This window comes from Humulus lupulus, chromosome 5 (genome assembly GCF_963169125.1).
Source record: "Humulus lupulus chromosome 5, drHumLupu1.1, whole genome shotgun sequence".
NCBI classification, from domain to species: Eukaryota; Viridiplantae; Streptophyta; class Magnoliopsida; order Rosales; family Cannabaceae; genus Humulus; species Humulus lupulus.
In genome coordinates, this window is record NC_084797.1 from 51,038,231 (window position 1) to 51,110,319 (window position 72,089).

Sequence of the window (72,089 nt, forward strand, 5' to 3'; positions counted from 1 at the left end):
TAGGATGGTTCTATTCATCCTTTTAGCTAAATCGTTTTTTTTTTTTTTTTTGTGGAGTCTTTGGTACAGTTAAGTGTCTTCCTATACAATTTTTCTTATAAAACTGTGTGAAACTTTCTACACAAATCTCAAGCCCATTGTCCATTCTCAAATTTTTTACTCTTTTTTCAATTCGATTATCGAACAATAATTTCCATTCATTAAATTTTCCAAGAGCATCATTTTTAGTCTTTAAAATGTATACCCAAGCAAGTATTGAATAATCATCTACAAAGGTTAGAAAATACCTTGCTCCACTTCTTGAAGTTGTTCGAGATGGTGCCCACAAATTTGAATGGATGTACTCAAGTATGTCGTTGAAGTATGCTGACCAACTCCGAATTTCACCCTTATAGATTTGCGAAATACAAATTGTTCACAGAACTCCACATCTTTGATCTGATCTTTTCCAAAAACACCTTTCTTTTCATGTATCTTTAAGCCTCTGTGACCAATGTGTCCTAGCCCTCTATGCAACATTATTGATGATCTTTGAGCATCATCAATAGTGATGTTAACCTGTCTTTTTATGGTATTTCCTTATAGTACATAGATGTCATTCTCCTTTACACCCTTCATGATTATTTTGGACCCTTTCATAATTCTCATGTTGCCCTTTTCAACCTTGACTAAAAGACCATCTTGATCCAACAGAAATCAAATTTCTTTTTATATCAAGTACATGTCTAACTTGCTATAGTTCCAATTCTGATAATGGAACAAGCATGGTTGTCACCTAATTTTATTGTGCCGCCTTCAAATTTTCTATACTCAATGAATTGAGATCTATTACGAAAAATGTGGAAAGAGCATCCAGAATCCAATACCCAGTTGACTTTTAGAACCTCGTTTGTGACAACAAGAACCCTAGCACTCTTGTAGCCATGAGAACCATCATGTACGAATGCCACGTCTGCATTTCCATGTCTTTTTATCGTAACTCTTAAAAATTGGACAGTCATTCTTTAGATGTGAAGTTTTGTTCCATATGGAACACCTTCTCTTAAATTTTGAACAAGCCTTGCCTTTGTTCTAACTTGTTTGATCTTTGTTCTCCTTCTTTGATGACTTTCCTTGAACAAAAAATCCATCACCATTTGATTCTTCCTTCAACTCAGACTTCCTCTTCAATGCTTTTGACATTAGAGCATTTTGAACTTCTTCTAATGTCAATGTTTCTCTGCCATACATCATTGTATCAATGAAATGTTCATAACTTTATGATGGAAGTGAATTAAGGACTATGATTGCTTGATCTTCATCCTCTATCTTGATATCTATGTTTTCCAAATCATGATTTATTTTATTAAATTCAACTAAATGATCTTCAACATTCTTACCAGGTGTCATCTTGAAAGAGTACAACTTTGTTTCAAGAACAGTAGATTGGCCAGGGATTTCGTCATGTAAAGATTTCTAGTTTGGTCCAAAGATTTGAAACAGTGTTCTCCTTAAACACCTCACGCAGCACTTTATCCCCCAAATTGAGAATAGTCGCACTATGTACCTTTTCGAGCATTTCTGTCTTCTCTTTCTCAGTCAACCCTGTTGGTAGCTTCGATTCCCCCAACAAAGCTGCTTGAACTCCCTGTTGGACCAGTAATGCACGCATCTTCACTATCCACAGACTAGAGTCATTCTTCCCTATAAAATTCTTGATGTCATACATTGCATTTCCCATTCTCCCCGGTTGTTCAACTGAATCTTGAAACCAGGATCATGATCTTTCTCCGATCAGATACCTTCAAGATGTCCCTTCAAACAACTCGGCCATGATGCCAGTTGTTATGCAAAGATCACAAACAATCGCACACTAATAATGTCACCAAGGACACCTTGATAACAAGAACTCAAATACACACTTCTCACACACACAAGAACGATGTCAAGTTACTTGGTTCAACTAGAGCCTAGATGACTCTACCCTAATCAAAGGAGGAAACACAATCTCTGATTCTTTATTACTCTTAAATAACACTCTCTCTTCCAATTACTATTACTAAATGGAACATACATAGGTTCTATTTTAGTACAACTGGACTATAACAAAATAAATTGTCCAAAACAAAGCTAGGAAAACTGTTAGAGTAGAAATACTGAAACTAATATTAGTAGTCAGTTCTACATTTCCTTTCTTAAAAAAAAGTAATTCATTAGTTCTCTCATCTACGGTGTTTTTTGGATGCAGATAACTCTACAAATTTTCTATTAATTGACTCAATAAAAATTGATATCGTTATTTATACATGCTAATTGGGTATTTTCATGTCGGCTCAGCCTGCTACATAGAACTCAATGTAGTTTTGCTTTATGTCTATCAACTAATATAGCAATAATGTCGAGCTAACTAATTAGGGATGACGATTTTACCCGAAAACTCATTTGCACATGGATACTTTACCCTGATGGGTAGGGTATTACTCAATAAATTAGAGTTTAGGGTAGGGGGAGGGTACAAAAACATGTACCCGATGCAAGTATAGGGTAGGGTACGGGTATAGGTGTATCCAACCCTATTACCCTACCTGATTATATGTGTATATTTATTGATAGTTATTTGCATGTATATATGTAAATTGGTCTGAATATATTTAAAATTTAATTATACTTTTTGAAATATATAAAATAAAATTTTATAAGATAAATTAAAAGATATGTAGAAATATTTGTATATCTTTTAAATATAAATACATGTCATACAATATATTATCAATAATTAATATAAAATTTTATTTATAATTTATACAATACAAATTATATACTTAATGATCTAAATTTATAAAATTAATTAATATATACTATGTACATATTCTAAGTATAATGTATCATATTAGTATTTAGGATCTTTAACACATTATATTATATTTTAATTCACTTTGCAAGTCTAAATAAAGATAATATATCATATTAACTATTACAATCTCTATCACTTTATACTATATTCTTATTAATTTTACAAATATAAATAATGCCATATATTTTATTTAATTTTATAAGGATAATATATTGATTTTTTTCAATTTATTTTATTTTAAATTTTACTAGGGGTAGGGTTACTCATGATACCCTATATTCATTACCCGTATCCTATCCGCAAAAAAAATAATATATAAATTAATAGAGTAGGATATCGGTAGAATATTTCTTTATAGGGTAGGGTCATCCCTATAACTAAATTACTAAATCATCTCATGTCTACTCAATTACATTTACTAATCTTGTTGTGAGAGCTATTTATAATGTACTTGCATCCAAACCTTCGTCATTTTATTTTAAAGGAATATTTTTTTTATAAAAACATTACAATTTATTAAACCTTTATTTTAAAATGTAATTTTATAACAATTCTAATAAATCATTCATTTATTTAAATAATTTTAAATTTTCAAACAGAGGAATCCAATAATTTCTTATTTATTTAATTTGAGAATTATAAAATGCTATGTTTATATTAATTCAAAATTTTTTAAAAATTATAGTATAATACCATTCAAGTTATTTTCAATAGTAGGTAGTTTTTTTATTTAAAAAAATATAATTTTCTTTTAATAATTGAATTACAATGATATCATTGCCAAAGTAATGTTTTAAATTTAAGTATTTAAATTATAAAACAAATGGCTAAAATCACTTAAAGTCGAAGTAATTTTGTATTAAATAATTTTCCCTTTTTGGAAGCGTATAAGTTTGAGAAAAAGAAATTATCATTTTTTCCGCTTCGTTTTAAGTTCACTATCATCAAAAATATCTTCTAGTGGGCCTCCATAGTGGTGACCCCGACCTAGAAGGTTAACCTCTACAATGAGTACTTGAAGGCAATGGTTGGAGAAGCTAAGTTTGATATGATTTTAGGGTTTATGAAGCACATTTGAAGATGATGATATTTATGGAATCTGAAAAGGCAGAGATCTTGTAGGATCTTGGAATTTAAATCTAGATATATGCTCCCTAGTATTTTTCCTAAAATAATCTGAAGATTACAAGGCAGTTAGTTATGTTAAAGGTTTATTGCCACTAGATGAGAACATTGGGCAGGTTCCTGATCTAGTTCATGAGAAGGAGTTTGATGCTTGATTAGCTGATGGTCGAAACAAAAGGGCGAGGTATTTTAATATTTTTGATTTTATTATTTTTTGTATTGATTTCATTGTTCAATTATAATATGTATTTGTTTATTTTTTGTTTGGCACGAAGAACAATATTTACCCAAAAAATAAGAATCTATTTACTCTATTTGATTTGGGTGTTGATTCTGTGAACAATAAGATGTGGTTCCACACTCTTGTTCATTGTAGCGAATGTCTTACTGATTCGATATGTTTTTTAATTTTTAATGTTGTTTTTGTGTTGTTCTGCAGTTTATTTATAGTTGTCGGACGTTTTGATTATTTTTATAATGGTTATTGTTTTGTTACAGTTTAGTTATTTTTATGGGTTTATTTTTTATTTTGCTGTTGTTGTTATTATGTTGTTTACAACACATTGATGTAATATTTTATTACATCAGAAAAATGATAAATATTTACCTGAGCCTAAGGTGAACTTCACTACAACAGATTGTTGTTTTTGTTATTCTATTTCTTCTTTGTATGAGAAATTTGTGCAGAAGAATAGAGATGGTTATACTGTGAATCTAAAGCATAAGGTTGTTCAGTTTATCAAGGGGAAAAGGATGATGTGTGGTCAACCATGGATTGAATGTGATTGTAACGAACCAAAATCACTAATAAGGCTTAAGGGCCTTGATTAGCGTGCCGAGAGGGCATAATTGGTTTATGTGTGATTTAAATGATTAAATGCATGATTATATGATTATAAGGATATGTGAAATGTATGTTTATGAGTATTAATATGCATGTGGGCCCTGTTTAGCTTATAGGGGCATACTTGTAATTTTGGCCCGTTGAGGGCATAATGTGATTATATGTGATAAATTGTTGAGACCACATTATTATGTGGATATATTTGCAGCATATGTCTCGAGGTAGAACTAGTGGGCGAATTGGCGAAATAGTCACAGCGGGGATTTATACCCGGCTCAGGGGAGCCTGGGTATTTTTGGGAATTTAGAAATTATATCGGGGGTTATTAGACATTGGATAAATAATTGGTGATTAATTTGATGACGGGATTTAAGTGGTAAATATTAGGAACACTCGAGGAATTAATGGGAATTGGGAACAAATGACCATTATACCCTTAGATTAAGTAAAGGATTATTTTATTTGGGGAGGGAAAATGGTATTTTCCTAAGACTAAGGATATACTCAGTTTTATTAGGACAAAACAGAGAAGATTATAGAATAATCTAAGGAAAAGAAAGAAGGAAAAGAAACTCTCAGCTCACTCTCTCTCTCACCCTCACAATTTCTCTTCTCTCTCTCTCCCTTGGTGTTTAATTTTTGGGTTGTTGAAAGAGGCTTGAAGCTTGGAGTTTTAAACAGAAAGCTAAGGAGATTCAAGCCAATCTGAGGCTTGAAGAAATAGAGAAGAAGGTCAGTCATAATTGAGGTAAGAATTTGGTTTTCAACATTGAAGTTGTGTTAGATTTTCTGAATATAAATGAACTTTGAAGTTGTGTTAATTAGGTAGATTGGAGCTGAGTATTTTGAAGCTTTGAGTAGGATTAATTATGGGATTTTGATTGTGTTTTGTGTGTTGGAATATGGTTAAATTGAGAGGGTAATTGCTGAGTATTTAGGATTAAAAATAGGTAGTTTATTCTTGAGTTCGTAACTTGTTCGGTAATTGAATTGGAGAATTTTTTGAGGAAATTTTTTTGGGTAAGTTTGAGTGTTCTTTGCTGGGAGAAGGAGAGAAAATACAGGTTTTCTCTGGGTTCGCAAGGCGTGCCATGACCTAGCTTGGGGGGTGCCGCAGTGCGTGTGGCCCTTCAGGCCTGGATGCTCTCTGACTTTAGGGGCGCGCCGCGACTTGCTTGGCCAAGTCGCGACTCGCGTCCCCTTTGGCTTGGGAGCTTGCTCTCTAACTTGGGGCAAGTCTCGACCCACCATGGAATTTTGCTCTTGGAAGTGTTTTAAGAATTGTTAGGGGTCAAGGGTTCGAACCTAGGTGCTCGGGACAATTTCTACTACCCGGTTTAGTAGAAATTGAGGTCTCAGAGGTTAGTTTCTGCCTCCTAGGTATTTTATTTCTGATTGGAAGTTAATGGAAATCAATGGCCCTTGTGACTAGGTTTACCGCCAAGGCTCGAGGTTAAGGACCGTGCTCTGAACCAGTTCACCTTCTCCGCTCGTAATTAAAGCTAAGAAAACTACACCCGTTTGTGGGGCTATGTTGGGACTAAGGTTCCCTACATTTGAATATAAATGTTATATGATTACGATATGCCATGTGAGCATGAAATAAACGACCTTTTAGTGCCGAAATTGATATTTGTGCACAGGACGCGGCTCGACCATTGGTAGCTGAGTTTAGTTAAATAATCACTGGGCTCGGCCTAAGCGAGCCGGAGAATATGGGTTAAACAGAGGGTGAGGCCTGAGGGTGTCAACCTTAAATATTGAATGGTATGTTTTCTATTTTTAATATGATGATTATGGCATGTTGAATACCTGGATGATAGATTATTTATTTGTCAATTGTTATCACATATTATGTGAATGCTATGGCTAGCTAAATATCTGGTTATTGTCCTGTGGATTATTTGATTATTGTTATTGTTTATGCTCTGTATTATAGTTTTCTTGCTGGGCCTTGGCTCATGGGTGATGTGTGGTGCAAGTAAAAGCAAGAGTAAGGTGGATCAATCCTGAGTTGGAGAGCTCGAGGGGCGGAATGTACATAGTCAGCTACTCGGCCACCATGGCCGAGGGATGGTACAAGGACAGGAGAACCTAAAATGCCTATTTTTCCATTAGAGTGGTTTTTGATTGTACATAACTTTTGAAATTTTGTAAACTGTTATTTAAACCCTGTTTTTGGGATCCCATGTATTAAACATTTATTTAAATGAAATTTATATATTTATGACCAAAGTATTTTAACCCTAACTCGATTATGGTTCTAGTGTCACATTTTTAACTAAACGACTTGATTAGCTAGTCTTGCACCTTTATAAACACACAGTGTAACAGTCTAGGTTACCTAAGGCGTTACAAATTTGTATTAGAGCGATCTAGGTTTAAGGGTTCCTAGAGACTGGCTGGATATGTGCATTTGCCGCTAAGGACAAGCTCGATTCATGGTTTGGTAATTGTATATTCGTGTTTATATGCTTAAATGTGTGAAAGGAATATGAATGCTTTAATCTGTTTGATTAATAGGGAGCATGAGATATTGATATGGCCTGGCCTTTGACAGTTGTGTGATGATATTGAGGCATGCTTATTAGCATTGTTGTAATGACCCGAATTCGCTAATAAGGCTTAAGGGCCTTTATTAGTATGCCGGGAGGGCATAAATGGGATTAGAGTGAATATTATTGACTTAAATGTGTGAATATGTGATTAATGATGTTATGTGATAATATGAAATAAACATGTGATATATGTGAGAACCACATTATTATGTGGGTAGGTTCATAGAGCGCAACTCAAGACGATCCTAGGGTCAGATAGCGGGAAAAGTCACAACGGGACTTAAAATATAACTTTGGACATGTCAGGGGGTATTTTAGGTATCGGGTAGTGATTTGGACTATCGATTCATGAAAATAAATATATGGAGATATATTTGAGGTTAGGATGTCTAAGCGGGAATATTGGGGAATTTTACCGTTTTGGCCTCGGGGACGGTTCCGGCACCCCGAGCCTTGGGATTAATTTAGCAATAAGATAAACTTAAAGAAACTTTTGGAAGAAAAAGATAAACCGACCAAAACATTTTCCCTCAGCTCTCACTCTCACTCTCAAGAAAAACAAAGGGAACCAAACCAGAAACTCTCAAGGGAATTGGGGAAATTGAAGCTGAAGAATTTCTGGAATTTAGAGGGGAAATTGAAGCTGAAGAATTTCAGGAGCAACCTTGGGGATTAGCTCAGAAGACAATCAAGGATTAAATCAGGACCAAGATAAGCATGAATTTCCTTCTTCTTGTGGTTAGAACTTGAGTTTCAGTTAGGTATTGAGGTATTTTTCAATTGATGATTAGGGTGGAGTTGAGCTGGGGAAAATCCTTGGAATCAGCTGGGTTTTTGGGTAAGGGAAGGGTTCAACCAAGAAGGTAAGCTTTGTTTCAAGAATTGGTAATTTGAGTTTGAGTTTTGACTGGTTATAACAGGGTGTTTATGTTCTTAGAGTTTCAAGGGTTGGAAGTGAATTTTGTATGGTTTATTGAGCTAAGGTTCTATTGAAATTGTGTAGCATAAGTTGTGGAAATGTTGGGTGTTGAAGTAGGGAGCTTAGGGGTGGTTTTGGCTGAGGTTTTAAGCTCTAAAATGATGGGTTTTCTGGGCATGAAGGGAAGAGTCGCGACTCTATTCCAGAGCGCTGCGGCCCTAGGATAAAAAAGTGCCAAGGAGGCTCGGCCTTGGGAGGGCGCCGCAGCGCACAAAGCAAGGGCTGCGGCGCGTGTCTTTGCTCAGGATAGTCTTGGTTCTGTTTTGAGGCTAGGGCCGCGGCTAAGCTTCAAGGGCCGCAGCCCTTTGTTGTACACATGAACTTTTGAGGGTTTTAGGCACGGGGATGTGGTCTAGTATGCTCGGGATTGATTCCACTACCGTGCTTGGTGGAATTTGGATTCCCGGGAGTTAGTTTTGTAACCGAAAACCTATATTCGAGTATTAATGGAACCCAATACCTTGGTTGGGACTAGGTGATAAAGGGTTAGGCTCGGGAGCAAATCGTGCTTGAGGGGCGTTGCTTGTAATTCAATAACTGCAAAGATTAAAGGTAAGAAAACTACACCCGATTGAATATTTGAACGAGACTAAGGGCTCCCTAATATAAATGATTGAAAGAATGGTATTATGCCATCAAAATTGTAACCAATGGCCTAAGCGAGCCACAGTTAACTTGTGCATTTGGCACGGCTCGGACACTGGTATCCGAGGACAGCTTAATATGCACTGAGCTCGGTTTAAGCGGGCCGGAGTCAGTAGGATAAACAGAGGGTGCGGCCTAAGGTGTCGGCCCTAGTATTTCTGCGAAGTGAATGTTATACTTGATTATAGATGAGATTGTTGAATAATTTATGTGTGGATGCAGTTGCTTGTATCTTGAAGTATGCTCATATGCTATGATTTGAATAACTTAACATGCTTACTGAAATGTCTGCTTGAGTTTGTTGTATATGTTGTTTTCTTGCTGAGCCTCGGCTCACCGGTGTTGCGTTGTGCAGGTAAAGGCAAAGGCGAGGTCGATTAGCCCTGATTGGAGAGCTCTGCAGGGTGAATGTACATGGCAGGCCGCTCAGCAGCCACGGTTGAGGAGATTACAGGGACAAGGGGACCAGAACCATGTATTTTTCCTTAGTATGGCTAATGTTTACTTTTAACTGTTGATTTTTGCAAACTAGCTTTTATACACTGATCTTTTGGGGATCCCTACTGTAAACTATTATAATTTATAAAATGTATCTTTTGAGACCAAAATGTCTTTTAACCCTAGAACACTTAAACTAATGACACATTTTTAAACCAATGACTTGACTAGCAAGTCTTGCACCTTATAAACACACAGTGTAGCAGTCTTGGCTATCCAGGGCGTTACAATTGTTGTTGCATGTGGATGAATATTTGGATAAACTACTATATTTTGATTGTTTGTGATTGGTTGTGTTAAAATGATGGATTATGGAAAGATTGTCACCCCGTAATCATAGTCTAACCGCCGAGTCATTGATTGCAGATTAACTTGGATAGCTATGCGTCCAAGGCAATCTATACGAGTTGCCGACACTGGGTCCGAGACTATAGATGATGACCAGGCAACAATCCTCTTCCAGTCCCTGAGAGCTGGCAACAGATTATGGCAAACATGCAAGCCCAACTTCAAAGCCAAGAAGAGCATATCCGTCTTCTGAGACAGTAGGCTTCGTCAGAGAGTGCTGCGTCTATTGTGCCACCTGCAGTGGCACCAATTGTTCAGCCATTGGAAGTTGGGAATAGGTGGGATCCATTGTATGAGCAGTTCTAGAGATAGCATCCTCTAACTTTTGAGGGTGGACCAGATCCATTAAAGGCCAAACAGTGGATGAGTATGATTACCGCTATCCTAGACTTCATGAGGGTAGAGGGTCATGACAAGGTGGCCTGTGCCACATATATGCTGAGAGAGGATGCTCGCATTTGTTGGGAAGTGGCATCACAAACTAGAGATGTTACTACTCTGGGTTGGGATGGATTCAATGACTTATTCAGTCAGAATTATTATAACGTTGTCGTCAGGGCAGCAAAGGTGAATGAATTTGTGGGATTGATACAGGGCAACATGACAGTTATAGAGTATGCCCTGAAATACGATAGACTTGTGAAATTCATACCAGACCTTGTCCCTACTGATGCAGCTAGGAAAGATAGATTCATCAGAGGACTTAATGCTACGATAGCCCAAGATGTGAGAATTACAACAGTAACTGGGGGGACGACTCATGCCCAGGCTGTTGAGAAGGCTCTTACCACTGAGGAAGCAGAAAAAAAGATTTTGAGGGAGAACGCTGCGAGATGGGAGGTTTGCATGACTGTCCTACCATATTTATGATCCGGTAGGGGCAGAGGCCCCAGTGATCTGAAGAGGAAGACCCCTGACACTTCGACCACTGGTGGTCCTGATAGGAGGGGTCGGGGTGTTCAGGGTGGTCGCCAGGGAAGCGGTGACACATAGAGGAGTTACCCAGAGTGAACGAGGTGCAGAAGAGGCCATCCGACCGAATGTCGGGCTACGGCCTATTATGTGTGCGGGGTGGTGGGACACCTCAATAAGGATTGCCCAACAATAAAGAAAGAGGAAGCAGGGAAGGTGGACAGCTTGACTCCAACTCAAGTGTTCACCTTAACATAGGCAGAAGCCAAGGCTAGTCCCTCGGTGGTGACAAGTCATCTTTCTAGCACTAACTCTCCTTTTATTGTATTGATTGACTCCGGTTCTACGCATTCATTTGTTTCTAGTAAGGTGATTGATAGGTTGTGTAGACCTGTGAGTACTATACTGCGGGGTTCGAGACTATATTGCCTACAAGGGTACTGGTAGTTTCTAGGAGGTGGACTAGAGCACTACCAGTGATGGTTGATGGTAGGGAGCTATTAGTAGATTTGATTGAGTTAGGTATGGAGGACTTTGACATGATTTTGGGGATGGATTGGCTGGTCAGATACGAGGCTACCATCGATTGCAGGAAGAAGATGGTGACCTTTGAGCCTGAGGGAGAGGATCCCTTCGTCTTTGTGGGCGCAGTATGTGGACCCCGCATACCCATGATATCAGCGCTGAGAGCCAGGGACCTATTACAGGGAGGATGTATAGGTTTCCTGGCTAGTGTGGTGGATACTACCAGAGTGTTGCCAATAGGGCCGGGAGAGATTAGATTGGTTCGTGAATTCTTGGATGTATTCCCTGAAGATCTACCAGGGTTTCCGCCGCACAAGGAGATTCAATTAGTCATTGAGTTGGCACTTGGGACAGAGGTAGTGTCAAGGGAACCATATTGCATGGCATCGGCAGAACTGAAAGAATTAAAGATAGAACTACATGAACTTTTGGATTTGGGGTTTATCAGGCCTAGCTATTTTCCATGGGGTGCTCTGGTTTTGTTTGTGAAGAAGAAGGATGGGAATCTGAGGATGTGTATAGACTATAGAGAATTGAACAAGTTCACCATCAAGAATAAGTACGCTCTACCAAGGATTGACGACTTGTTTGATCAGCTGGAGGGAAAAATGGTATTCTCAAAGATTGATCTTCGATCTGGTTATCACCAGCTAAGGATCAAGGACGAGTATATACCAAAGATAGCCTTCTGAACGAGGTATGGGCACTATGAGTTTCTGGTCATGTCATTCGGTTTGACCAATGCTCCTGCAACCTTCATGGACCTAATGAACAGGGTGTTCAAGGACTTCTTAGACTAGTTTGTCATTGTCTTCAGTGATGACATCTTAGTGTATTCTAGTTCAGAGGCAGAGCACGAACAACATCTTCGATAGGTCTTATAGAGATTAAGAGAATTTAAGAAGTGTGAGTTTTGGCTACCAGAAGTGACATTCCTTGGACATATAGTTGGTGAAGATGTAATCAAGGTGGATCCATCTAAAGTGGAGGCAGTTAGAGATTGGCCGAGGCCAAGGAACGCCTCAGAGGTTAGAAGTTTCCTCGAGTTAGCAGGTTACTATAGGCGGTTTGTGGAAGGATTTTCGAAGATTGCTACACCGATGACAGAATTGACACGGAAAAATTTGAAGTTCGTCTGGTCAGACAAGTGTGAGAACAATTTTAAAAAATTGAAGCGACGACTTATTACTGCACCTGTGCTGAGTCTTCCTTCCGAGGAGGGAAAGTTTGTGGTATATTGTGATGCATTGAGGTTGGGTTTGGGCTGTGTGTTAATGCAAAATGGGAAGGTTATAGATTATGCATCACGACAGCTGAAAGAGTATGAGTAACGGTACCCTGCCCATGATTTAGAATTGGCAGCGGTGGTATTCACACTGAAGGTGTGGCGACATTATCTGTATGGAGATACGTGCATAATATACACTAATCACAAGAGTTTGAAGTCCTTCTTCACCCAGAAGGACCTGAACATGAGGCAGAGTCGTTGGTTGGAGTTGGTAAAAGACTATGACTGTGATATTCATTACCACCCAGGCAAAGCCAATGTAGTGGTGGATGCATTGAGCCGGAGGGGCCCGGGAAAGTTATTTAGTTCTACTCAGATATCGAGGGAGTTGGCTAATGAGATGTCCAGAGCGAGGATAGAGTTGGTGGTGGGCCAGTTGGCCAACATTACTTTGCAGTCGACCCTACTAGAGAGGATTAAGGAGGGTCAGTTAGTGGATGCACAGTTATAGGAAGTTAGAGAGAATGCCTTAGCGGGAGCAGCTAAGGACTATTCTATTTCTGAGGTTGGTTTGCTACGGTATCAGGGTCGGATTTGTGTTCTGACTGATGTGGGGATGAGACGAGAGATATTAGATGAATTGCATACTATGTTGTACTCACTTCATCCAAGCACCACGAAGATGCATCAGGATCTACAGGCGTTGTATTGGTGGCCTGGGATGAAGAAGGATGTGGTAGAGTACGTGGTTAGGTGTTTGACCTATCAGCAGAAAGCTGAGCATTAGCGACCAGCAGGGTTGCTTCAGCCTTTAGGTATTACCGAGTGGAAATGGGAGGAGATTACGATGGACTTTGTGGGAGGTTTACCCAGGACAGTAGGGCTTTATGACTTGGTGTGGGGGATGGTAGATAGATACACCAAGTAAGCTCACTTTCTACTTGTGAGGACGACTTATACTATGGATCAGTATGCAGAGTTCCCATGGGGTTCCCAAGTCTATAGTGTCAGACTGAGATCCTTTCTTTACCTCCAAGTTTTGGGGTAGTTTGTAGAAGGCTATGGGGACTCAATTGAAGTTCAGCACGACCTTTCATCCTCAGACTGATGGATAGTCTGAGAGGATGATTCAGGTGTTGGAGGATATGCTTAGGGCATGCGTGATTGACTTTGAGGGATCTTGGAGTAAGTATCCCCCGTTGATTGAGTTTTCATACAACAACATTTATCAATAACAATTGGAGTAGATGCATATGAGATGTTACATGGGAGGAGATGTATATCGCCCATTCATTGGGATGAGATGGGTGAGAGGAAATATTTGGGACTGTACATGGTTTAGAAGACTAATGAGGCTAACGAGAAGATCCGAGCTCGAATGCTTGCTTCACAGAGCAGACAGAAAAGTTACGCTGATCCTAAGGGTAGGGACCTGGAGTTTCAGGTTAGGGACCACGTGTTTCTACGAGTTTCACCACTGCGAGGGGTGAGAAGGTTTGGGAAGAAGGGCAAGCTGAGCCCTAGATTCATTGGACATTTCGAGATCCTGGAAAGGAATGAACACGTGGCTTACAGGTTAGCCTTGCCACCATCGTTGTCAGGAGTTCATGACGTATTCCATGTTTCTATGCTTTGGAAGTACGTCTCAGATACAACGCATGTGTTGAAGTATGAAGACTTGGAATTGCATAAAGATTTGTCTTATGAGGACCGACCGGTTCAGGTCTTGGACATGAGAGATAAGGTTCTGCATAACAAGACAATTCCTCTAATTCAAGTGTTATGGGGGAATAGCAGGGTCGAGGAAGCGACCTGGGAGCTTGAGATAGCAATGCATGATTAGTATCCTAAGCTATTCAGGTAAATTTCGGGGACGAAATTCTCTGTAGGAGGGGATAGTTGTAACGACCCAAAGTCACTAATAAGGCTTAAGGGCCTTGATTAGCGTGCTGGGAGGGCATAATTGGTTTATGTATGATTTAAATGATTAAATGGATGATTATATGGATATGTGAAATGCATGTTTATGAGTTTTACTATGCATGTGGGCCCTGTTTAGCTTATAGGGGCCATATTTGTAATTTTGGCCCGTTGAGGGCATTAATGTGATTATATATGATAAATTATTGAGAACACATTATTATGTGGATATATTTGCAGCATATGGCTCGAGACAGTCCTGGTGGGCGGATTAGAGAAATAGTTACGACGGGGATTTATATCGAACTCAGGGGAGCCTGGGGTATTTTTGAGAATTTAGAAATTATATCGAGGGTTATTAGACATTGGGTAAATAATTGGTGATTTATTGGATGATGGGATTTAAGTGGTAAATATTAGAAACACTCGACGAATTAGTGGAAACAAGAACAAATTACTATTATACCCTTATATTAAGTACAGGATTAGTTTTATTTGGGGAGGGCAAAATGGTCTTTTCCTAAGACTAAGGATATACTCAATTTTATTATGAAAAAACAGAGAACATTATAGAATAATCTAAGGAAAAAAAGAAGGAAAACAAACTCTCAACTCACTCTCTCTCTTACCCTCACGATTTCTCTTCTCTCTCTCTCCCTTGGTCTTTAATGTTTGGGTTGTTGAAAGAGGCTTGAAGCTTGGAGTTTTAGACAGAAAGTTAAGGAGATTCCAACGGATTTGGGGCTCGAAGAAATAGAGAAGAAGGTTTGTCATAATTGAGGTAAGAATTTGGTTTTCAACTTTGAAGTTGTGTTAGATTTTCTAAATATAATTGATAGATGAACTTGGTTAATCAGCTAGAATGGAGCTAAGTATTTTGAAGATTTGAGTAGGTTTAATTTTGGGATTTTGATTGTGTTTTGTGTGCTAGATTCTAGTTAAATTGAGAGGGTAATTGAAGTGTAATTTCTGAGTTTTTGGGATTAAAAATAGGTAGTTTATTCTTGAGTTCATAACTTGTTTGGTAATTGAATTGGGGAAGTTTTTGAGGAAAAAATTATGGGTAAGTTTGAGTGTTCTTAGCTGGGGAAGGGGAGAAAACCCAGGTTTTCTTTGGGTTCGCAGGGTGCGCCACGACCTAGCTTGGGGGGTGCTGCGACGTGTGTAGCCCGTCAGGCCTGGATGCTCTCTGACTTGGGGGCGCGTCGCGACTTGCTTGGCCAAGTCGTGGCCCGCCTGGGAAGTTTGGTCTCGGAAGTGTTTTCAGAATTGTTTGGGCTCAGGGGTTCGAACCTAGGAGGTTAGTTTCTGTTTCCTAGGTATTTTATTTCTGATTGGAAGTTGATGGAAATCAATGGACCTTGTGACTAGGTTTATCGCCAAGGCTCAAGGCTAAGGACCGTGCTTGGAACCAGTTCACCTTCTCCGGTCGGAATTACAGGTAAGAAACCGCACCTGTTTATGTGGTTATGTTGGGACTAAGGTTCCCTATATTTGAACATAAATACTATATGATTACGATATGCCATGTGAGCAGGAAATAAACAGCCTAAGAGTGTTGGAATTGATATTTGTGCACAGGACACGGCTCGGCCATTGGTAGTTGAGGTTAGTTAAATAATCATCAGGCTTGGCCTAAGCGAGCCGGAGACAGTGGGTTAAACAGAGGGTGCGGCCTGAGGGCGTCAACCCTTAGTATTGAATGATATGTTTACTGTTGTTAATTTGATGATTATGGCATGTTGAATACCTAGATGATAGATTGTTGATTTGTCAATTATTATCACTGATTATGTAAATGCTATGGCTTGCTGAATATATGGTTAAAGTTTTGTGGATTATTTCATTATCGTTATTGTTTATGCTCTGTATTATGGTTTTCTTGCTGGGTCATGGCTCACGGGTTCTATGTGGGGTAGGTAAAAGAAAGAGTAAAGTTGATCAACCCTGAGTTGGAGAGCTCTGGGGGCAGAATGTACATATTCAGCTGCTCGGCCGCCATGACCGAGGGATGGTACAGGGACAAGATAACCTACAATGCCTATTTTTCCATTAGAGTGGCTTGTGTTTGTACATAACTTTTGAAATTTTGTAAATTTTTCTTTAAACCCTGTTTTTGGGATCCCATGTATTAAACGTTTATTTAAATGAAATTTATCGATTTATGACCAAAGTCTGTTAACCCTAACTCGGTTATGGTTGTAGTGTCACATTTTTAACTAAACGACTTGATTAGCGTGTCTTACACCTTTATAAACACACAATGTAATGGTTTTGGTTACCTTGGGCGTTACAGTGATTGTTTCCAATAAATACGAGGAAGGATAGTCATTAGATTCTAGGCAATTTGAATGTCAATGAGAGCATCATTTACATGTATAACTCATTGAAAAGTGGGTGGTATGAAAGTGTTGTGTTGGAGGCTATGGAACCATATTCTATTTTGTTGTCGTTGTTCCCTGACCATATGAATGTCTATAAGACTAGAAATGACATTAAGGAAAGTTTGATTGATTATAAGGTTCCATTCTCAGTTGTTAGTGTTGATAAATTACCTCAACAAGAGGATATGCATGTTTTTTATGTGCTTTTGTGTTTTATTAACATTTTACATTTTGTGCATTTTTATTAATCTTTTTGATGTATTTGTTTTGTCGTGATAGTGGTGTTTTTGTTGCATCATTTGCTGAATATTTTGTTGATGGCAAGGAGATTCCTTCAAGTAACTTCTCTGTTGAAGACCGTCGTTCTAGGCTTGTTGTGCTTTTTTATTCTTATGGGAAGATGAAGCAAGATGAAAATGTTGCTAGTGAAACTGAAGTTGCTAAAAAGTCTCCAAAAAAGATCACAGAGAAGCTGAAAAGGAAGAATGTTGATTTGAGCATGAAGATTTGATGCATATGTTTGTTTGGCAACAACGGTGGAAACAACACTGCAGCAATTATCGAATTTTTTTAGGAAAAATGTAACGCCCTGGTTACCCTAGAACAGTTACGGTGAACCAGAAATTTGACTCATTGCCTGAGTCCTTTGGTTAAAAACGTGATCTAAGTGTTATTAACAGGTTAAGGTGAAAACCATTAAAAAGGAAAGGATATGTTTTATTGATACATAAAACTGTTCATGGGCCCACAAGAACATTCACAAGTTATTTACAACTCAAAAAGGTCATTATTGTTCCAAAATCTCAAACCCCGCCGACCTAAGTGGCAAAAATAGGGTAAACCCCCTAGTTCCTTGAGAACTCCTTGGCCGTGGTGGTCAAGCGGCCGTATATGTACACATCACCACCTAAGCTCTCCACTCAAGGCTAGGTCAGCTTTTCTTTTCCTTTACCTGCACCACATAGCACCCATGAGCTAAAGCCCAGCAAGAAAACATAACATTATATGTAAACATTATCAAATGATTATCATTATAATCACACAGAGCTCATATCTTTCAAACAGATGAGTGAATATCACTTGAGGTTCTGATAAACCATACTGAGTGACTAACAAACAGGTCACTATTTCAAGTGGAAAAGTGGCTGCTAGGTAAGCCACTAGCTTTCAAGCGCTTATATTATTCATCGACCTTGAGGTCGGTCCGGCATTAATGCTCTTTGAGTAATTCAATGCAGAAAGTCGATTAGATCTAATCTTTATTGGCTTGCGTTAAACACGCTAAGGCCGTCCTGACTAATGAGTCAGCGCAGTGTGACCAGTGCCCAGTACCACTGTCGAAGCTGACTAATAAGTCACAGCTTCACAGTTGATACTAGAACCTTTGCCAAATCTGACTAATGAGTCAGTACCATGCACAAGTGAGCAACATTTGCTAAGTATTCCACAATCAATTCATGTCAACATTTATACAACCAACATGCCTCATGAATAACCATGCATGTCACATTTGGGGTGCAGTATTCTTACCTCTGGTTCGAGCGAGAAATAATAACAAGAACGACTCCTGAGAACGATCGACTTTTGATTCCTTAGCAGTCACCTAATCACAACCAATTATAACCTCAATTAAAAAGAATCAACATGGATAGGGTTTTAACCTAAGCACCACTCTCAGGACCTCGAAACATGCCCACACGGTGAGTAGATTCAATCCCGGGCCTTAAGGATTGAAACCCCAAGTCAAAAACCCTTAAAAACACTCTGAACAGGACTTTGAAGGAACAGAGTAGCGCTACAACGCTCAAACCCTAGCGCCCCAGCGCTATACTCAGAACCCCCAACACGCCCATTTGTCTCCTGAGTAGCGCTGTAGCGCCCTAAGGTGGGCACTAAAGCGCTACCTCCAGCACTAAAATGCCCTAAAACACCCTTTTTCATCTCCTTCGATTCCCACCTGATTCCAAAGCTTTCAAAACCCATTTTTGATGCCAAATGAACCCAAAAACCATCCTAACATAACCCAAACATCCCAACCATAGGAACCCTTGCCAAAACTCCCAACAAAACCAAAGTCTCAACCTAGAAATCACAGCTGCAAAACAAAGCTGAAACAGAGCAAACCAAGGAATTCTATGGCTAAAAACTTACCCAAAACTCAGCTTATGAAGCCCTTCAATGGAGGAACACACTCCCAAACTTCCAAGGCTTGCTTCCCAAGCTTGAATCCTCAAGATTGATTCAAAAATCACAAAGAAAACTGAGGAGAAGATGATACGGGAAAGCTCTCAAACGTGCTCTGTTTTTCTACCTCAACCTCAGCCAAAAATGGCTTATATCTATCCTAGGGGTGAAATGACCATTTTACCCCTAGGTCAATTTAAAGTTTCTAAAGGGTCCCAAGGGCATATCTGGTATTTTCCACCTATCTCGTTAATCATAATTAACGCTCTCCAATTCCCGCTATTCACAATAATCTCAAACACCTATAACTCAATACCTTGTAATTAAAAATATGGACTCACATGCATACATTTAACATCATATTATAATATAATTCTTGTATACATGCATAATATCATTTAATGGAATAATTAAACAATTACGGTTCTCCCGGCCAACTAAACTGCCACTAAACCACATTGGAGAATTCGGGGCATTACAACTATCCCCTCCTTACTGAAATTTCGTCCTCGAAATTTACCTGAACTGCTCGGGATACTGACTTTGCATATCTGACTCCAGCTCCCAGGTCGCCTCCTCGACATTGCTGTTCCTCCACAATACCTTAACCAAAGGTATCGTCTTGTTCTTGAGGACCTTGTCCTTTCTGTCAAGTATCTGAACTGGCTGCTCCTCAAAGGAGAGATTTGGTTCAAGCTCCAGATCTTCATAACTCAAAATATGGCTTACATCAGATACATACCTCTGAAGAGCTGATACATGGAACACATTATGCACGGCAGACAACGCCGGAGGCAAGGCCAATCTGTAAGCCACCTGACCAATCCTCTCCAGGATCTCAAATGGACCTACAAATCTAGGACTCAGCTTGCCTTTCTTCCCAAACCTTCTCACCCCTTTCCATGGCGAGACTCTGAGGAAATCATAGTCTCCTATCTAGAACTCCACGTTCCTGCGCTTGGGATCTGCATAGCTCTTCTGTCTACTCTGAGAAGCGAGCATTCGGGCTCTAATCTTCTCAATAGCCTCACTGGTCCTCTGAACTGCATCAGGACCTAAGTATCTCCTTTCACCTGTCTCATCCCAATGAATGGGAGATCTGCATTTCCTACCATACAACATCCCATAAGGTGCAACTCCAATGGTAGATTGATAACTGTTGTTGTAAGAGGATTATATCAAAGGCAGATACTTACTCCAAGATCCACTGAAGTCCACACACATGCTCTTAGCATGTCTTCCAGAATTTGAATTGTCCTCTCAGATTGCCCATCTGTATGAAGATGATAAGCTGTACTGAACTTCAACTGTGTCCCCATGGCTTTCTGTAAACTCCCCAAAAACTTGGAAGTAAAAGTGGGGTCCCGATCTGACACGATCGACCTAGGTGTTCCATGGAGGCGCACGATCTCTCTCACATAGAGATCTGCATACTGATCAACTATATATGTAGTCTTCACTGGCAGAAAGTGAGCTGATTTGGTGTAGCAATCCATTATCACCCAAATAGAATCATGCTGACTAGTAGTCCTGGGTAAGCCCACCACAAAATCCATTGTGATGTCTTCCCACTTCCACTCTGGGATATCCAAAGGCTGCAATGACCCTGCCGGCCTCTGATGCTCGGCCTTGACCTATTGACATGTCAAGCACTTAGCCACGTACTCTACTACATCTCTTTTCATCCCTGGCCACCAGTACAACGATCTCACATCCTGATACATCTTCTTGGTGCCTGGATGCAAAGATTAAGGTGTAGTATGAGATTCATCCAGAATCTCTCGCCTCAATGCAATGTCTAACGGAACACATATCCGCCCCTTGTATCTCAACAAGCCTGCCTCAGACACTGAATAATCTCTGGACACTCCAGCCAGAACATCGTCTCTAATCTTGATCAGCTGTGGATCACTCAACTGACCTTCTTTAATTCTCTCCAATAGCGTAGACTGTAGCGTCATGTTAGCCAACTGGCCCTCAGCCTCAACCTCAGCCAAAAATGGCTTATATCTATCCTAGGGGTGAAATGACCATTTTACCCCTAGGTCAATTTAAAGTTTCTAAAGGCTCCCAAGGGCATATCTGGTATTTTCCACCTATCTCGTTAATCATAATTAACGCTCTCCAATTCTCGCTATTCACAATAATCTCAAACACCAATAACTCACAACCCTGTAATTAAAAATGTGGACTCACATGCATACATTTAACATCATATTATAATATAATTCTCGTATACATGCATAATATCATTTAATGGCATAATTAAACAATTACGGCTCTCCCGGCCAACTAAACCGCCACTAAACCACATCAGAGACTTCGGGGCATTACAAAAGACATATGAAAAACTTATTTTTATGTAGTTATTTTGTCTTTCTATTTTATAGATATTAAATAGTTGTTTTGATATTGGTTGTTTAAATGTGTATTTTGTTTTAAAGTTTATTGGTTATGAAAACAAATATGAACTATTATGTTTTTTTTTCATAGCAATCATGGATATATTATTATGATTTTACAAGCGCACAACAACTAAAAAGCAACGAAAGAAAAACTTTAGCAATTAAAACATAATGTTATAAATTTATGTTCATGCCATGATTATCAACATATAACTCTGGCTCAATTTATAGGTTATAAAAACAAAATTGTTTAGTTAATAATAAATTTGTTATTAATTATTTTAAAATTTATATTTTAGTTATTGTCATAGTTTTACGTTTTATATAATGCACAGCAATGTGAAAGCAACGTAATAGAAATTATCAATTTTAAAAAATAATGTCTCCATTTTTTCTCATTCCATGTTTATGAACTAATAACTTTGCTTCACAATATAGATTCTAAATATAAAAGAAATGAAATGAATGTTGCTGTATAAAATAATCAATTAATTGCTTCTGTAGTTGTCTTGTTGTTTCAACTTCTTGGCGCTCTATTTCTGCATGTCTTCCTATTATGTCCTCTTTGTCCACACTTGTTGCACTTGATTTGCCTTTTATTTTCCCAAGTAGCTCTCGATCTTCTTTTCTTTGGTATTCTTGTTTTAACTTTTTCAAATGGAGGCATAACAATCATGTCTTTGACATATTGTGGGACATCACAATTGTGTTGGTTTCCTACATGGTATATTGTTGATTAATATGTCTCCAACCATGTCTTTGTTGTGTAGTAGAGTGAACAATAATTGTAAGGGTCTAGATTCATATCCTTCATCACAGCGATTGCGTGACCACATGGAATTTCATCCATTTGGAATCTATTGCATGTGCATGTTCGATTTTTGAGGTTTACAATACATGACCTTTGATCTTTGAACACATGAAATAGATATTCATTTTATGCCTTTACTTGTAGCACATTATGAATAACTAATTTATTTATAACAATTATAATTCTGCCTATTTCTAAATGCAACAACATATGAACAACTCCCATTGTTGCTATAGCACTGAAGCAATGTAAGCGTTTTGACCCTAATTTTTGTCAACTGACACGGAGTAAAAAATGCTTGATGTGGACAGATATGTTGGAATGAATATAATGACAAAAACAGTAAAGCACACAAGAATTTATAGTGGTTCTGCCCCAAAAACTGGTAATAACCGACGTCCACTTGAGTTATTATTGATATGAGATCTCAAAGGAGTGATCAAAGAACTAGGGTTCTATGAGTCTCACCAACCTCTGAAGAATAAACAATATATTGTAATGTACTAGCTCTAATTCTTTCGTAAATCTATACTCTCCAGTAATCAAAAAGCCAAAAGTTCCCTCCTTGAACTATCTTTCTCTATTTATAGGCTCAAGGAGGATTACATTAGTTTGTTACAGATATTCTCTCCTAATTAATCGGATCATCAGGAATTATTGGAGACAATCTTGGGATTGACTATGATCTTTACAAAATTATCTTGAACTATGCAGAGTGTACGACCAGACTGGTCATAGGAAAAACTCAACCGTTATGCTTGCAATATCTTACTGGTCGATACACTAACAGAACTTTGCCAGGTGTCAGCCACGTGTTCAGAAATCACCTGCCACGTCATCCGTGCTTGTTTTTTGGATAACATTTGCCCCCAAGTTTATTTATTACGACCAACAATAAATAAACTTTAAGGAAACGACCCTACGATTACCCCACCAGACCTGTCAGAGTAGTTCGTGCAACCTTGGGAAAAGTAACCTACCCTTGTCTAATCACGGCTTTTTGGTTCCCACCTTTCGACGGCTATCACCCTTCCCCATGCTTCGAGAAAGAGGAACTGATGATTACTTCCTCTTTCATGCCACAGACAAAATATATTTATAGCCTTCCCAGAGTCTTCCTTTCCTTTTTACGCAAGTCATTCTTTCTTCAAGAAACCCTAAAATCAGAACCTCCATTCTCTTCTGGAGACCATCTTCTAGCGTTTCAAGATCCAGCCCATCAGTTTGTCGATGCTCGAAACTCTTTTAAACCTCCACAATCTTCTCTCTGGTAAGTCTCAGAACTTCTATGCTCTTTATTTTTGCCGTTCATGTCCCTGTGGATTGACTGTTAAGTTCTTATGTTCTTGGGTTGAGATGCATGACAGTAGGGGGTTTAATGGGTGATGCTGTATAGGATGATATTTCTTTGCCATTGTGAGTTAGTTTGAAAGTTGAGATCACAACTTTAGGACGTAAAACCGAAGTAAAAATTCGATTTTTATGCTAGTTGAAAAATCGAGTTTTTCCCGCCCTAAAAGGAGTTGAAAAAGTTTTTTTTTTAAAAAAGCCTTTTTGCTTTCACTTTTTGATCTGTTTTTCAAACTGTTCGTGTGAAAAAAATAGTTTTTTGTTAGAATGCTATTGTATAAAAGTTTAACTTTTATACACGACCAACGTTATTCTAAAAACTATTTAGATTTTTCATCCTCACCTCCCCATTCTTCTGTTCGCAGATTTTAATGCCAGATTTGTGGGGAGGTGAGCGGCCAATCGATGACGATCTTCTTATACAACTGCTTGAAGGCGAAGAACAGCCAGCCCAGCGTGTTAACGAGATTCTGTTTTCAAGAACTTCTTCTAGACCTCAACCATCACCACCCCAAATGGCCCGCTTTAAATCTCCATGCAAGAAAAAACTAAACCCCGAAAACAATCAAAATTCACCTGCCCAGCCTGATTCGCAGGCTAGGATTCCCTCAACCAGTGGTCGAGAAAACGTTGCCCCGGATCCTCGTATTCAAGTTAGGGCTCGTCCTCGGCATCAAAACCTTCCTGATGTCGAGTGGTATCTTTCTCCCACCATCCAGGTTACTCCCCAAATGCTTGCCAATTACTGTAGGAAGTATCCTCTTACCGGGGTTAATCTCAAGATCCCAGTTGCTGACCAAAGAGCTAACCTGCCTGGGGGCGTCTACAGTGCTTGGTCAAGGTTTCACATTGAGGCGGGGGCTATCCTCCCTCTACATCCATTTTATCAGGGGGTGGCCAACTACTTCGGTGTTGCCCCCTTTCAAATTACCCCAATCGGATATAGAATGTTGGCCGCACTCTATATCCTTTATAAACTAAAAAAATGGCCATAACCTACCCCTCATGAGGTCAACTTCCTTTTTGACCTTAAGTCCAACCCTCAACAATACGAGACGGGCTTTTTTCATATTTGTCACCAGGAAACAAACCGAACATTCTTGAGTGACACTACTCATATTTCCAATGTGGGGAAATACAATCAAGAGTATTTCCTCATGCCAGACATGACTACGAACAACCTGGCCTTCGCTCGAGGAGATAAATGTCCCTTTTCACTGGTCCCTACTTTTCCTTTGCAAGTTCTTCTGCACTTCTCTAAAGTATATTGTGCATTTCAAGATCATGGTTACGCCGAAACCCAACACCAGACATGGTGTTGAGGTCCAACACACTGGCCAGGATGGTAGACGCTGAAAAAAGCGTTAAGTCCTTGGTCACTGATGAAAACCTGAGGCTATCTGGCCTCCTGGCTCCTCGTCATGAAACGAGGGGACCCGTGGTGGTAGACACCACTGCCGAGGGGGACCCCAAGCAACAACCCCCAGCGTCTCCTCCCCAAAAGAGGCCAACGGGGGTTACGATCAGGGAACCCACTGGCGACCCTTCAGCAGAGAGGCCTTCTGCTCCCCAAGGGAAGGGGAAACAAAAGGTAACAGAGCCCGTCATAGACTTGGACGAGTCTTCAGACGAAAATGGTACTATTATTCTGCTTTTAAATAACTTGCCAATTCCCTGTCACATGTTTGACGGGGACGGAAATTTTACGTATACACAAAATCTAGGGCCAGACTTCTTTGTGCTGGAGAGTGAGTGTATGACTAATAGAGTCAGTAGTGTAGCGACAAGTAGTTGTAGCTCGGGTATTAAACTTTGTGACCTCTTTTCTGATTTTCCATGATTTTTTTATCTATCTTTGTCTTACTATCTGCGTGCTTTTCTTTTTCTGTAGAGATGGCTTCCCCCAACATTTTTGATTTGTACTAGACCCAGGAGGAGGAGGAAGTTCCCCTGGTCCACCAGAAGAAAACGGTCAGGAGACAAGATGGCGAGTCAAGCCAAGCACCTTCAGCCAAGAATGGTCGAACAGCCGATCCTTCCAAGGACGGGCCCACTGGCCAACCTTCTACCCAACCTCCTGCTCCTGCTGAGAAGGAGACTACCCCCACTGCCAACCCCTCGTCTGCGGCTCAAAAAGAACAGGCCCCGCAAGCAGAACTTCCTGGGGCCAGACTCTCGAGCCGTTCCTTGCGATCAGATAAAGATTGCCTTGCACATATTTTGAAGCATGACCGTTTCAGGGAGGCAATGGCTGAGGCTGAGAAAATGGGGGTCGACCAGATCCTCAACAGAGCTCTTAACGAAGTGGCTAACGTAAGTGATTTTTTCTCTTCTTGCAATCTTGGCTCTTATTTTTTCTTCTTGTAATATTGCCTAACTTTTAACTTTTTGACTGCAGGCCATGCTGACCATAACCGCTGCTCGTACCCACACTACTGCTAGCATTGAGCAGGTTCGGTCGAAGGTTTTTGAGGAGCTTAATGCCGCGGAGGCCAGGTTTGTTGGGGAGTTGGAGGTGGTTGTCAAGCAGAAGGATGCTGTGGTGGCGGAGCTGTCCGAAAAGCAAGTTGCTCTGGAGGCAACTAGGAAGCAGAGGGACAAATAGCAGGACTATAGCCGCCTTCACTGGCGTGAAGTCAAGAAGCTTAGGGAGGAACATCTCGCTAAGGATGCGACTATTGCCATTCTTCAGAGCCAGGTGGAGCAGCTTAAGCTCAACAACGCCAAGGATCTGGATAGGAATAAGAATGTGACACTTCAGTGGTTCTACGATTTTTAGAAACACAACCGGAGTGCCAACTTCAATTACCTTCTGGAGGATGCTAGGAATGCCGAGCTAACCCGCTGTACTACTCGGTTGGCCGCCGAAGAGAGAGCAAGAGTTCCTGCTTCCCCAAGTATTCAGCCAGTTGTCGGAGTAGAGGGAGGAGAAGCCACCAGGGACGTAGTCGACCAGAGTGCTGAACTAGTTCCTCCTGCTCCTAATGCTCCTTAAAAAAATTTATTCTTTTAATTTTCTTTAATTACACGACCCACGGGTCGTGATGTAAAGAATGAATTTTATTTTTAATTTTGCTACATGGGCAGCATACTTTCCTTTTACTTTAAACAATTACATCCAAGCAGTACTGCTTGCGGTGTAAGAGAATTCTTTTTGATATTATAATATTTCTGCTTATTATAACATCTGTTCGCATGACCGAACTTAGCATAGAACTTTGGCTTGATTTAACAAAATATAAATTTTGAAAAATACTCTAAGTATCGTAGCATGCTTTCACTCATTTTGTTCATGTGTTTACATACCTCTTGGTATGCTTTACTATCGATGTATCATATATGCCCCCCAAGTGACTGAGGAGCTTTAGGTCCTTGGTCACTTGCCTTGACCACGACCTGTACGAACATTACTGCTCGGTAGGAAATGCAAGACTTATAATACAGCAAAACAACACACGTAATGAACAAATACTTGTAAAAAGAATTTACAAAGGTTTGCAAGAATGACTGGCTGCGTACAGTCCCTTATAATTCTCGAATTAAAATGGACTAAACATGTCTTTACGAGTGATCTTAAAAAGATCTTACACTTATAAGTGATTAGCCATATAACATGGCTAACCCTTTTCAAAACTTGTAAAAAGTGAAAATTAATACAAGCCAGTCCTTTAAAAAAGACTGTTTATTGATAATACTTGCGCAGGTGTTCTCCGTTCCAATAGCGTGGAACGAGATCTCCATTTAAGCGTGCAAGCTTGTAGGTGCCTGGATGAAGAACTTCTTCAATCTGGTAAGGTTCTTCCCAGTTTGGTCCGAGTACTCCAGCAGCTAGGTCGCGGGTGTTTAAGAAAATTCGTCGATGTACTAGGTCCTCGACGTTGAACTTTCTTTATTTCACTTTTGAGTTAAAATACCAGGCGACTTTTTGCTGGTACGCAGCTACTCGGAGTTGGGCTCTTTCCCATTTCTCTTCAAGCGAGTCTAGGGACTACATCATCAGCTGGTTATTCTGGTCTTATTCGTATATGATTCGTCGATGTGAGGGTGGATCTAACTCGATGGGCAACATAGCTTCATACCCGTATGCTAAGGAAAACGGAGTATGACCTGTCGCTGTTCGATGAGAAGTTCTATACGACCACAATACTTCAGGCAGCTATTCGGGCCACGCTCCTTTAGCGTCTTCAAGCCTTTTCTACAGGGTATCTTTAAGTGTTTTATTCACTGCTTCGACTTGCCCATTTTCTTGTGGATGTGCGATTGAAGAAAAGATCTTGACGATTCCATGCCTTTTGCAGAAGTCTATGAATAAGTCGCTGTCAAACTGGGTGCCGTTGTTTGAGACAATTTTTCGAGGAAAACCATATCAGCAAACATTGTTCTTGATGACAAAGTCGAGAACTTTCTTGGTCGTTATGGTAGCGATTGGCTCAGCTTCGGCCCATTTGGTGAAGTAGCTTTCCCTTTGGCAAGGATCCAATCAAATCTATACCCCATACTGCGAAAGGCCAAGGACTCTGCATCTACTTTAACTCGTTGGGAGTTGCGTGTGGGATCTTGGAAAATCTTTGACACTTATCGCATTTTTGCACAAACTCCATTGAGTCTTCGTTCATAGTCGGCCAGAAATAACCCTGCCTCAAAATCTTTTTCGACAAGCTCTGCCCCCCAGCATGATCCCCACAGAAGCCCTCATGTACTTCCTTCATTAGTTCTTTAGCCTTTTCTGGTGTAATACATCTGAGCAGTGGCATGGAGTATCCTCTTCAGTAAAGAACACCATCGATCAGTATATACCTAGTAGCCTGTCTCTGCAGAGTTATGGCTTTGTTTCTATCTATTGGTAGTACATCATTCACGAGATACTCCATGTACGGTGCCATCCATATATCTTCCATCCGAATTTCCATATTGGTTTCTTCTGCTCATATGATCGGCTCGCATAATCTTTCTACTGGCACTATATTTAAAGTGTCAGTGTCTTTTGCACTTGCGAGTTTGGCTAAAGCATCTGCATTTGAATTCTGATCCCGGGGAATTTGCTGGAGGGTATACTTCTCAAATTGTGCCAATGAATCTTTAGTTTTGTTCAAGTAGGCCACCATTTTGAGACCCCGTGCTTGATACTCCCCTAAGACTTGATTCACTACCAGTTGTGAATCACTGTAAATATCAAGCACTTTTATACTTATGTCTTTGGCCAACCTTAGTCTTGCGAGGAGTGCTTCATATTCGGCCTCATTGTTTGATGCGGTGAAATCAAACCTAATAGCGCAGTGAAATCGATGCCCTTCTGGCGTTATCAATATCACTCCTGCTCCTGCGTGAGATTTGTTGGATGATCCGTCTGTGAATAGCTTCCACGAAGGAACTTCGTCTTGGGGCTCAGGCGCACTAGGTTTTTCGCACTGCTCGTTGTTTGGGAGCTCAGTGCATTCAGCGATAAGGTCATCCAAGACTTGTCCTTTTACTGCTGCTCGCGGTGAATATGTGATATCGAACTGCCCGAGTTCGACTACCCATTTTAATAAGCGCCTAGCCGCCTTTGGCTTTTGCAAAACTTGCCGAAGGGGCTGGTCAGTTAAGACTGTGATGGGATGGGCTTGGAAGTAAGGATGTAACTTCCTTGAGGCCAAGATTAAGCAATAGGCTAATCTTTCGATGGGAGGATACCTCAATTCGGCCCCGATTAACCTCTTGTTTACATAGTAAACCGCCTTTTGTACGCCTTCTTCTTCTCATACTAGTACCGCACTAGCAGCAAATTCGGTGATCGCCAGGTAAATGAACAAAGTTTCTCCGTCTATGGGTTTTGATAAAATAGGAGGCTGTGCCATGTGGGCTTTTAAGGCTTAGAAAGCCTGTTCGCAGTCCCCGGTCCATTTGAACTTCTTGTTGCCTCTAAGTAGATTAAAGAAAGGGACGCATTTATCCGTCGACTTGGAAATGAATCTACTTAGTGCGGCAATTCTTCCAGTTAAACTTTGCACATCCTTGATTTTCATCGGCGATTTCATGTCGATCAGGGCTTTGATCTTGTCGGGGCTGGCCTCGATTCCTCTTGAATTAACAATGAACCCCAAAAATTTCCCTGATCCTACTCCAAAGGAACATTTGAGAGGATTTAACTTCATCTGATATTTGTTCAGAACGTTGAAACACTCTTGTAAATCCTTTACATGTCCTTCTGCCTTTTTTTGACTTTACTAGCATGTCGTCCACGTACACCTCCATGTTTACTCTGATCAACTCCTTAAACATGTGGTTAACCAATCACTAGTAAGTCGCACCAGCGTTTTTCAGTCCGAAGGGCATTACTTTATAACAGTACAACCACGTATCGGTCTGAAAGCTAGTGTGATCCTCGTCAGGGGGATGCATACTGATCTAATTGTATCCTGAGTATGCATCCATGAAAGAGAGGATCTCATGTCCTGCAGTTGCATCGACCAGCTGGTCGATCCTTGGGAGTGGGAAGCAATCTTTTAGGCAGGCTTTATTAAGGTCTGTGAAATCCACACAGGTTCGCCATTTGCCGTTAGGCTTGGGAACCAGTACTGGATTAGACACCCAATTTGGATTAAACGCCACCCTGATGAACCCATTCTCCTTTAGTCTTTCAACTTCCTCTTTTAAGGTTTTCGATCTATCCTTATCGAGCAACCTTCTTTTCTATTGCATGGGTGGAAAACTCTTGTCAACGTTCAGGACATGGCTGATAACTGCAGGATCTATCCCAGCCATGTCTTTGTGTGACCAGGCAAAAACTTCCTGGTTCTTTTGCAAAAATTCCACCAGCGCATGCTTCGTTGTTGCTTTTAAATTTTTCCCGACCTTTACAACTCTGGTCGGGTCTTTTTCGTCAAGTTGGACCTCTTCCAGGTCCTCGATGGGTCCAACATCTTCCTCAAAATCCCCAAAGTGAGGATCTAAATCCCTATCCTCACTTTGGGCAACACCCTATTTGGTGACTCCATCACCGGATTTGGCTTGTGTATCAATAGCCATCTGCAACCTATCTGGGGGAGTGCTCTTCGACGTTCCCTTCTTCGCCTTTGCGACTGAGGCGTTGTAGCACTCCCTTGCTTCCCTTTGATTTCCCAACACGCGCTCTACTCCTGCATCTGTCGGGAATTTCATGGCCAAGTGCCATACTGAGGTGATGGCCCGAAGGTCAACCAGTATGGGCCTTCCAATGACAGCATTGTACGCCGAAGGACAATCGACTACTATGAAAGTAGCGAGTAATGTCCTCGTAGCAGGCGATGTACCTGCTGTTACTAGAAGTCTGATTGACCCTGTTGGGGCGAGTCCTTCACCAGAGAAGCTGTAAATTGTTTGGTTGCAGGGCTCCAAGTCCTTGATGGACAACTTCATGCGTTCTAGCGAAGATTTGTACAGGATATTTACCGAAATTCCTGTATCAACTAGTACTCTCTTCACCATCATGTTGGCGATTTGAACGTCCACGACCAGCAGATCGGAATGTGGGAACCGGACATGCTCGGCGTCGCTATCAGAGAAGGTTATCTCACCATCCTCTGATCGAGCCTTCTTTGATGCCCTGTCCTCCACATTCATCATCTTGATGTCCTGGTCGTGACGTAGGGTCCGAGCATATCGTTCCCTCGCCTTTCCACTGCTTCCTGCGAGGTGCGGGCCTCCACAGATGGTGAGTAAAGTGCCAGCTACAGGGTCAGGCTGCAAAGGTGGCGAGTGTTGGCTTCTGGACGCATGCTCGTTGCCACCTGGAGCCTCTCGTTGGGAATTTCCTGAGGCCCGTACATATCTTCTCAAGTGTCCTTGTCTAATAAGGAACTCAACTTCATCCTTCAGCTGGTTGCATTCATTTGTATCATGTCCGTAGTCGTTATGATAACGACAGAACTTGGTAGTGTCTCTCTTCAAAATATCTTTTTGAATGGGAGTGGGATTTTTATAAGGTACACTAGAACTCGTAGCCTGATACACCTCTCCCCGAGACTCAATAAGGGCAGTGTAGTTAGTGAACCATGGTTCATAACGATTGCCCTTGGCTCGTTTATTCTCAGAGGTGGAAGGCTCATTATGCGGCCGTTTCCCCCATTCTTGCCATTTCCATTGCCGTTCCCGTTGCCTTTGCCGTTGGGTTTTGACCCATTGGCAACTTTGGCAGGCTCGACAGTCCCCTTATCCTTGCCTCGGGGGTTCCCTTCAATGGCGATGGCATCTTCGAGCTTGATGTACCGATCAGCTCTATCCAAAAATTCTTGAGTAGTTTTAACTCCATGCTTTCTGAGGCTACTCCACAAAGGCGTGCGGCGCCTAACTCCCGCAGTTAGGGCCATAATCTTGCCCTCATCTCCTACTGTTTTGGCGCCAGCCGCTGCTCGCATGAAGCGCTGGATGTAATCCTTCAGTGGCTCTCCTTCTTGCTAGCGTATCTCGACCAGCTGATTCGCCTCAGTTGGGTGCACACGACCCGCATAGAATTGTCCATAAAATTCTTTTACGAACATCTCCCAAGAAACAATACTTGCAGGAGGGAATTTGAAAAACCACTCCTGTGCAGCATCAGAAAGTGTTGCAGGAAAGATCCTGCACCGAGCGTCTTCGGACACTTTCTGAATGTCCATTTGTATCTCAAACTTGTTGACATGATGTATTGGGTCACCATACCCGTCGAAGTTCGGATGCGTGGGCATCTTAAACTTGCTTGGAGTTTCTGTCATAACTATCCTTTGAACGAAAGGAGTGCCTCTTCTCCTGTCGTACTCGATATGGGACGTCCTTCCCCCGACCAGCTCTTGTACTACCTGGTTCAGGGCATCTATTTGGGCTTGCACGGCTTTGGGAATTGCCGGGGCCTCTGGTGCTAAAGGAACGTACTCGTCGTGCCGTTCCCGGCGATCGTTGAGTACATCTCTTAAATCCTCGTCTCTTCGTCGCTGCTCGCTTGCTCTGAGCCGGTTAAAGATGTTATTTTGTCTGGGTTGCCCCCTAGCGTCACGTCTCTCGGGTTGGTCTTCTCTAGGTGGTGGGCTTCTGCCCCCGCCTCTATCTTCATCTCTCAGGTTGCCTCCTCGGGCTGGAACTTCCCGAGTGTTAGAGGGTTGCCTGTGTTGGTCGGTAGGTCCCTATGCATTATCATGCCGTGGGGCCCCCCAGACCGCAGAGCTTATCTCTGAGTTCCTTTTGTTACCGGAAGGACGTTGCCCTCTGCTCGGTGGGTTTGACTCTTCGCCCCTATGGCGTCTAGGACTGCGGGGCTGCTACCCGGCCCTATTCTGCCTTGGCTGCGGGGGAATATCACGACCAGTCTGGGATGGAGGCTGCGCTTCAGGATCCCTTAGCGGGACATCATCCTGAGGCATTGGTGGCTGCTCAAGCCTTTGGGTGCTCGACGACTGGATCGGCGGGCTAGGATTGGGACCCGTTTGGGGCGTCCCATTTGCGGGTTGATCAGGCTGTGATGCAGGTGCAGCCTGATTCCTAGCCAACTATAGGGCTGCTTCGAGGGCTGCCATGGCCTCCCTCTGACAACGGTCCATCTCTGCCTGTCTTTCACTCAATTCCTGGTGTTGTCGCTTAATCTCTTGTTGCTGCCGCGCCATAATCTCAGCAGCACTTTCCTGGTTGGCCCTCAGATTGGCCAGCTCATCCTGCAATACCACCAGGGTATTCCTCAGCGTCTCGGAATCCAGTTCTTCCTCATCAAATTCCAAATGTGGCTCATCTTCGGTCACGTTTGGAGGAGGAGGCGGCTGAGACGGTGCAGCGCCAGTCGCCTACCCAGTTTTCTTTGTGGTTTTCGCCATTTATGCTTCAACAATATCGTATCAAGCTCTCAATGAAAGCACCAGAATGTTGACCCTGATTTTGGTCAACTGACACGGAATCAAAAATGCTTGATGTGGACAGATATGTTGGAATGAATATAATGACAAAAACAGTAAAGCACATAAGAATTCATAGTGGTTCGGCCCCAGAAACTAGTAATAACCTAAGTCCACTTTAGCTATTATTGATATGAGATCTCAATGGAGTGATCAAATAACTAGGGTTCTATGTGTCTCACCAACCTCTGAAAAATAAACAATATATCATAATGTACTAGCTCTAATTCTTTCGTAAATCTATACTCTCCAGTAATCAAAAAGCCAAAAGTTCCCTCCTTGAACTATCTTTCTCTATTTATAGGCTCAAGGAGGATTACATTAGTTTGTTACATATATTCTCTCCTAATTAATCGGATCATCCAGAATTATTGGAGACAATCTTGGGATTGACTGTGATCTTTACAAAATTATCTTGAACTATGCGGAGTGTACGACCAGACTGGTCGTAGGAAAAACTCAACCGTTATGCTTGCAATATCTTACTAGTCGATACTCTAACAGAACTTTTCCAGGTGTCAGCCACGTGTTCAGAAATCACCTGCCACGTCATCCGTGCCTGTTTTTTGGATAACAAAGCGCAATGCCAAAAAAACTTAATTAAAATATTTTAAAAAGTGTTTAAAGATCTTAGAGTTAGTCTCAATGAGTATATGTAGTTGTCGCTGAGATGCATCAACAACTATTATTGGTTTACATTCTGGCCAGCCTTTCAAAGATGCATCCAATGGCATGAATAGAAATAGCAAGTTGTTGTCTTCTCCTGTTTTGATTTCTAATATTGATCTAGGGTTTGTTTTTTGTCGCATGTACAAGTAACTTGGTAAGAGGTTGTATGATTCTTTTGATTTTCCTCACAGGTTGTTAAGTGCATGCTCCATACTCGGCCATGCTTTCATGTAGTTCATCTTTATACCATACCTATCATTGAAGTCACTTCTGATGTCTTTTGGTGTGGTTGTTGTTTTAATGTTTAGGAACTTTGGTTTTATAAAGTCGCCTATTAACTTTGATGTTGCTTGACACTGTTCTCCAAATCTTATTTCCAAGGAGTAAGTGTGTATCTCATAGTACTTTCTAATGATGAATGCCTGTGTGGTGTCGTTCCTTGATGCTCTTAGTGACCACTTGCTTTTTTGGTCCAAACAAACAACAATGTACTCTTTGGAGCATGATTTTTGCACCATGTGTTGGAAGTAATTTGTAATTGCATAGTAGCTGAGCACACTCTTTAGTGTTGATTTGTCTTTGTATATCTAGCCACTTTTAATATCTGGATGATGAGGATTTGTGATTACTAGTGAGTCGTCAGCATCAATCTGAGTTTCTTTATTCTGATTGTACTCGAGTTGCTCTAGCATTTCCGATCTGATAAGTGTTGCATAGTCAATTATGTCAAACTCGTCATTGTGTTCTTCTATGTTTGCCTCTGTGCGTTGGTCTGTGGTTGATTATGTTGTCTGTGGACCATTGTCGATGATTTGTAGGTCTTGTGTTGTAGTTGACTCTCTATTTTCAAAGAAATTATTTGATGTTGTTGCTGTGTGTTGAATGTGTTCACACATAATGGATATTTTGTGAAGTCTGAATCCTTTTTTTTAGCTGAATGTAAAAGAAGACACTGGTATTATCCACTATTTTCAGGGGTGGGTATCCTTCTTTTATTTGGTATTGTAGTTCCAGCTACATTGATGCGGGGTTACATTGTAGACGCCGAAACAATTTCTGTAGTAGCTCTTCATAGTTGTATGAATTCCCCACTAGGTTTAAAATTGATGTAATTATTGTTGTCATCACAATGTCTATTTTTTTGTATCAAGATTGCTATTGCATCCATTACCTGAAAATTATATAATTGAATTTTTTTAATACTATTTGTAATGTTGGAATTTATACTATTATCTATTTTTAAGATGTAGGTGTGCCCTGCAATGGCAACGTCAGGCAACTTCATTTAGAAAGAAAATTAAAAATATTATCCTTATTTTGTATTAAATCCCACAATTAATATTATATTTTTTTTATTTCATATCCAGTTGTTGTAAAAATAAAAAATAAAAGAAAAAACAACGGGAATTAATATTTAATTATTTTTTCATTTTTATTTGTAGTAGAGACCAATAAACAACAAGATTTGAAAGACAATTATCGGTAAGCAACAAGTAAAATAGTTTGCAACCAGATTTGATTCAAATATTTAGGAAAAATATTAAAATCGTCATACCTGAGATTATGATTCCACATCGTTTGGAAACTCATTATCAATGTTTCCCCTTATACCTCATTTGTTCTGGAAAAATAAAAAATATATATTTATACATGATATTAAGTTTTTGAAGTTTTTTTCTATAATTGATTTTTTTTTCATTTCTTACCCGTTTTTGTTTTAATTTCGTTGGAACTCAATGTTGTTTAGGTGTTTTCCAGTCGCTCTGTTGGGTTGTTTTCCATTTTATTGGTAGAGCGCCGACATGGAAAGGATTTTTTGCTTTTTTTTTGGTTGTTTCACTGGTTTTGGGTTTCAAAAGAGAGAAATTTCCTTTGAGTGCGAGTTCATTAAAGAAGAAGATGTATTCTTGTTTAAATTTTTGATTGACTGTATAAATATAATTAATGCTGCCTTATCGCATTTTATTAACTTTTGTTCGGTATATGGGCATACAAAAAAAAAGTCCTATAAAATATGTGTTTATATTATTGCTATTGAGATAATTAAGTGATAATTATTTTTGGAAAGGGGAATTTGAGTTTTTATGCATGCACCTATATTAATAAATTATTCTCCTTAATGCTATTAATGGAAAAAGTCGTTTTGGCATAATTGCTCCCCTCACAATTCTAACTCTCATCCACTTTCTCTCTCTCTCTCGCCACCATTTCATCAGTTTTTTTGTTCTTCACATTTTCATAAAAAAACAACAAAAATATTCAAGTATTGAACATAAAATTAATACAATGATCCATCTTATTAAACCCACAAAAATACTAAACTTTTACTGTTCTGGGAAGAGAAAAACCATAAAAAAGTAGCTCGTGACTGTATATAGTGATAGGTGTTGATTTGAAACATATATTTATACATTTCAATCGATTATTATGTGTTGATCTTTCTGGTGGTTGTGAGACTTTCATGTATTTTTTTTTCTTTCAAATATGTGCTTTGGCTACATTTATGTGTAAAAAATTTGATACAATTTGATTGTTTCTATGGTTTTAATGAAGCCTTGATGGTAGTTTTTGATGGTTTTCGATGAAGCCTCTATTGTAGTTTTTTATGATTTTTAATGATGCCTCTATGACCATCTAGGTAATGTGATTTAGAATTGTTGACGCGATTTTTCGCCAACGGTGAATTAAAAAAATAACAAAGTTGATTAGTGTTTGATAATAAACCGAAATAAAAAATAAACTCTCAAAGACACAGATCATTTACGTGGTTCAGTAGTTAAAATCCACCTAGTCCACGAGTTTATATTATTACTGTTTTTTTCTCTCTATTTTGGCAGAGTTTCAGTATTACAGAATAAATCATCATCTTCCCTGTCCAATATTCTCAGTATTTATAGAAAAATTCATTGGACAGATTTGGGTAACTGCGTGAGTCAATCACGAACTTACATATTTATTACATTTAATATGAAATATTCTTATTTATAGTAGGATATCATCTGATCACGAAATAAATGGTCTCCTAATACCTGAGACATTTAAATATTACAGGCTAGCCATAAATGATCGTATAAAATATTTGGCTTTTTGGGGATTTGCGGATACGCCATATATTCAAGTTACCACGAACTGGATATGTCTTTGAGCTAGTACTATGGAGGCTGTCTTATGAATATCACAAGCTCGTGCTTCGTAACCTATGCATCCCTAGCTCGTATAACCATCATGAAAACCGTGCTATCCACGTGGATAACAAATGGATTCCTTGGCTATTTCTTCCTTGTAATTATTTGCTAGCAGTACGCGAGCTAAGTGAAAGACTCATGCTGAAATTAAGGTACACAAAGATTTGATGGTTTTTGATGGAGCCTGAATTTTGAGGGTCATCAATTTTATTTTTGTTGGGAAAAAAACTCTGGATTTGCCTATGGAATCGATTCTGATTGAACATTATCGATGTGGCATTGAAGACTCGAAGTGCCATATTATATCAATTTTCATAAAAAAAAAATTAAAAAAGTTCTAGACGAGCTAAAATGTAACTTTCACATTTTAATGACGAAAACAAATCAATATAACTAATAACCATTTATTCAAAAGTGCTCAATTGATGAGTACTTATATTTTTAATCTATACTCATTAATAAATAATTAAGAGAATATTTTTTCAGCAATTTTATGGGTTTGTGTGACACTGGAGAGAGAGGAGAGCCTACATAGAGAATTAATGAAAAATATGAGGAAAAAGATAAAATTTATAAAAGAAAGGGGACATTTCTATTCAATTAGGAATTTGAAACAGTCTTCAAAAGTATGCAAACTCAAATTTTCCCGTGTAAATAATTGGATGTGCATTGTGAAATATACCCATACTAAGTAATTCCTATATATCCTAACAATCAAAGTTTACAATTTTTAGGGCCAGATTTGCTGGAGAAAAGCAAATATAAAGAAAACGGACATGTACATTTTCAACTTGATAAGCGCAAATCTACGTTGGTTAATGCAAATTTTTTATTTTTTTTAAAAGTATAATTCTTGGTATTCGAATTTATTTTTGATTGAATTCAGTGAAAAATATTTAGGTACTTCTATTGGGATGGAAGCTCAATTATACCTGTCATAAGTGACAAATTCAATCAATTAATGCTTATCTTATTTGTTTTTATTCCCCATACCTTCCTTTTGCTCTATACAATTCCTGGCTTAATTGCTTGTCATTTTATGGTATAATCAGCGACCATTGTTATCTTCCTTTCGTATTTTCCGTCAAGAATCAATATTTGCTGATTATCAATATAATAAATAAAGGTTTATCAAAATTCAGAATTTTAAACTTTTGAGAACCACAATTTATCGTTTTATTTTTTTTGGAAAGAAATCTCTTGACAAATGTTTTTTTCCCCTAAAACACTCGGAACAAATCCATTCTGTCATTACTTTTAAGAGCCCAAATTGAATGTTGAGATTTTGTTTTCAAAATATTAATGTCTTATCTAAATAAATTTTCATACCATAAATATTATAATTATAATTTATATATATATGTACTCCCAAGACAGAATAGACAAAATAGTATATGTAATGGCTCGTGTAATGGCTCCTGTAACTACTACAAGCACGCAAGAACATGAAGATCTGAAACCGACAGTGTTTGATTCTTCAGTGCTTGAAGGCCAGTCGAGCATACCCACCCAATTCATATGGCCACACGAAGAAAGGCCCAGCGATGATGCCCCACCGCTCCATGTCCCGGTCATCAACTTGGCGGGCTTTCTCTCGGGTGATCCGGCGGAGGTAATGGAGGTGTGCCGGCTCGTCGACGAAGCGTGCCGAAAGCATGGCTTCTTCCTCGTAGTCAATCACGGCATTGAGTCCCAACTGATTGCCCGCGCTCGCAGCTACATGGACGAGTTCTTTGAACTTCCATTCTCTGAAAAACAGAGGGTTTTGAGAAAACCAGGGGAGCTGTTCGGCTATTCCAGCAGTTTGAATGGCCGTTTCTCGTCGAAACTCCCATGGAAGGAAACGCTTTCTGTTCATTATTCTACTAGGAAAAACACTCCCACCAACATCGTCAAAGACTATCTCCGAAACACTTTGGGTGAACATTTCGAAGAGCCAGGGTAAAAGAGAGATTTTGCTCCCACCCATCTCTATTGTTTTTGTACTTTTTAATACGTGTGTAAACCCATGTATAGTTTTTGATATTCAGTTATTTAATGTTATTGATTTGTTCTTGTTATATTATTAGGAGTGTTTTTCAGGATTTGTCGAACGCCATGAGTAGGCTTTCCCTTGAAATTGTGGAGCTACTGGGAGCTAGCCTCGGAGTAGGCAGAGCCCATTTTAAGGATTTTTACGAAGAAACCGACTCCATAATGAGGCTGAATAACTACCCTTCATGTCCAAAACCAGAGCTGACATTAGGAATCGGACCTCATTCTGATCCAGCATCTTTAACCATTCTCCACCAACACCAAGTGGGAGGACTCCAAGTATTCGTTGACGACAAATGGTGCTCAGTTAGTTCAGATTTCGACGCCTTCGTTGTTAACATCGGTGACACCTTCATGGTAACTTTCTAAACTCAAAACCATATCAATTATCAAAGATTCATCATAGCATATTGACGGCTTTTTCTAAATTACTTTTTTTTTCCTTTTTCCTGTCATGTAATTAATATGTTTTATTTTTTAAAATGATTTATTTTAACTTTTTGAAGGCTCTTTCTAATGGGATATACAAGAGTTGCTTTCACCGTGTAGTAGTGAATAACCAAAAACCTAGGAAAACTCTAGCATTCTTTTTGACTGTGAGTACTGAAAAAGTGATAAGTCCACCAAGTGAGTTGGTGAACGATTCGAACCCTCGGATTTACCCGGATTTTACATGGCCTCAGTTTGTTGAGTTCACTCTTAACCATTACAGAGCTGACATGCATACCCTTAAAATGTTCGCAAACTGGTTACATCAGAACAAGAATTGAGATAATTCATATGTACAATCTCGGCATGTCTCTCTTGTACCGAAGAGAAGAAAGTCAAGAGTAACGAAGGAATGACAGTATTGTTCAAGTTCATAGCATGCAAATGTTTGGGAAAAGGAGAGAAGGATAAATTATCGTTTTATGTGACATTTGTGGAAAATAAATTTAGTTATGAGACATATGATTAATGTTTTGGTCTAATAAATAAGATTGTTCATTGTTTTATAAGTTCTCAGTTTCGCACAAATGAATGTTTTCTACTTTCTTTCTTTTATATATATTTTTTTATTTTTTATCCACTAATGCTAAATTTAATACAAATTGCTTATGGAAGAATACTAAAAAAATTGTATTAAGTTGATGACTGGGAGAAATTGTACTCATATTGAAAAATACAATTTGTTTTTTTAAGAAATAAATTGAAATTTGTTCTACTACTTGTATTGAGGAAGGGAAGCATTTATTCTTTTCCTATTATTCTGTTTCTACACATTCATTCATGGATTATAAAGGTTAAGTTTCTATTTTGAAGTGTATTAAAAAATAAAGATTACATTTTAAGTAAGAGGTGGTGCAGTGTTGACTATTGTTTCTCGTTATTCAGAATAATCAAGCAAATCACAATGAAAGTCAACAAAAGATAAAGATTAATACATTTCAAGTGGTTCCCATCTATTACGTCCGCAAAGCCCATTCTTTAAGAATTCTATAGTCGCAAAAAATGTGATCATGCCTTGCAATTTCTACCCTTTTTTTTTATTTTTTTATAGGATGATGACACTACTACAAAAACACGCATTTAGACAACTTTTTTAGTGGACTCACCTAGAGAATGAGCTTAAAAATAGCTCTTGGACTTTTTAGGACACTCATTGAGAGTTTTTAAAGAATGTTTTTTTAGGACATGCAGTACGATGCCTAAAAGCTATTGTGTGTCATAAAAGTTAGATTTTTTTTCAACAAAAGTTTATGGAATTTTTAGGATACTCATTGAGTGTATTTAAATAATTTTTTTTACGATACCTAGTGCGAGCCCTAAAATCTTATGTGTGCCCTAAAAATTTGAATAATTTTTTTTAACAAAACTTTAATTATATACTAAATTAAATCAAAAAAGAAAAAAAACGCTCAGTCCATTGTTTCTCTCTCTTCCCCCATTTTCCTTTCTCTCTCTCACGCTGCAAGCCGTGAACGGCAGCCCTCCGGCCCCTGAAACCCCTAGCCTGACGCGCCCCGTAGCCCCCTCGACGAAGGCTCCAAAGTTCGGCGACTATGTGTGTTAGGAAAACTTATACATGATCTTTATTTATTTTCATGTAGATCTAATATTACACAAATTAATATGAGATAACCTAGAACATGTTTTTAAAATTGAATTTAAAGAGAAACAAAGATAAGAATACTTACAGTATACACATCGGAATGAAAGAGTCATTCCTTCAGTTTCTCTAACTCTTGTATCATTTCTGTCGCAGAGTATTATCAAGAAACTGAACCGTTCTTCTAATTTCTTCATAACCTTCCAATGTATCCTTAGAATCACCTAGACTAGTGTGGGCAATTCTCAACACATGAGATAGATACAGAGAGAAGAAGCGAAAAGAACAAAGATTCTTAGAAAGGGACTTGTGTTTAGAGAGAATCTAAAACCTATCAGAAAATTTGACTTGTGACTTGTCAAACTTATCTGTCATCTCAGAAGTGTGAACTTGTGACTTCTCTCTAAGCACTCCTTTTATAGACTCAATTAGGTCATTTAATTTAATTAAAAAATCAATAAAATAATAGTCAATATGAAGCCCTAGGTCGAAATTATCATGGGCTTTAGGCCCGTGAAATTTCCCATTTGATTATAAGTCCATTGGACTTCAAATCAAGGCATGTATTATTTTCTATTGATTTAATTAATTAAATAATTATTTAAATCCTTTATCAAATTAATTATTTATAATTTGAACCTTGATTTAAACTTATTTATTAATTTAGATACCAATTTATCTTAATTAATAAATCTGCCGTAATTTCTCTTTTCTTCTAAAAAATACATAACTCAGTGAAACTATCGAAAATTAATCTGGTCAACTTTGATAATTCGAATTGATAATTAAATTAATTAATTGAGGCTATCTAGATGATTTTATCTAAGGTACAATGGGGACTATGGGCCTATGAAATCAAGCTCTAATAAGTTATCATAAATCTAACAAATAAATTTACTAACCTATTAATTCCTCGTGACTCCACTATAGACTCGGAATTGCACTCTTGAATTCATAGAACGCTCTATAACAAATATAGATACGCTATTAATTATCCATCGTGACAACCATAATTGTTACTCAATCCTCTATAGATGGTCTACAATGAGATAGGACTAAAATACCATTTTACCCATCATTGTATTTTATCCTTAAAACACTTAGTTCCTTGTATATGATATTTCTGTAAGTAGATGATATCGTAGATTGGCAAGTCAGTGTAAATCATGTGCACTGACTAATCTTAGGACTAACTTATTTTGAACATATAATCATATTTATATTCCACTATGATTACGTCACTATAAATAATATTAGTTATATGCTCAGGATTTAATAGAAGTTTATATTAAACAAATATTCATGAAAATAAAACATGTGAGCAAAGTGATTGACCAAGTCAAAAAATGATTTCTATTCTTTTATTGATAATAAAATGAGATTACAAAGAATTTGGGTTTTAATTAGGGCATAAAACCCCAACAATGTGGGTTTCCTAAATGTTTTGGGCATTTTCTGTAGAGTCTAAGAACTTTACTTAGCTAGTTAGATAGTAGTAGTAATAATAATGGTTGTAGTATTTTTATGACTGTGGATTTTGGTTCAGGCCGGGATTTAGTTGGACATTCGTAGTAACACTTGTAGATTTTCTAAGTTTAACCTATAGTTTAAGAATATTAATTTTAACCTAAGGTTTGATTAATATGACTGATATTGATGGTGATATTTATTCTATTATAAGGTTTAGATATACCCAATAAGATAGTAACACTTGTCTTATGTATGTTTAATGAAAATTAAGTATTTTTGAGGAATAAGTTTATTAAGATAAATATTTGAATATCCTAGGGTCTGTCAGCAGCTTTGAAATCGTTAGAGGACTTAGTCAAAGTTGTTTACTCAATTCAAATTAGGCTGAAAATGTGCGATTTCGTGTTTAAATATTCAGCGTATGCTGATATATCGTAGCTATAGGGAGTGATATATCGCAGTACGGGGATACAAAAAATACGTAACTTCGCACGATCACCTCGACGAGCCTCGGGCATACTGACCCAGGCGATATATCGCCTACTAGGGGGGATATATCGGCTCCTTTGATGAATTTTTGAATGTTTTTGAAAACGTTCTCATTTTAATCTTTAACCTCTTGATAAGTCCATCATCTTTCTGACCGAGTCTTCAGCCTCTGCTGAACGATAATTCAAATATTTTTCACTTAAAAATCCATTATTTTATTCAAGTTAAATAAAAATATTTTCATTCTTGAACTCTATAAATAGAACCTAGTACCCATTCATTTATTCATTCATCAAGCTAAGTTCAGAGGCTGCAAGCTGCTATGTTATTTTTGAGTGCTTAAACACTTGGGTTGGGGATTATAAGCTTAATCATTATCAGATTACCAAACACTTGGGAAGTAAGGTTTATAGCACATTTCGGTTCAAGGTTTAGATCAGTCATAGAAGCATTCAAGGTATTCCAAACTCTAGTTCATTTTGGTATTGTTTTCCTTAAGTTCTTATAGTTTTCTACTCAACATCCTAACTCTATTCTTTATTCTTGGTTAGGAAATCTAAGATCTTGAACATAAGGTTCTTGGTAAGTATCTTTTGATGGAATAGTTCTTTCATTATTTTCACCCCTTTTCTTTAAGTATACTCACCTTCCTTTGATGGTTTTTAGGAGTGTCCCAAGGTCCCAAACCTGTTCACATATCCCGATATATTTAGTAAGGAAAATAGGATAGGATAATATATGTTATGCTATATGTTATCTTATGATTTATGTGTTATGTTAACTTATGATTTATGTGTTATGTTATGTATGTTGTAGACTTGGGCATATGACTTGTATAACTAACAAGCCCCAATAAATTTATGGGCATATGACTTGCTTAGCTAGCAAGCCCCACAAATCTAATGGGCATATGACTTGTTTAGTTTACGAGCCCCAAGTAATAATGGCCATTATAGTATGTGTGACATATGTTTATGAAATGTTTTATTATATGTTGCGTTATGAATTTTATGTATATGGTTTACGTGTTAGGTTTTCCTTGTTGGGCATTAGGCTCACTCCTTTATGTTTATATGTGTAGGAAAATAGCTTTTGTGGCAGGAAAGGTTCTTGGAAGCTTGGGAATGTGTATTGAGGCGGGATGGAATTAATGGACCGAGCATTCGATTCGAGGATGAAATCTCTTTAAATTTATACGTATTTTCCGCACTTTATTATGTAATCCATTTATTTAAAATTATGTTTTGTTTTTATTTTATAAACAATGGGATCCCATATCCTACTTTAAATTTTATGTAGTTTAACATATATTTTACAAGTTTTTAATGAAGTTCTGATTATTTCACTTGTAAGTTTTATTAAAAATTAGTGTCTATGTATAGTAGTGATTAATGGTCCAAAGTCTAGAGTAGTTGGGTCATTACATTTTCCGACCACCTCGAGCCAGTGCAAGCCAAATGACAACCATGTAGTGCACCAAAAAAAAATTTTTTAGATGATTTAAATTTTTGTGATTTATTTTATTTAAATGTTAAGTGTGATGAATTGTTTTATTTAAGTTTTGTTATTTTATTTAGTTGATTGTTTGTTTTATTTGATAGTTTATTATTTTATTTAATTGTTTGGTATAATCTTTTGAATTTAAATTTGTTAATTGTTTGTTTGGTTAATTAATTTAATAAGTGAATAGTGTGTAACATGTGTTCTTTTACTATTAGTGTTACATTTTAAATAAATGTGACAATTGAGGTAATTATGTGAGTTATGATTGAATGCACTAAGGTGCATGGTTGATAGTGATGCACTCTAGTGTTTTAGTGTGTGCTAGTACATGGTAATAAGGTGCACATGTGTGGATTTTCTACACATTTTATAATTTCCATTTATGATATTTTTGGGTAGTTTATTTTAATAAGTAGGGAATTAAAGAAAAATAAAATAAAAATAAAGGAAATGGCATGTAGTGTGGACGTGTATGTGTAGTGGGAAAAGAATGGTTTATTCCATTTATTTTCTTGATTAAATTAAATTAAAATTAGAAGACCATGGTTATTTTAGGTAAGGATGTGATCATCTTTTTATTCCCTGCCATTTAAAGATAAAAACAATTATACAAAAATTAAGAGAAAATATGGAGAGAATAGGAAACTTACCTTTTCTTTTTATTAAGCCATTATGAGAGAATAAGGATAAAGGAGAAAGGAAAGAGGGGAAGAGCCATTTGCTCTTGTGGCTGCCGAAATTAGAGAGAGAGAGAGTGGCGTGTAGAGAGAGAGGGAGAAGAAGAAAGAAAGAAAGAAGAAGAAGGTGAAGAGGAACCCATCTTAGAGTATGTTCACTTATTTTTCTTGTTTGTCTAATCTCTTTTTATTGATTATATGTTATTGACTTGTTTATTTGTTGTGTGTGTTTGGGTTCTTTCTCCTCCTCATGGTGGTTTTCAAATAAAAAACCCTAGGCTTGAACAAGGGTGTGAAGTTTGGGTGTTGATCATATTGTGTTCTTGATTTTACAATCAAGAGAGGTAATGGTCTTTCTTAGCCTATATATTGGTTTTGATGGGTTTGTTTTTGAGGTTTTTGATGGTGATGCAATAATGGATGATTATTGTAGGATTGATGATTATGATTTGTATATTTTGAGAACATGATTTGTTTAAAAGGGGTTCATGGGTATGATTGAGGGAATGGATTTGATAGGGTTTATAATGAGGAGATATGTTATGTTTATGTTGCTATGGTTATCTTTTTAATCTTTTTTTTTATGAACAAAGAATATTATTAACAAACCAAACCAATTACAAACCGAGAACATAGAAACCAAAACAAAAACAGCTCAAAAAGAGCCCAGCAAACTGAGACAAAAAAACAGACCAGCTCACAAAGAGCCCAGCAAAAGAAGATTACAATAGATTCAGGCTTCTAAGAAAAGTAATGTCATTGCTCTTCATCTTAGCCTTAGACAAACTAGAAACTCTAGCCTTAATACTATCTTGAATCGTAGAGACAACCTTGCAAACAGACATCGAAAAGGAACTAAAAACACACTCGTTTCTGTTCCACCAAACCAGATACACAGAGGCAGCTAGCCCAGTAGCAACTATCTTCTGCTGCAGAGTCTTCGGCTTCCCCTCCATCCACCTAATCCAATCCTGGAAACAAGCAGGCCAAATCAACCTACCCAGCCAGCTAGCCACACCTTTCCTAACTCGAGCAGCAAATTGACATTGAAAAAATAAGTGCTCATGACATTCCTGATGCACTTCACAGATTGGACACAAGCAAGAAGACAGCTGCAGATGGCACATACTACAAGAAATCTGATCTTTACCTACCAATATTTTACCTACCAATATATTTTGGTAGGTAAAGGGAACCTTTACCCACCAATATTTATTCGTAAGATTTATTGGTAGGTAAATATTGCCAATATTATAATATTTTAAAAGGATGATTATCTACTAATAATATGAGTAAGTAAAGATTGTTACCCTACACATATACTGGAGGGAAATTTTTTTGCATTTGGCGCCAATGTTTCCCTCTTATTATTTTAATTTTTAATAAAAATGATGCTGAGTTGTGTGATGATGTGTTAAAAATATCCTTCATGTCATCTTACTTATTTTTAACAAAGGTACAAATCTTAAAAACAAATAAACATTACAAAAACAAAAATTAAAATTAAATTAATTCTAACTATCAGTATAAACAAAATCATAATAATAATAATATATATTTGATCATTTAACCCTTTCAGACCAAAAAAAATACTCTGGTTTGGTCTGGTCTCTCTCCCTCTTAGAAAACCAGTCGAAGAAGAAGCGCCCATCCTCAGCGAGAGTACCCCCGAGGCCCCGACGCTGACCATCGCCTGAGAAGAAGCGCCCATCCTCAGCAAGAGTACCCCCGAGGCCCCGACGCTGACCATCGCCTGAGAAGAACGCCCATCCTCGCCTGAGAGAAGAACCCATACTCGCCGACCGCCACCTGAGAAGAAAAACCCAGATGTGCATGAGCGGGGTGCCTCTTTCGTCCTCCCTTTTAGCTCAGAAATCCTTAGAAGGTTTATGAGAAGAAACGCCCAAAAAAAATACTCTGGTTCTGGTCTCTCTCCCATACTCGTATCAGATTGCATTTTAAGTTTATGCCATAATTTCAACCAAACTTGCTCCTATATATTATTTATTTATTTTTTTTTATTTATATGACTTTTGGTAGGTTTATGCCATAATTTCAACCAAATGCCCAGTCCGCTCAATTGAATGGGGCAAGACGATCTCATCGAGGTCTACACCATCGTCGTCTATACATACTGCTAACAGCAAATACATATTCCATACATAAAGGACATATGAAATGATTTATGAGTTTTTGTTTGGGTAGGTTCTCTTTTCTACTTATGTGTAAGCTTTCTTTTATAGGGCTAGCCGAAACTGGTAGTGCCTGATCATGACGATAATACCATCAGCCGGCCCCGTTATGGAATTTATGAATTTTACTTACCTTAAAACTCAATTTTCAGGATGATGATATGGATATTCAGTACTCACTATTGAATTCTTACTAATGATTCACCCATAAAAAATATATTTGTATATATTTTATAACGTAAATAATCAGTTGTGTAAGTTTTAAGAGTATATATATATATTTACTGTCACAACGCAAACATTTGTAAGCAGCTAGAATTATTATAAGCCTCCTGCTATAATGAATATTATTATTACAGTGTATAGTTTGTGATTCATTTAGTAAAAAAATGTTGAATTTATTTTCTCGGGAAAATGAGGGTAAGAACATAGGGGAGTGAAGGTAGAGAATGTAATGGAGGCAATTTAAAGAGGGTGCTGAGGTTGAGAGGTTTTTGTTGGACCACATAGACTTAGAGCAGGATGAAGACTGTAATGGATTACATTGTTGTCTACACATCTTTGCTTTCTTTACTATCTTTTTCCTCGTGGGGTGAATTTAGCTGAATTGGAGATTGTAAGAGTATTAGGTGATCTGTACATGTTTTACTAGAGCAGTTTCATTTCAGTTGGGAGTTAAAAAAAAACAAAAGTACATAGGCAAAATGAGAAGGAACACAGGTGGAGAGGTCATCAAAAGCTTGTTAAACTGGGTTTGTGACCTTTTATTTTTATATTTTAAGGGGTAGAAGTCCAACAAAGACAACAATTAATGAACAGGTGGCAATTACATTGAGAGATGGCTTGGCTTGGCATGTGAAAACAGAGCAAGATGAAGTGGTGCTAGTACCGTGAGAGCAGTAGTATTAGTAGGGTAAGAGTGGTGTGTGTGTGTGTGCATGGAGTACAAGTTACTGTCGCACTGAATTAAGCTATATCTATCTACAACTACAAGCTATGGATGGGGGGTTTCTCTCTCTCTCTTTTCCATGTAGCAAAACAAGACAATTAAAGTTAAAGATCGATTTTCTTGTTTTCTTATGTACAGAACACAGCCACGTTTACTAACTCACCTTCAATGGCATGTAGTACCCTTTATCTCTCTTCCTTTTTGCTGCTGCATCATTTACAGTCTTTTCCAAAAGCCTTTCTTTACATATATTGCTGCAGAGTGTGGCCATGCGGCCTGCTTGGTGGGTTCAGACTTTTAAAGACCCTATAAAAATGCTCTCTCTCTTCTGTCAAACCCCCTTAGCCACTAGCAATATTAGAACTATATATATATAGTAGTACTAGTACTAGTGCTCTTGAGAAGTGTTTGTACTTGATGATTGGAAACTGTGGTGATCATCAAATCGAGATTCTTATTATTATTATTGTTGTTGTTTTTGTTATATATGCTAAACATTATTAAGGCATTAACTTATTGGTCATTCGTATCATCATTTCATGTTAAATTATCATTTCATGATTGCTAAGGTACTTCAGTCATGAGCAAATATAAGAAACTACTTGGTGTGATATCCATCCTGTTGATATTACATTATATGTGCTCTATTTGAATCTCTGTGTTTTTCTACTTTTACGGGCAATTGCTTCGTTGTATTATCTTGATCTCCTATGTTTTGACACTAAGTAATCTCTTTTCAGTCGCTGTAGCTTGTTTTGATTTGGGAATTCCTGGTTTTTGTCTGACATGCGAATTAGTTGCTACTATCGTGTTATTAGCATTCTATTAGGTTTCAGTTACAGTTTAGTGATTTACTAAATGTTCATGTTTTCATTCTTGGTGATCTGGACCAGATTGTTAATGGACCTGAAGTCTTGAGCAAGTTTGTTGGTGAAACAGAAAAGAATGTTAGAGATCTGTTTGCTGATGCTGAAAATGATCAGAGGACTCGCGGTAAGAGAAATTTATACCCAGAATATGATAATTAACCTGTTTGTATTTACTAATGCCGTAATTTCCTTTACTGTTTAGGTGATGAAAGTGATTTGCATGTCATAATCTTTGATGAAATTGATGCTATTTGCAAGGTACTAACCATTATGAGTCTATATCAGATTCTCTGTGTTTTTGTAATGGAATTGGTATTAGCTGCTGACATTTATAATACTGATTTGGGTTATTAACAGAGTCAACTAGTCTTTCACATTAGTTTTCTTCTTCATTTTATGGTTGCCATTGTCAGCTTGATAAATTTCATTCGCTACTTGCAATTTCTCTGATTTATGGGTTTTCTTTTATTGTTTCATGAGTTTCTTTTGACATCATTATTATCTTTTCGCAATCCTTATTTATTTAACTTAATTATTAGCACTGATTTGCTTTTAATTTGTGAATGCAGTCGAGAGGATCAACCAGGGATGGTACTGGAGTTCATGACAGTATTGTGAATCAACTGCTTACAAAGGTACGTGAATGGTTTCAACTTTTGAGTCTGGGATATTTTATAAATTTTTGTCTTATAATAATATCTATTACCAGGGAAAGACTCAACTTTTCTAACTGTGGGAATTTTATCAATGTAATCTATGGCTGACAGATTAGTTACTTTGCAGATAGATGATGCAGAGGCTTTGAATAATGTCTTGCTCATTGGAATGACCAACAGAAAGGATTTACTTGATGAAGCCCTATTGAGGTGCTTTCTTTTCTCCTTTGACATCTAGCCTTATTGCCTATCTGTATCTGGATTGTCTCAAAGTGTTTTCTTTTTACCCACACACCACACACATATATTATATATATTTAACAATAGCACTTTTTGTATAATTGACTGACTTACCATGCACGAACATCCTGATTTTTCTCATAACTTTTTACAAAATATGCATGGCAGATGAACTGCTGAATTAAGATTATTTCTTTTGATTTTTGTAAAATGAAGAATGAGAATGAACTGCTGGTGACAAACACAAGAAATTTTTTTTGGCAAACAACTTTTAATTTTTCTTTTCCATATTATGCAGACTAGGACGGTTGGAGGTTCAAGTTGAGATAAGCCTGCCTGATGAGAATGGTCGTCTACAAATTCTTCAAATTCATACAAATAAAATGAAGGAAAATTCCTTTCTTGCTCCTGATGTGAACCTTGCAGAACTTGGTACGTGCATTGGTGATGTATACTAGTGAGACCTACCATATTTATTTTTTAGATTGTGACATTTAAATGATGAGTATTTCCTTCTGTTATGGTGTATTCAGTATTAAAAATAAATTACTGTCAAACTAGTTTCAATTCAAATTAATTAAACATGAAAAGTTGTTTTAAATAAGTTAGTTACTCACCAAGGGCTTCAGCTGCTGTAATTCAGAAGCCAAAAACACCATGAAAATCATATTACTCCCTTGTGAGACTCCCTTTATTATTGTAGTAGTACTACTCTATATATGTGTACTCTTAATACACACCACATATTTCAAACTCATAGAAGAGAAATTACATTAATATCCACCCTATATAGCTAGCTAGTAGTGCTAAAATATATATAAATATATATATGCTTTTTTGGACCAGATGTGACTTATATATATATATATGTAGTTGATCATGATTATCATTACGGTGTGTATATATATCTAGCTAAACTTATAGCTAAAGTCTTAAGATTATATATGGACCCCTCTCTTAATATATATGCATGGTTTATAGATTTTTATAGAGAGAGAGGGTCTAAACTATTTTTTGGAAGTGTTGGCTCCATTTATGTAATTGCTTTACAACATTATATTTTCTTTAAACTAAACACCTAGAAAAAGGGTCCATTTATAAAGTGACATGTTATCTTAGAAAAGAGTACTATTAAATATTGTTAAACGAGTCATTATTATTTATTTTATTATTATTAAAAAAAAGATAAAAACATGTCTGCCCATTTGAGAAAAGATATCCTATTTCAGCATTTTGACAGCTGAAGTATTCTGAATCAAGTTTTTCAAGTAAACTAGAGCCAAAAACAAAAAATAAACAACTGAATTATGGAGTTGCCCGATAACTTATATGCCCCTGTGACTAAAATATGACCATGTTCCATAACAAAGTTCACTCTATTGTCCATTCACAAGTAAATATAATTGCCAAAATAGCCCTATGAGAAACTGTTTAGCTGCTCCAAGTAGCTGAACCTTTTATTTAGTTTTCTTTATTTCTAAATCTATTTGAATGTAGTTTTACTGGTTTAGTCTATTTGTTGTATTATCTTTGTTTGTTGTTACAGAATCCTCAAATGAAAGGCTATTACGCCAGAAATTTCATTGTTTTCCTCATCCTTTTTAGCTTTTCCTTTTTCATTTCACTTCCCCCAAATCAATCTCCCACTCTCTCTTATTTCTTATTTTCCTATTTCAATTATATTTCTTTTTCTTGCTCTTGTTCTCCTCTGTCTTCTTTCTAGAATTTGGGTTCATCATCAGCTCTACCAACTACAACAAGGGACACCATTTTGTTGGTTCATGGATCGTCATTGGATAGGGACATCACTAGCTCTGAATTTAAGGTAACGTTTTTTATCATAATATTGCTATTATGATAGGAACAAGAGACCCGACATACTATTTACATATTACTATTTTATTTGGATTTATTTCTTCAGGACAGAGCATTAAAGAATACTACCAATCGATCAAAGAGGAAATGGGAGTCGAAAAATGGTTCAGTCTCCACACCACGACATCACATTCGACGTGTAATGGTGTTAACTTCTCCTACTGGTCAAATTGAGACATGGCGTCTAAAGCATTATGATGCTGAGAAAGGATGGACTGTAATAGAGCTCGAGCAATTATATGTAAGTGATTTAAATTTTTATTTATTATATTTATTATATTTCTTACTAATAATTAATTAAATATATTATTAGGATAAAATGATGGAGTTAAGGGGTCAACATCCTCCAGAAGAACTGTCTGATAAAGAGATTATGGAGCGTGTACTTGGACGTGATTCGGTATACTTGCGAGGGTGGGGGCGGTCTCTTAGTGTCACAACTTCTACTTCACATCGTGAAAATATTGTGGGTAATCAACCAACTTATGAAGAGTTAGTTGAACGACTTAATGATACAACTTCCCGCCTTAATGCTACTAACGAACAACTTAGTGTGGTTGTAGATATACTTCATCATAACAATTTGATGGCACCGCCTCCACCACCTCCAACAGACCAGGCTTCAGATGCAAATTTAAGAGAGTCGCCATCTTTTTCAGTTTGGGAGTCACAAGATGATTCTTAGTTCATTTACATTAATTTACTAAGGAATGAACTTTATGAAGTTTTTTTTTTATTTTGGTAGGGTTAACCTTAAAATGATAACTTTATGACTTATTTTAGTATTGAACATTATAAAGAATTTTAGCATTAAACATTTTATTATTGTATGGTTTTTTTCTAGTTTATTTCTAATATAGAACATTTATAAATAACTGTTATTATCTTTTACCTACACATAACCATTAAATTTGAACAAAATATAAATTGTATAACAGACCAATAAAATAATGCTATGTGGGCTAATAAAATGACACCACGTAGGATGCCACGTAGGATGCCATATATGATGCCACGTAGGATGCCATGTAGGATGCCACGTAGGATGCCACATCATCAGCGCGTAAAACTACATAAACCATGTCAGCATACACGTAGGATGCCATGTCATCAAACACGTCATCTGATGACTCATCAATTGATTTATAACTTAGTGGGGTCCACTGATTCTTTTACCTACCAGTGTTAATAAGTGTAGGTAAAGACTCTTTCCCCACTAACCTTTACCTACCAATCTCTACTAATTCAATATTGGTAGGTAAACCATATTACCCACCATTAGGCTAGTTTTACCTACACTTACAATTGGTAGGTAAAGACCCCATTTTCTTGTAGTGACATCACTAAATTGTCCCTAGTTAAAGTGTGTTTCAAGGATGCTTGCCAAAGAAAAAACCTGTGTTTAGGCAAGGACAAGCTACACCAAATAACAGCAGCCGAAGGCACCTTATCTCTGTTCATCAGCTGAAAACACATCTTACTGGTTTTAAAATTGCTGTTAACTATAGCCTTATCTAACATCTCCTTGCTCAGTAAAGCCCTCAACTTGATTAGCTTACGCCAATACCAGCTCACGTCAGATTGTATATTGTACTCCCAAAAAGATTGTCCTTTAAGATAAACGGAATCAATCCATTTAACCCAAAGAATATCTTGTTTAGTAGACACAGCCCAAATATACTTAGCAAGAAGAACCATATTCCAGGTGGCCCCTTCCTTGAACCCGATAGCCCCCAAACACTTAGGCAAGCAAACTTGGTTCCAAGCTGTGAGGTGAATCTTACTTCTATTTTCATTCCCTTTGCTGGTCCCCCACAGAAATCTCCTACACAGGCTATCAATCTCACTAATTACACTCTTAGGGAGGAGAAAAATACTCATCCAAAAAGATCTAATTCCCAACAGAACAGATTGAATGAGCTGAGCTCGTCCAGCATATGAAAGATGTCGATTAGACCAATGGAAAAGCTTCAACTGAATTTTTTGAATAATAGTAGCACAATCCCCCGCCCTCCACTTTGATTTATGTAAATGGTAAATGATGATTTTAGAAATATGATAAGAATTATGTTAGGGTTTTTGTAAAGGAATGTTCATGAGATATGGTGTTATGAATTTATGTATGCTATTGCCATGGTTATTGTTGTTGGATTTCATGTGTAGATTCAATGGAATAGAAAATTAGTTTTATAAGACTTCATGTGAATATGTTAGTAATATTAGAATCATGTATATAATAAGAGTATGATGAGATTTTGGACATGTATGATTTTATGTGAAATTTTTGGGATAAAAGATGAGTTTCATGAGAAATTAAGCTTGCTGAGTTTTGCAAATAATTGGGTAAAAGTTTGATTTAAAAATGATTTGCATGCATAAGTAATGTCCTTGATGTTATGTAAATTTTATGGAATTAAAAAGGGGATTTTAAGTCTCATTAAAATGATATTTTACTCAAATAATTACCTACAGGATTGTTATTGATTTTTGAGAAAATATGACCTTTTAAATTGAATATGGTGATTTTTAATGATAAAAATAGTTGCTGGAATTTTTGTAAGAAAATATTATGTGAGTTTCACTAAAATGAATTTGATGAGTTTTTGGAATAAATTATTTTTCCTAAGTTATGGTAATATTGAAAAATTGTATTTTTAATGGTATGAATGCATATTTTGTTAAGTTATGATTTTTCCTTTGTTTTGATTGAGAAAAATATTTAGATTCTATTTATTTGTGATTTTTGAAGAAAATAAATAGTGGCTGAAAGTTTGTTTTAAAAAGGGTTAAAAATTGTTATTTAATGTCACATATGGATTTTTGTTACATAAAACTAAGTCTTAAATAATTTAAATAAAAATATATTTTCCACACTTAAAAATATATTTTTCTCACCTTATTTATGTAACACAATGATAAAATTTATTTTTCTAAAGAAACATATTAAAAATAGGCATTTTAATTAAATCCAAGCTTTTTGGTTAATTCTTTGTAATTTGAGATTAATGAATGAAATTTTCACATATTTTATTTTTGAGCTAAAATAAAATAATGTTTTGAGAAATTTAATCCACTTAGAAATTTTAAGAAAAATAAAGCATGTTATATGTCTATTGATTTTAAAATAATAAAAGTACGAAATGTAGAATTATCGTTTTTGAAAACGTCTCTATTACGCAATGTTCCCATGTATGCATGTTACATGCAACTCCACTTTTACGTCCAAAATTATGTTTATTATTCAACTATGTGGTTTTTATAAAACGATCATGCATGTAAAATGGGTAAAACGAGCATTATTCTTTAATGGCTTTATGAGTAGTTAAGAATAATTGCATGTTTTGTGTAACTGTTATTATGTGTGCATGGCCCATGCACACATGAGTTGTATGGAAGGGAAAAATAGTAATTTTATGAACCTAAGAAATGTTATTTTGATTATGATATAGGCTCGTTGAAAGATTGTGAAATTTCTTAACTTGGACCTGAGGTAAGGAAGTTAGATAGATTCTATGATTTTATGCTTTGAATGGTAAGACTATCGTATGAATGAATTGTTATGAATTATGAATGCCATAACGTAATGATATGTTGAATGTGATATGTGTATGGATGTTAGATACATCAAACCAGTTACGATGTTAGATACATCAAACAGATTACGATGTTAGATACATCAAACAGATTACGATGTCAGATACATCAAACGAGTTACTAAGGACATTGAGACGTAACTCCTAGGGCGGACGCGCCGAGGTTATTCAAGGGCCAGTGATCTACTGTTTACCTCATAGGGTGACATGGACAACTAGCGATCCATGCTCATCATGTATGTTGTATGTTTGTGATATGATGATATGTTACGATTATGTTATGATATGATGATATGTTATGATTATGTTATGATATGATGATATGTTACGATTATGTTATGTTATACCATGATGTTTTAGATGAACGTTAGTGTTTGTTTTTGTTGTATTCTTACTTGCTTATTTGTTTGTACTTCCTTACTGGGCTTTTAGCTCACCCCCTTACTTTCCTTCCAGGTAGCAAATAGGATTTCTTTATGGCACGCGTGGTGACGTGAGGAGTTCTATCATCATGGGGTGTATGGCGTGGAGTAATCCTATGGACGGAAAAACGATCAACGTAGAACGCCATTTAAATTATGTTTTGTTTTTAAGAGACTTTCCTAAATTATCAGTGGGACTCAGTTATTTAATTTTTGGTTTCTTTGAACTTTTCATAAAAGTCTATGTTTTATTTTAAAACTTATGGCGCCAACTTGCATGGTTTTAAACAAGTCCCCCTGAGACTTTGATAATGAATGGTATTCTTTTATAAACTATGTTATGCGAATGTTTTGTAAGTATTAGTCTAGGGCGTTCGTTACAAACCACCACTGCCTTCCTTGTGCTTTGGGCTTCAAAACCCACTAAAGGATCAGACTCAATGGTCGTCGGAATTAGAATCGACGTTTGCTGGAATCCATGGAGATTCGAGAATTCATGGCTCTAATCTGACCATTCTTTGCCTTTCCAAGAGAAACCACCACCACCATGGCGTTCCTTGAGCTTTGGGCTTCGAAGCCTATTCATCATTTTCCTGAACCACCAATGTGGGGTGGTGGCGCGACGGTCATCGTCGGAGCTCCAGCGGGAGCTTTGGCTACCAAATAATTTTTAAAAAATTAAAAATAAAGCTTTTTAGGACTCTCATTGTGAGCCCTAAAAATATTCTTCTCGCAAGTCCTAAAAAACCTTACTTTTTAAGGATCTCAAATAGTAATAGTAGTGAAAACAAAGATAAAATGAAAAAAAAATAGTACAATAAAAGAAAAAATATATGTCTATGAAGAATGGATGGACTACATGAAACGAGGCTCTACCGACAACAATTGTCGTCGGTAGAGCCCAATAAGTCAATAAAAACTTCTACCGATGAGAACAATATTGTTGTAAACTAAAGGAGTTTGTGAAAAATCACATAAGTAGGTTGACATACTGGCTTAGTCCTCGAGATCATTAGGAGGTGGATGTCGATGTTAACATTTCGGGGTGATACATTAAGTCCATGTGTGATCCTCCAATAGTTGAAGGGGCTCTCTCTTCTTAGTAATCTTGTCATCTTTACTACTAGGGACGGAAGCTTTAACTTCAGTTTTTAGGCCTTATAGGCTTCGATTTTTACACAAATTCAAACCAAAGTCTATCCATGCGAAGTTAAAAGTTGCAAAAAAATGAAGCTAAAAGTGGACCTTAAACTTCGCTTATTTGGAAAAAACCGAAGTTAAAGGCCCCCTGCCTATAACTTTAGTTTTTTTTTTAAATAACCGAAGTTAAAAGCCCTCTTGTAAAATCCGAATTTTCCTACTATTTATCCAAATTTCCCATTTTTAATATATATAATTATATTTAATTTAATTTTGTAAAAATTATTTTCATTTAATATATATCAAAACTGTAACGCCCTACTACCCTAAAGTCGTTACTGTGTGGTTTTAAAATATGTATTTGACTTGCTAACAGAGGTATTATGCTCAAAAGTGTGATTAAATTAAAGTAAATACTCATTTAATAAAAAGGTTTAAAAATTCATTAAGATCATAGAAAAGTTCCATGGGATCCCAAAATTTCGTTTAGGACATATTTACCAATCAAAATTCTTTATACAATCAACCTTGGTGACAAAATCAGACATTTACATTGCGTTCCTCAAAACTTCCTCAATCGTGGCTGCCATGTAGGCCAAACATGTACGCATCGCTTCATGCCCTTCAACTTATGCTGGGTCGGCCTTTCCCTTGACCTTACCTGCACCATAGAGCACCCGTGAGCCAAGCCCCAGCAAGAAAACTTCACCAGCAAAGTATATAAACATTTATTTCAATAAGTACATAAATAAGCAAACATAACAGATATTTCACAAGCATTCATTACAATTCATAACAATGGCCTAACCCGATCAAGGTGCATTACTAGACACCAAGTTCATGGTCCTAACCGATGGAGTGATTATAACACCCTTAGATGGCCATGCCATGGCAACCTGCATTCAGCATGCTTATTATCGATTTTGGCCCTTGCTGATCTCGACCCTTGGAACTCAGTCACAAACACATGTATGACATAACATGTTTTTCCAAGCCAAATTCACCACAAATCATCGTAAACATGCACTAACACCAAATTTGAGTCTAGAACTCACATTAAAACAATATGGACATTTCAATTACCCCAAAAACCAAACATAATTCCTACCTTAACTCTGCAACTTAAGCTAAAACTATACTCAGCCCAAAACCTAATTTAAAGCTTACCCTAGGAATGATTCAACCTTTGAAGTGGACCTCATTTAGTCCTAGCTTCCTGCCTTCAATTCTTTAGCCAATTCCTCAAGAACTCAAAAACTCAATCAAGCCTAAGGGAGGAGAGGGAGTGAACGAGAGAGAGAGAGAGAGAGAGAGAGAGAGAGAGAGAGAGAGAGTAACTGAGAGCTTCTTTCCTTCTGGCTTTCTTTTTCCCAGCTTCTACCGAATTTTAGAGTCCCAAACTAAGTCTATCTCTTGTCACAAAAACCAAGAGTGCCCCCAAATCAAAACTTGCTCTCTAATGCCCCCAAGGGCAAACCCGTCATTTGCCACATTTCTCGCTAATTCGTCAAATAGTCCTATAAGTCCCCAATTAATCTTGGCATACCCAATTAATCACCAAATAACTATTTGTTACCCAATAAACCCCAAATGTGCACTATATTCCCAAAATACCCCTAGGCTAACCTCGAGCCAGGTATATGACCCTGTTGTGACTATTCCACTATTCCACTCACTAGAACTGCCTCGAGCCCAATATCACAAATATACGCACATAATAATGTGGTCTCAGTCATAACACACACATAATTACATTTATGCGTTTAACGAGCCAAAATTACAAATACACCCTTATTAACAAGAACAGGCCCACATGCATATTTAATACACATAAACATGCATATATAATTCATATTATAGTATATGTTAAGTAATCAACTAATGATACACATATATCATAATTAATTCACCTAATAATGTAATTTAATCATTTAATGCCCTCCCGACATGCTAATCAAGGCACTAAGCCTTATTATCAAATTTGGGACTTTAAGACTATCCCCTCCTTACAAAATTTCAACCTTGAAATTTACCTTAACAGTTCGGGATGCCGATCTTGAATATCTGACTCAAGTTCCCAAGTTACCTCCTATACTTTGATGTTTATCGACAACACTTTAACTAAGGCAATGGTCTTGTTCCGTAGAACTTTGTCCTTTCTGTCTAGGTTCTGAACTGAGTTCTCCTCATACTACAAATCTTGATCCAATTCAAGGTTCTCATAACTGAACACATGTGCAGGATCTAATACATAATTCTGGAGCATAGACACATGAAATATGTTGTTAACCTCTGATAAAGCAGGAGGCATAGCTAATCTGTACGCCACCTCTCCAACTCGTTCTAGAATGTCAAAGGGGCCGAAAAACCTAGGACTTAGTTTGCCTTTCAATCCAAATTGTTTCACTCCTCTCAAAGGAGAAACTTTGAGGAACACATGATCACCTACTTGAAACTATACACTTCTACATTTCAAGTCTGAGTAGCTATTTTGTCTACTTCGGGAGGCGAGCATTCGAACTCTAATTTTCTCAATTGCCTCATTAGTCCTCTGAACTGTCTCAGGACCTAAATACTTTCTCTCACCCATCTCATCCCAATGAATGGGAAATCTACATTTCCCCCCATACAACATTTCATACGGAGCCACTCCGATAGTAACTGATAACTATTATTATAAGAAAACTTGTTCAAAGGGAGATACTTACTCCGATATCACCAAAAATCCAACACGCATGCCCACAACATATCTTATAGTATTTGGATCATCCTTTTAGACTGTCCATCCGTCTGACGATGATAGGATGTATTGAATCTCATCTGCGTGCCCATAGCCTTCTAGCCGTTGAGACCTCAAATTCTACTAAACCGAGTAGTAGAATCCTTCCCGAGCCCCTAAGATTGATTTCCTGAGCTTAAAAACCTATTTTGGCTATTTTTCTTACTTAGAGTCGCGGCTCAGCCCATAGGGCCATGTCGCGCTACAAGTTAGAGAGCTCAAGGCACTCTCCTAGGAGACACAAGCTGCGGAACGCCCCAACAAATGCTGCGATGCTTAGGAAATTTCAGAGAACCGCCAAGGCCCTTTCACACACACGGGCCACGGCGCTTGCAGAATAGCGTCGTGGCTTGAACTCGAAACACAAAAATTCCCAGCGTTTTCCCCTGTGTTTTTTTGAGCCAAATTCACAACAAATCATCCAAAACATTCACTAACACCTGAATTGATCTCTACAACTCACATTAACAAAACATGGGCATCTCAATTACCCCAAAATCTAAATATAAATCCGAGGGTAACTCTACAACTTAAGTTAAAGTAAACTCAGCCCAAAACCTAATTTAAATCATAGAAACTGATAAAGATGGCAAGTTATAGAGCTTACCCTAGGAGTGATTCGGCCTCTGAATTGGACCTCAAGTAGTCCTAGCTTCCTGCCTTCAATTCTTTAGCCAATTCCTCAAGAACTGAAAAACTCAATCAAGCCTAAGGGAGGAGAGAGAGAGAGAGAGAGAGACAGAGAGGGAGAGAGAGTAGCTGAGAACTTCTTTCCTTCTGCCTTTTTTTCTCCCAGCATCTACTGAAGTCTAGAGTCCAAAACTAATTCTATGTGTTGGCACAAAAGACTAAGAGTGCCCCCAAATCAAAACTTGCACTCTAACGCCCCAAGGGCAAACAAGTCATTTCCCACATTTCCCACTAATTCCTCAAGTAGTCCTATAAGTCCTCAATTAATCCCAGTATACCCAATTAATCACCAAATAATTACCCATTACCCGATAAACCTCAAATGCGCACTACGTTCCTAAAATACCCCTAGGCTCACCCCGAGCTAGGTATATGACCCCGTTGTGAGTATTTTGCTTATTTGCTCACTAAGACCGCCTCGAGCCCAATATCACAAATATACCTACATAATAATGTGGTCTGAGTCATAACACACATAAAATTATATTTATGCCCTTAGCAGACCAAAATTACAAATACGCCCTTTGTTGACCTGTGAAATATGCCAATGGTCGTATGTATAGTATATGAAACCTTTTGAATGAAATAAATTGAATAAACGATAGAGTACGATTATCTTAAGTAAACACACATGAATTTCATAGTGGTTCAGCCCAATTCTAAGGAACAATAATATCCTAATCCACTTAGTCTTTAGTATGGAATTACTTGATCGACAATTACAAGTACAAGCTGAAGAGTTCTTGAAATGACCCACTAATCTAGACTCTTGGACCATTATCGAACTATACATACAAATTCTTACTAAAACATACATTTGCGAAAATACCATAATTTATTATAAACTTGTAGAAACAAAGGTTACTTTCATAAAAATAAGTAGGATATGGGTACCCATTGTCTTTAAAACAAAAATAACTTAAAGTAAAAAGAATTACATAGAAAATGCGGAAAATACATTTAAAACCATAAAAAAAAACATAAACAAGACTACATCCTCGAATCGAATAACGCTCGGCCCCTTGACTCCATTCACCATCTATACACATCCTCTAAGCGTCACGAATCTTACCGCCTCTAAAGCTTATTTTCCTGCACATAAAACAGAAAGGAATGAGCCTAATGCCCAGCAAGGAAAATCTAACACATAGTCATAAACATAAACTTCATAATAAACATAAAGACATATCATAACACTTAATACATACACTTATGAGAATGGCCATTATTACTTGGGGTCCCGTAGACTAAACAAGCTTATGCCCATGAGATTAGTGGGGTCCTACTAGCTAAGTAGGCATATGCCCATAATCTTTTCGGGGTCTTGTTAGTCAAATAGGGCATAAGCCCAAGCCTACAAACATACATATTCATAACACATTTAATAACATAAAGCATAAGATAACATAAGCATATAACATATTGATTCTAGCCTATTTTCCTTACCAAAGTTACCGGGATGTGTGGACTGAGTTGGGACTTTTTGGAACACTCCTAAAACCATAAGAAAGAGTGAGTCTAAAGAAGAAAGGAGATGAAATGAAAGGGATGGAAAGACTATACCATTTGAGAAACATGCTTACCGAAACTTATGTGCTAAAGAACTTAGATTCCCTAACCAAAATGAAGATTAAGGTTAGAGATTGAGTAGAAGACTATGAGAAAGAAAATAACATAATACAGAAATGAACTAGAGTTTTGGTTACCTCAAAGACTTGAAAGACCAATCTACTCCTCAACCGAAATACTATAGAACCTCACTTCCCAAAGTGTTTGATAAGCTTATGATGTTTAAGCTTATGATTTTCCCAAACCAGGTGTTTACACTCTCACACTCACTTAACACTAGCAGCTTCTGAACTTAGAGCAAAAGGTGAATAAGTACTAGGTCCTATTTATAGAGTTTGGGAATGAAAGTATCTTGATTTTACTTGAATAAAAATAATGGCTTTTTAGGTGAAAATCATTTGAATAATCGTTCAGCAGAGGCTGAAGAATCGTTCAAAAGATGCTGGACTTATGGAGGAGTTTTGAATGGCTGAAAGGAAAAGAATTCAAAAGTGTTTGAATTTATGCTGGAGGAGGCGATATATCGCCCCCTGTAGGCGATATATCGCCTGGGCTAGTATGCCCGAGACGACCGTGCATCGTCTCGTGTTTTCCGTATCTACGTGCTGCGATATATCGCCCCCTATAGCTGTGATATATCGGCACACGCTGAATAATTAAACACGAAATTACACATTTTTAGCTAAGTTTGAATGGAGTAAACAGCCTTGACTAAGCCCTCAACGTATTCAAAGCTGCTGACTGACCCTATAACATTCAAACTTTACTCCTTATTAAATTTAATCCTAAAAAATACTTAATCCTTAATCACTATTCATAACATGTGCTTAAAATCCTATTGGTTGATGTCTAAACCTTATAATATAATAAATATAATCCTTAATATCATTCACATTAATCAAACCTTAGGTTATACTTAATATTCTTAAATTATAGATTAAACTTAGAAAATCTATAAGTACTACTATGAGTGTCCAAATAATTCCCGGTCTGAACCAAAAATCCACAGTAACAAAGATAATACTAAACATACTATAATACTACTGAACAATTAGCTAAGTAAAGTTCTTGGACTCTACAATTCTCCCCTACTAAAAAGAATTTCGTCCTCAAAATTTACTTACCAAATAACTCCGGATACCGTCCTTGCATGTCCTCCTCCAACTCCCACGTTGCCTCGCGTTCAAAACTATTGCTCCATAGGACTTTAACTATAGGAAAGCTCTTGGACCGTAACTGCTTCATCCCCCTATCTAGAATGCTAACCGGTCGTTCCTCGTAACTTAAGTCTTTCTGGAGCGCTATGGTATCGTACTTGAGGACGTGAGATGGGTCTGACACATACTTGCGTAGCATCGAGATGTGGAAGACGTTGTGACTATCGGATAGTGCTGGCGGTAGGGCTAGTCTATATGCAACTGGTCCCACTTTTTCCAATATCTCAAAAGAACCTATGAATCGGGGACTGAGCTTGCCTTTCTTCCCGAACCGCTTGACACCCTTCATAGGAGATATCTTCAGGAAGACTTGATCTCCAACTTGGAACTCCACATCGCGTCGCTTGGTATCCGCATAGCTTTTCTGATGGCTTTGAGCAGCAAGCATATGCTGTCTAATAAGCGCTACTGCTTCTTGTGCTTGTCTAACAGCTTCGATCCCTAGAAGCTGCCTTTCTCCTACCTTGTCCCAGTGCAACGGTGATCGGCACCTTCTTCCATATAGCAACTCATAAGGTGCCATTCTGATCGTTGACTGGTAGCTGTTGTTGTACGAGAACTCGATCAGTGGTAAGTACTTGTTCCATGATCCTCCGAAATCAAGTACACATGTGCGTAGCATATCCTCTAAAATCTGAATCGTACGCTCGGACTGCCCATCTGTCTGAGGATGGAAAGCTGTACTAAGACTTAACTTAGTACCCATGGCTTGCTGTAAGCTTCTCCAAAATCTTGACGTAAATACTGATCCTCTATCTGACACTATCGTCTTGGGGATTCCATGCAATCGTACAATCTCTTGGATGTAGATGTCTGCATATTGGTCTACCGTATATGAAGTCTTAACAGGCAGGAAATGAGCCGACTTGGTTAGTCTGTCTATGACTATCCAAGCGGAATCATGCTGCTTATTCGTCTTTGGCAGACCCGTCACGAAGTCCATGGCTATATCGTCCCACTTCCATTCTGGCATGCTAAGTGGTTGCAATAAGCCTGCAGGGCGCTGATGCTCCGCTTTCACTTGCTGGCATACAAGGCACTTAGATACATACTCCGCTATGTCCTTCTTCATCCCTGGCCACCAATAGACTGCCTTGATGTCATGAGTCATCTTGGTAGACCCTGGATAAACTGAGTATGGGGTGCTGTGTGCTTCTTCTAGGATCGTCTTCTTAAAACTTTGATCATCTGGCACGCATACCCGATCCTTATATCTCAATAAACCTTGACTGAATATTGAGAAATCTGTAGTCTTGCCTTCTCTGACTGCATCCATGTGTGCTGCTAGTGTGTCGTCATGTCCCTGACCAATTCGTATGTCCTCTAGCAGATTTGATTGGATAGACAAGTTACCCAGCTTGCCTACAACCACTTCTATTCCGGCACTGATAAGCTCCTGCTGTAGCGGCTTTTCTATTCCAGATAAGGCTGCCAAATTCCCATAGCTTTTCCTACTAAGCGCATCGGCAACTACGTTCGCCTTCCCTGGGTGGTATAGGATTTCACAGTCGTAATCCTTGACTAACTCTAACCACCTGCGCTGCCTCATGTTGAGCTCCTTCTGCGTAAAGAAGTATTTTAAACTTTTGTGGTCTGTGTAAATCTCGCACCGTTCTCCGTAAAGATAATGGCGCCAGATTTTTAACGCAAAGACCACCGCTGCCAACTCCATATCGTGAGTTGGATAGCGTTGCTCATACTCCTTTAGCTGACGTGAGGCATAGGCTATCACCTTATCATTTTGCATCAGTACGCATCCCAATCCTTGCTTCGATGCGTCGCAGTAGACAACGAACTTATCGTTGGGCGTTGGTACACTGAGTACTGGTGTTGAGCAAAGCTTATCTTTAAGAAACTGAAAGCTTTCCTCACACTTCTCATTCCAGATAAACTTTTGTTGCTTCCGGGTGAGGTTGGTGAGTGGAGTGGCTATCTTAGAAAAGCCCTCTACAAACTTTCTATAATAACCTGCTAGCCCTAAGAAGCTTCTTACTTCTGATGCGTTCTTTGGCCTAGGCCAATCCTTCACAGCCTCTACCTTCGATGGATCTACTGCAACTTCGTCTTTTGATATGATGTGCCCGAGGAACGCCACTTGCGAAAGCCAAAATTCGCATTTCTTGAACTTGGCGTAGAGTTTATGCTCCTTCAATCGCGTCAAAATCAACCTTAAGTGTTCCTCGTGCTCTACTTCGTCCTTGGAGTAAATTAAAATGTCGTCGATGAACACTACGACGAATTTATCCAAGTAGTCTTTGAAGACCCTATTCATTAAGTCCATAAACGCGGCTGGTGCGTTAGTAAGACCAAAAGACATAACCAAGAACTCGTAATGTCCATAACGAGTCCTAAAGGCTGTCTTAGGAATATCTTCTCCCTTTACCTTGAGCTGATGATACCCGGACCGTAAATCGATCTTAGAAAATACAGTCGCGCCTCGGAGTTGATCAAACAAATCATCAATCCGAGGTAGCGGGTATTTGTTCTTAATTGTTACTTTATTCAGCTCACGGTAGTCTATGCACATCTGCATACTCCCGTCCTTCTTCTTCACGAATAATACCGGAGCTCCCCATGGTGAATGGCTTGGCCTAATGAAACCCAAGTCTAGGAGTTCTTGTAGCTGCGTCTTTAACTCCTTGAGTTCCGTAGGTGCCATCTGATATGGTGCCTTAGAGATTGGCTCGGTGCCTGGTACTAATTCTATCGTGAAGTCTATTTCTCGATTTGGCGGCAATCCTGGCAAGTCATCGGGAAAAACCTCTGGAAATTCTTGAATAACCCGAACATCTCCAACCTTAAGCGGCGTCTCATTCTCCACATTCGTGATGCTGGCTAAGAATGCTTGGCATCCTTTCTCCATCATTCTCTGAGCTTTGAGAGATGACACTAATGGGGTGCGCAATCCTGAAGCTTGTCCCATGAAGCACAGTTTCTGGCCGTCAGGAGTCTCGAACATCACCTTCTTGCGTCTGCAGTCGATCGTTGCGCCATGCCGTGCTAGCCAATCCATGCCTAGTATGACGTCGAAGTCTTTGATCACCAGCTCTATCAGGTCTCCTTCTAGTTCCTTGTCCTCAATCTTGATTGGTACGCCTCGTACTATTCGTGATGATAGAACTACTTTGCCTGAAGGCAACTCGGTTACAAACCTAGTTCTAAATCTTTCACTAGGTTTGTCTAGTTTATCTATCATTCCTAACGAAATATATGAATGAGTGGCTCCCGAATCAAATAATACATGACATAAATTATTGAGGATGGAAACCTGACCTGTGACCACCTTGTTGCTAGCATCCGCCTCTCCTTGGGTTAAAGCAAAAACCCAAGCAGGAACCATCTTCTCGTCTTTCTTTCCTTCCGGCTTTTGCTGAGGACACTCTTTCTTACGATGGCCCTCTTGACCACAATTGAAACACTCCTTGGTGTTGGCGCGGCATTCTCCGGGGTGCTTCTTCTGACATTTGGCACATGGCGGGTATTCCACGTAGCCCGACCTATTTCCCCCATTATTTGGTCGTGCCCTTTTATTATTGTCAGTTTGCTTGTTGTCAGGATGCCTTCTCTTCTGTCTGTTACCGTTGTTGTTGGACTGATTGTTGCCACTATTGCTAGACTGATTGTTGTTCCGATTGGCCTGAGGTTGGCTCTGCTGTCTGGGTTCCGGCTTACTGGCTTCTTCTTTGCTTACGTTGGCCTGTAACCTTTCTACTTCAATTGCCGTCTCAAGAACGTCGGCATATGAAGTGTTTCCCGGGTTTGCTAGCTTCACCCCCATCTCGATCTTTGGTCGGAGTCCTCTCACAAATTTGTTCACCCTCAGATAATCGGTAGGAACTAACTCTGCTGCGAACTTGGCTAAGCGGTCGAACTGATGAGCACATTCTGCCACTGTTAAATTCCCTTGCTTCAGATTGGTGAACTCCTCAACTCTCATAGCAAGTACCGCCGAATTGTTGTACTTCTTGTGGAAGAGCTCCACAAATCGGGTCCACGTCATGGTGGCAGCATCGTGGGATTGTTGGACCAAGTCCCACCATATCCTGGCATCTTTCTTGAGTAAAGATGTAACGCAGGATATACAGTCCGCATTACTGAGGTTCATGTGGGCTAGAATCGGCTCCACATTCCTTAACCACTCTTCTGCCTCAAAGGGGTCTGTAGTCCCTTCGAAGTTTGGAGCGTGCTGCTTGCGGAACCTTTCATACACTGGCTCCACGTGCTGTACTGGATATGGAGCGTAGTTTGTTATAGGCCATCCCCCATATGGACCAACTTGTTGGGGTGCTGGGGCCATTGGCTGTGGCTGTGGCTGCGGCTGTGGCTGCGGCTGAGTTTGAGCCTGCTGGCGTTGTTGCTGCAGAAGTTCCTCGACTTGCTGTCGCAGTCTGGCAATCTCTGCTGTGTTGTCAGCTGGCTGTGCCGGCGCGTTGCGGCGAGCAGTAGCACGCACTCCCCTTCGGCGAACTGTAGGGACTGCATTGGTCGCTGGAACATCGTTGGAGGCGTTTCCGTTGATGCGTGCAGATTTTCGGAGCGACATCGTAGCAAAGTTCTAACAGTTGAAAGAAACATGTTAGAACTTTTCCTAATAGGCTCTAAGGCAAAAAATTATTCTAAAACAAGCATAAGTCAGACCTATTTATTATGACTTTTTATGAAAAGTTATATAAGTCTTTATTTCTATTCAGAGTGGGTTTCTATACTTAGAAAAACAAGTCATCTTTATTTTCTAAGTGTGTTTCTAATTATCCTATATGACTTAATTCTCAGGCTCGAAACTTATCTTTGTTCCAAAGTTAACCATATTGAGGGAGGGCTGGGATCAGTAAAATCGTTCCCACTACTATGGCCCCCTAACTCTCAATAAGAAAACTAGGTTCATTGATTTGTATCCACCCTCACCGAACTTAGTCATTATTCATTTTATTTAGTATTTATTATGATTGCGAAAATAAAATCAAACTCACACATGATATTCAAATAGCATGTTTATTCATTTGGAAAACAATTTCACTTATTACAATAAAAAATAAATAAAACAAACACTAAAAACTTCTAATCTAAAAATCGGGATCTTCTACATCCGATCCGTCATCTAACATATCATCATCTATTTGCTCATAATCATCATTATCATGTGCATCGAAACGTCCCCTAGGAAGGTTGGTGAGAACCCTATGTTTTTGCTCATTTGTGAATTGAAACTCAAATTTTGCGGTAAACCTAACTAAGAGGAAATAGTATCTCATTGCTAATGGTAATTCATCCTCTTCATGCATTTCTTCCCATGTTTCTTCTAAAGCTGCTATTACAGGATGGAAATGTTTAAACAACCTAATTACTAATATATATTGTTCCGTTGATCTTAGCATTATTTGTTTAGCCTCTTGAAGGCCACCTATCTCTTGGTGAAACAAAAGCAACCTTCGAGTGATCCTTTCTAGGGATCCTATGGTGTTTCTTGGCTCCCTTATTCTTTTTAAGGCCTTAATGGCTCGGATATCTTGGTAGGTTAAAGCTCCGTTCATTCTTAACTGAAACATAAACACTAAAGTTGTTAGCTATACACATAGGCAAAGTAACTTGTAACTTAAATACTTACTTGGCGGTCAGATTCGGAGCTTTGAGCGTGTGTATCGATGAGAACTTCATGCGAAGGAACCGTTTGCTCTGATACCAACTGTAATGGCCCACTAATCTAGACTCTTGGACCATTATCGAACTATACATACAAATTCTTACTAAAACATACATTTGCGAAAATACCATAATTTATTATAAACTTGTAGAAACAAAGGTTACTTTCATAAAAATAAGTAGGATATGGGTACCCATTGTCTTTAAAACAAAAATAACTTGAAGTAAAAAGAATTACATAGAAAATGCGGAAAATACATTTAAAACCATAAAAAAAAACATAAACAAGACTACATCCTCGAATCGAATAACGCTCAGCCCCTTGACTCCATTCACCATCTATACACATCCTCTAAGCGTCACGAATCTTACCGCCTCTAAAGCTTATTTTCCTGCACATAAAACAGAAAGGAATGAGCCTAATGCCCAGCAAGGAAAATCTAACACATAGTCATAAACATAAACTTCATAATAAACATAAAGACATATCATAACACTTAATACATACACTTATGAGAATGCCCATTATTACTTGGGGTCCCATAGACTAAACAAGCTTATGCCCATGAGATTAGTGGGGTCCTACTAGCTAAGTAGGCATATGCCCATAATCTTTTCGGGGTCTTGTTAGTCAAATAGGGCATAAGCCCAAGCCTACAAACATACATATTCATAACACATTTAATAACATAAAGCATAAGATAACATAAGCATATAACATATTGATTCTAGCCTATTTTCCTTACCAAAGTTACCGGGATGTGTGGACTGAGTTGGGACTTTTTGGAACACTCCTAAAACCATAAGAAAGAGTGAGTCTAAAGAAGAAAGGAGATGAAATGAAAGGGATGGAAAGACTATACCATTTGAGAAACATGCTTACCGAAACTTATGTGCTAAAGAACTTAGATTCCCTAACCAAAATGAAGATTAAGGTTAGAGATTGAGTAGAAGACTATGAGAAAGAAAATAACATAATACAAAAATGAACTAGAGTTTTGGTTACCTCAAAGACTTGAAAGACCAATCTACTCCTCAACCGAAATATTATAGAACCTCACTTCCCAAAGTGTTTGATAAGCTTATGATGTTTAAGTTTATGATTTTCCCAAACCAGGTGTTTACACTCTCACACTCACTTAACACTAGCAGCTTCTGAACTTAGAGCAAAAGGTGAATAAGTACTAGGTCCTATTTATAGAGTTTGGGAATGAAAGTATCTTGATTTTACTTGAATAAAAATAATGGCTTTTTAGGTGAAAATCATTTGAATAATCGTTCAGCAGAGGCTGAAGAATCGTTCAAAAGATGCTGGACTTATGGAGGAGTTTTGAATGGTTGAAAGGAAAAGAATTCAAAAGTGTTTGAATTTATGCTGGAGGAGGCGATATATCGCCCCCTGTAGGCGATATATCGCCTGGGCTAGTATGCCCGAGGCGACCATGCATCGTCTCGTGTTTTCCGTATCTACGTGCTGCGATATATCGCCCCCTATAGCTGTGAGACATCGGCACACGCTGAATAATTAAACACGAAATTACACATTTTTAGCTAAGTTTGAATGGAGTAAACAGCCTTGACTAAGTCCTCAACATATTCAAAGCTGCTGACTAACCCTATAACATTCAAACTTTACTCCTTATTAAATTTAATCCTAAAAAATACTTAATCCTTAATCACCATTCATAACATGTGCTTAAAATCCTATTGGTTGATGTCTAAACCTTATAATATAATAAATATAATCCTTAATATCAGTCACATTAATCAAACCTTAGGTTATACTTAATATTCTTAAACTATAGATTAATCTTAGAAAATCTATAAGTACTACTATGAGTGTCCAAATAATTCCCGGTGTGAACCAAAAATCCACAGTAACAAACATAATACTAAACATACTATAATACTACTGAACAATTAGCTAAGTAAAGTTCTTGGACTCTACAGTTCTCTCTTTAAAAAGATTTTTCTCCCAAAATTCCAGAAAAAGTGATCCTTTGAAATGAAACCTTGGGTCCTTTATATATAGTACCAAGGGGTTGTTACATGACCAGTAGTACTGGGATCGTGGTTTGGTACACGATTATTAGGTAGTGGAGATACGTGTCCAACTCCCCATGATTATGAGATCATGCGTCTACTCATTGTTTCTCTAGATCGTGGTGGACAATGCACGATAGAAACCTCTGAGGAAGATGTTAAGTCTTTGTTGGTATATGAGACTTAGGTGCTAGGCCCGACGACCTGAGCTTGGGTGCTAGGCCTATGATCTTTTGGGTGCTTGACCTATTGATCCTCTAGGTGCTAGGCCTATGACCTTTTGGGTGCTAGGCTTGATGATCTCAATTTGTATTTCTCAGTGAAGTGTACTTGGGGGTTTGAGCCGACCACCCTATGAAGAATATGGTGGGCCGACCACCCAGGTGGTTCTTGAGCATGTCAGGCTGACCACCCTAGGGGTTGGGGTCAGACCGACCACCCCTAGGGATCCTTGGGCATACTGGGCCGACCACCCCTAGGGTAGGGTCAGGTCGACGACTTTCTTGGACACATTGGGACCAACCACCCCTGGGGTAGAGGTCAGACCGACCACCCTTGGGGTAGAGGTCAGACCGACCACCCCTAGGGCTCTTGGGCCTGCTTAGGCCGACCACCCCTAAGGGTAGGGGTCAAGTCGGCCACCTCTAGGGGGTTTAGGCTTGGTCGACTTCCCCA

General features: G+C 38.2%; 2 protein-coding genes and 2 long non-coding RNA genes across 4 annotated transcripts; all 4 read left to right on the forward strand.

Annotated features, from left to right (window-relative positions):
- The first annotated feature begins 38,687 nt into the window (after nucleotides 1-38,687).
- LOC133780402 (gibberellin 20 oxidase 1-A-like) lies at nucleotides 38,688-40,377 on the forward strand. The gene is made up of 3 exons (XM_062220170.1): nucleotides 38,688-39,219; nucleotides 39,348-39,669; nucleotides 39,819-40,377. Exons 1-3 carry the CDS (start codon nucleotides 38,690-38,692, stop codon nucleotides 40,080-40,082), a joined length of 1,116 nt encoding a protein of 371 aa, XP_062076154.1. The 5' UTR covers nucleotides 38,688-38,689; the 3' UTR covers nucleotides 40,083-40,377.
- A 6,700-nt stretch (nucleotides 40,378-47,077) lies between these two features.
- Nucleotides 47,078-47,889, forward strand: LOC133780403 (uncharacterized). Its single transcript, XR_009869289.1, has 2 exons — nucleotides 47,078-47,460; nucleotides 47,581-47,889. It is a non-coding gene; the product is annotated as an uncharacterized LOC133780403 (long non-coding RNA).
- A 1,683-nt stretch (nucleotides 47,890-49,572) lies between these two features.
- LOC133780404 (uncharacterized) lies at nucleotides 49,573-50,192 on the forward strand. The gene is made up of 3 exons (XR_009869290.1): nucleotides 49,573-49,674; nucleotides 49,753-49,808; nucleotides 50,120-50,192. It is a non-coding gene; the product is annotated as an uncharacterized LOC133780404 (long non-coding RNA).
- Nucleotides 50,193-50,306: 114 nt separating this feature from the next.
- LOC133779129 (uncharacterized) lies at nucleotides 50,307-53,006 on the forward strand. The gene is made up of 5 exons (XM_062219123.1): nucleotides 50,307-50,416; nucleotides 50,745-50,895; nucleotides 52,170-52,271; nucleotides 52,368-52,538; nucleotides 52,635-53,006. The coding sequence occupies exons 1-5, from the start codon at nucleotides 50,307-50,309 to the stop codon at nucleotides 53,004-53,006; spliced, it is 906 nt and encodes a 301-aa protein (XP_062075107.1).
- Nucleotides 53,007-72,089: the final 19,083 nt, after the last annotated feature.

Coding starts and splice junctions, on each gene's coding strand:
- LOC133780402 (XM_062220170.1), top strand. CDS start 38,690: ATGGCTCCTGTAACTACTACAAGCACGCAAGAACATGAAGATCTGAAA. Junction 39,220..39,347: donor GAACATTTCGAAGAGCCAGG/GTAAAAGAGAGA, acceptor TTATATTATTAG/GAGTGTTTTTCAGGATTTGT. Junction 39,670..39,818: donor ACATCGGTGACACCTTCATG/GTAACTTTCTAA, acceptor AACTTTTTGAAG/GCTCTTTCTAATGGGATATA.
- LOC133779129 (XM_062219123.1), top strand. CDS start 50,307: ATGGCTGACAGATTAGTTACTTTGCAGATAGATGATGCAGAGGCTTTG. Junction 52,272..52,367: donor TCACTAGCTCTGAATTTAAG/GTAACGTTTTTT, acceptor TTATTTCTTCAG/GACAGAGCATTAAAGAATAC. Junction 52,539..52,634: donor ATGCTGAGAAAGGATGGACT/GTAATAGAGCTC, acceptor ATATATTATTAG/GATAAAATGATGGAGTTAAG.